General features: G+C 39.8%; 2 protein-coding genes across 2 annotated transcripts in view; both read right to left on the reverse strand.

The window, feature by feature from the left end:
- LOC123520819 (oligoribonuclease, mitochondrial-like) overlaps positions 1-22914 on the reverse strand; it is a 42974-nt gene extending 20060 nt beyond the window's left edge. Inside the window, exons 1-2 of the mRNA XM_045283440.1 lie at positions 22733-22914; positions 9779-9940 (exon numbers count right to left, since the gene is read on the reverse strand). Of these exons, the coding sequence (XP_045139375.1) occupies positions 9779-9940; positions 22733-22870 (300 nt within the window). The 5' untranslated portion in view covers positions 22871-22914. The remainder of the gene's footprint in view (positions 1-9778; positions 9941-22732) is intronic.
- Positions 22915-26619: 3705 nt separating this feature from the next.
- Positions 26620-57386, reverse strand: LOC123520497 (protein SMG8-like). The gene is given in 19 exon segments (XM_045282799.1): positions 26620-27777; positions 28215-28395; positions 28751-28906; positions 38265-38408; positions 38637-38822; positions 43381-43583; positions 43996-44204; positions 44509-44649; positions 45055-45147; positions 45846-45946; positions 48959-49144; positions 49530-49699; positions 49938-50057; positions 50389-50565; positions 51115-51266; positions 51717-51839; positions 53885-54044; positions 57017-57084; positions 57305-57386. Coding segments are annotated over 19 exon segments (2946 nt in total). The 5' UTR covers positions 57365-57386; the 3' UTR covers positions 26620-27461.
- Between the last annotated feature and the right edge of the window lie 14703 nt (positions 57387-72089).

Here is a 72089-nt window from a genome sequence, read left to right on the forward strand (position 1 = left end):
GAGGACCTATACAGAAGAATAACATTAAGATAGCTAAGTAAAACAGTATTCTTGTTGTTCAATTTGTTTTTAGTTTTTTTTTTTCGGTAATACATGTCTTGTCCAATTTGTTTACTTTTTTCGATTGACTTCCGTACTGAGCTGGAACGTATTCCTATCAAATACATGTAAAAACGGGTTCAGTTTATGCTAATTTCGCTTTACTATAAGGTTTTAAGGAATATATTTCTATCATAAATTGGGGACTTACTGTATGTATATATATATATATATATATATATATATATATATATATATATATATATATATATATATATATATATATATATATATATATATATATATATATATATATATATATATATATATATATATATATATATATATATATATATATATATATATATATATATATATATATATATATATATATATATATATATATATATATATATATATATATATATATATATATATATATATATATATATATATATATATATATATATAACTCGAACTCGACGCGATAGATGCGTTCCAAGAGGCATCGCATATATAAAAATTTGAGTAAAACAAACATGTAATTCTCATAAAAAAATAATAGATAATAGGGGGGATGTGGGATATGGTCCAAAAAAATCTGTACAAAATATTCTATTTATTGGGCTAAATTAACATGTTTTTATTATTTACCATTCTAAATACTAGAAGTGTATTTAAAGTAAAGGGAAAAGCAAGAAATAATAAGAGAAAGCAAAATATAACAAGAGAAAACAACAAAACAAAGAATATGTAAACACAACACTCACTGCGTCACTGCCTTCACCACTCACACCACAGTCAGTCACCATCTTCCTCTGAGCTTTACCACTTTATCAAAAATCCAATAATCAAAAATAACCCCACATGCAGAAGAAGATCAAGGACGTTTTGGGGCCAGATTGAAGAGATTCCGTCTGTACTCAGCGCTGGCAGACTGCAAATGAGGCTCAAGAAAAGCGGAGCTCTCACCTATCGGCAAGCTGCAGATCTCTCTGACGCGCAGTTTGAAATTTCATCTGGCGCTCAGTTTGAAAATGCAGTTGGGCCAAAATTGCATATAAGCAAACCAATCACGCAAATTAAATTAATTATATTTTTTCGGTCGCATTATAACAAAAACACGTAAAACAAACACACGTAAATCGAGTTATCTGTATATATATATATATATATATATATATATATATATATATATATATATATATATATATATATATATATATATATATATATATATATATATATATATATATATATATATATATATATATACACACAGGCAACCCCTGCTTAACGAGGATTCACACAACGAAATTTCGCTACAACGAAGGTTTAATTTTACTACCATCTGCTTGTTTAACGAACACCAAACTCCCTTTAATGAAATTTTATCCAGGTAATCTTTTCCAAGTTTGAAAGCACCACCATATCACGCAAGCCGACAGGCTTTTGAATACACTAGCGCCTCTCGTGGACAACACACGCACCACTCATTCCCCTGTTCAAAACAATACCAGCGTCAGCCCCAGCTCGTCTTCCCTCACTCAACTTACCACCAAAACGCCCTGCAATGTCGCCTAGCATTGCTAAGACCAGGAAGTCTCTTACTCTCGAAGTGAAGCTGGATATTATTCACAGACACGAGAGGCGAAAAAACTAATAGGATTGCTCGCCACCATCTTGACTCCATCTACTGTCTACTATTTTCAAGTCAGCAGACTCTATTAACAAGGCTGGTGAGACTGTATCTTCCTTGCAAGCTAAAAGAACCACCTGAACTCGTGACTCTACAAGGGATAAAATAGAAAGCCTTGTGGAAATGTGGTACATAAGTTTTGTATGTGATACAATGATGCGCCCTTTGTTTACATTCCACAGGTTGCCGGTTAGTGTCTTTCCCATTTCACTCTCCCTCCCTTCATAAATTTAAGATCATCAACATTATAAAGTTACATATATACTTGTTATACATTAGAAGTTTAAACAAAGTTTCGCTAACTAAGGTTTTACTGGGGTGTGTGTGTGTGTGTGTGTGTGTGTGTGTGTGTGTGTGTGTGTGTATTTACCTAATTGTATTTACCTAATTGTAACATACGGAAAAGAGCTATGCTCGTGTTGTCCCGTCTCCATATCTATTAATGTCCAGCTTTTTCTTAAAATCATGAATATTCCTTGCGTTGACCACTTCCACGTCTAAACTATTCCATGCTTCCACCCTTCTATGAGGGAAGCTATATTTTTCACATCTCTCCTATAAGTGGCCATTTTAGTTTTTCCCATGCCCTCTCGACATTCTTCCATTCCACATACACAGATCTTCCCTATCCATTTTTTCCATGCCAATCATCACTCTGTATATTGCTATCAGGTCTCCCCTTTCTCTTCTGTTTTCCAGGGTTGGAAGTTGCATTCTTTTCAGTCTGTCTTCATAAGTCAAATCTCTTAAGTCAGGCACCATTTTGTTGCAGCCCTCTGTACTTTCTCTAGTTTCCTTATGTGTTTCTTTAAGTTCGAGCCCACTGTATTGTTGCATATTCAAGCCTCGGTCTTATCATTGCAGTAATTATTTTCTTCATCATTTCTTCATCTAGATATACGAACGCCACTCTTATGTTCCTCAATAAGTTCAATACTTCTCCAATTATTTTGTTTATATGTCTCTCTGGCGATAGGTCATTGGTAATTGTCACCCCAAGGTCTTTTTCTTCATGACTGGTTTTATGTCTTCATTTCCTATCTTGTACATACTCCTGATTCTTCTTTCACTCTTGCCAAACTCTATTTTCTTGCATTTTGTCGTGTTGAACTCCATTTGCCATGTACAGCTCCATTTCCATATTCTGTCCAAGTCTTCCTGGAGTAGTTCGCAATCTTTGTCACATCTCACTTTTCGTAACAATTTTGCATCGTCTGCAAATAGGCTCACATAACTGGACACCCCATCCACCATGTCATTTATGTAGACTGCGAACATTACTGGTGCCAACACTGATCCCTGTGGAACTCCACTCTCCACCAATCCCCATTCTGATGGTCTGTCCTTAATTATTGTTCTCATTTCTCTTCCTACCAAAAGTCTTCCATCCATTTTAGTAAACTGCCATGCACTCCTCCTACCATTTCAAGTTTCCAGATCAGTCTCTGGTGTGGTACCTTATCAAAGGCCTTTTTTAAATCCAGATATATTCCATCAGCCCAACCATCTCTTTCCTGTATTACATCTATCACCCTCGAATAGTAACATATCAGGTTTGTCGTGCATGAACGCCCTTTCCTAAAACCAAATTGACACTCACAAAGTATGTCATTTTTCTCCAAGAAGTCTGTCCATCTAGTCTTCACCACCCTCTCACACATCTTAGCTACCACACTTGTAAGTGACACTGGTCTATAGTTCAATGGGTCTCTCTTGTTACCTGATTTATAGATTGGGACAATGTTAGCTCTTTTCCAGTCTTGGGGCACTACACCTTCCCTTAATGAGGCATCAATTACTTCACAAACTTTTTCTGCCAATTGCTCCTGCATTCTCTTAAAATCCATCCTGATACCCCATCAGGTCCCACAGCTTTTCTCACTTCTAAACTCCCCATCATGTTCTTGATCTCCTCCACAGTTACTTGAAACTCCTTCATAATCCCTTTCTGTTCCATTACCAGTGGTTTGTCAAAAGCAGTCTCCTTTGTGAATACCTTCCGAAAGCATCCATTCATAGCCTCTGCCATTTCCTGGGATCTTCACTGTATACTCCATTTACTTCTAAACTTTCAATACTTTCTCTATTTTTGATGTTGTTGTTCACATGTCTGTAAAAAGCCTTGGTTGGTCTTTACATTTATCAATTATATCCTTTTCTTGTTTCTTTCTTTCTTCTCTTCTAATCAACACATATTCATTTCTTGCTCTTTTGTAACTTTCCCACTGCTTAATCCGTCTTTTCCTTCTCCACCTCTTCCATGCATCCTCTTTTCTTGTTCTAGCCTTTTCACATCTATCGTTAAACCAGTCCTGCTTTCCAACTTCTCTATGTTGTCTTATTGGTACAAATTTTTCTCACCTTCTTTGTATATTTTTATAAATTCCTTCCACTTTTCATTTGCTCCTTAGCACTCTTGAATTTCATCCAATTTGTCTCTTGAAAGAATTTCTTTAGGTTTCCAAAATCTGTCTTGGCATAATTCCATCTTCCCACTTTATATTCTTCATTTCTTCTAGATTTCTCTTCGTCTATCACCTTGAACTCCAAAACTGCATGATCACTCTTTGCTAAAGGGCACTCCACCCTCATCTCCTCAATGACCATTGGCTCTGTACTAAAGACCAAGTCCAGTCTTGACGATGCTCCTCTCCTCCAAACCTAGTATCTTCTTTGACCCACTGAGTTAACACATTTTCCATTGCCAGTGTCAATAGTGTATTTCCCCATGTTGTCTCTGATCCTTCCATTGACCAGTCCTCCCAACACACCTCTTTACAATTAAAATCTCCCATCATTATAGTTCGTTCACAGCCACCCAACATTTCTTCCAGACATGTTCCTGTATCACTTATCATTTCTTCATATTCCTGTACTGACCATGCATTTGTCTTAGGTGGTACGTACACCACTATGTAGTGCCTCTTTTTCCTTCATTAGTTTCTGCTCTGATCTTTAGCACTTCTGCCTTTCCCATACCTTTTTTCACTTGATCCACCTTTATATCTTTTTTAACCAGCAACATCACTCCTCCTCCCATCTTACCTACTCTATTTCTTTTCCAAACGTTATATTTCCTTCTCCAACCTTCATCAGGTCTTCTCCTCTCTCAGTTTTGTTTCAGTAAGACCCACAATATCTGGGTTCTTGTCCCTCAAGTAATCGTTGAGTTCTAAAATCCCCGATATCACTCCATTTATGTTGGAATACATTACATTTCGCTCATATGTAAGTTTCTTTAGTCCTTTCTTGCTGTACTTTTCTGGGTTATGAACCACTTCCTCAGTCTCATATCCAAGATTCTCCAGAAAACTCTTTCTTCTCTCTTCTGTCCTCTCTTCATTTTTTTCAAAGCCTCCTTTCTCAACTCATTTAACATTTCTCTTTCCTTTTCACCGAGATCTCTTCTCAACCAAATCTTCCTTGTTGTTTCCTGCTGGGCTAGCCTCCATGACTTCTCCACCAATTCATCTACATCCTTTTGTGACTTAAGTTTGATTCTTATTGGCCTCATACCTTCTCTTGTGAACTTTCCAATTCTATGGAAGTCCTCTATTTCTTGTACTAGGTCTTTTCCTCCTCCTGCACCACATTAATGATATTATTTATCACCTTTTTATGTTTTTTCTCTCTCCATTTTACTCGGTGTCTTATCCTCCTCCACACCAAATATCACCACACATCTCTTTTTGTCTACAGTTTCCTCACCAATGTCTCATTTGACTTAATAACCTTCACCACTTTCTCAGCTATCTTCTCTTCTATGATCTGTTGATCTATAATTTCAGCAAGGCCCAAAGTTTTCTCCCTGACTCTTTGATTTCCTTTTCCAGACTTGCAACTTTGTAATTTACCTCCTTTCTTTCCACTTCCTGACTTTTTTTCCATTCAGCCTGCTTCTCCATCACTTTTCCTAGAGATTCTCCACATTTTTCGCAATTCACTTTAATTAGCTTAACTTCCTCTTTCAGTGCTGCATTTTCCTTCTTCATATCGGCACAGTCTCTCTTTACATTGTCATAACTCGTTTCCAGGCCCTCATACTTTTCAAACAGTTTTTCAATTTTACCTTCTAACTCCAGAATTTTCTTCACATAAGCGCTCTTCTCCATTATTCCTTGAAACCCTGTGAAGTCTGATTCTCTTCGAGTTCACGGCCGCCATGTTGCGCAGACGTAAACAAACCAGCTGATGGCTCAAACGCAGGCTACAGTTTATATTTACCTTCACTGGACATTATTTTGCTAATCAACAGTTAACATGACTATATGGAGACGGGACAAACATTACCAGCTCCTTTCCCACCTTGGTTACTCTTAGGTAACTGTAGAATTATAGATGATTGCTCTGGATATCAGCGACCACCTCCGCCATCGACGATGTCCCGTGTGTGTGTGTGTGTGTGTACTGTTATGATGTCATACGAGTCATTGGAAGTTACAGGAGCTACGTACAAATTCTCTCACATTCTCGCATTTATGTTCACAAAATAACATTTCTATTAGCTTTTTACAAACCTTGTCCTCAACAAAGAATTGTTTTGAAATGCATAAAATGAAATCTTACATGGAATACCAATTAATAAAGCAGAGATGAGATGAGCCCCAGACAAAGCGAGAGACTCGCGGCCACTCGGCCGCTTCTTCTTCTTGTGACCATTTTAGCTTGCATGTTGTTTTCCCCATGATATTTGTTTCCACTTCTCTATTGCCTGCTATAATGGATATCATATCTTAGTATTCATATATGCTCATGCCACGAGGATAACCTTGACTCCGTGGCACTGAATGATAGTGAATTACTAATGAAATTCATTAGTAACTCATTATCACTCAGTGCCACGGAGTCAAGGTTATCCTCGTGGCATGAGAGTATATGAATACTAAGATATGATATCCATTATAGCAGGCAATAGAAGAGTGGAAACAAATATCATGGGGAAAAACAACACGCAGGCTAAAATGATCACAAGAAGAAGAAGAAGTGGCCAAGTGGCCGCGAATCTCCTGCTTCGTCTGTGGCTCATCTCATCTCTGCTTTATTTTTTGGTATTCCATGTAAGACTTCACTTGATACATTACAAAACAATCCTTTCTTAGGGGCAAGGTTTGTAAAAAGCTAATAGAAATGTTGTTTTGTGAACATAAATGTACATATAAAACAGTAACCTCAGAGCAACCTGACAGCAACCTTGTCACTGTCCCTCCAAGCGTTCATGGATGCCATTTCGCTGCAAGAGATTGCTCTGACGTTGTTAAAGAATCTTGGATCCAGCTCCAGGAGCGCTAGAGACAGAGGCGGGGAGCCAGCCAATCACAGCGAAGCTGCCATGTTCGGTCCCTCACCCGGCAAATTCAAACCCAGAAAATTCACTAAAACGGATGTGGTTGTACGTTATGCGGACTTTTGGTCTAACTTTATATAGTACGTTAAACCGGAAATTCGTTAAACGAATGTTCCTTAAGCAGAGTATTACTGTATAATTTGAAAACCCGTGTGCGACTGAGAGAGAGAGCTGCGTCTGCAGCCAATCAGCAAGAAGGTGAAATGAAAGCTCATAACTGACATTGTTATTTCTAAATTATTTACCAGTTACACTGTATCAACTCTCTTTTCTATTTTTTTATTTTATATTAACTGACATTGTTACTTTAAAAAGTTATTTACCAGTTATACTGTATCATCTCTCTTTTCTAATTTTCTATTTTATATTAATTGACATTGTTATTCTAATATTATTTACCAGTTAGGGTGAAAGAACTACCGTATAACGAGGACTTACTGTACAAAAATTATTTCTATTTAACTTAATGTTATTGCTTAATTCTTGTATTTCCATTCAACTCTTGATTAACTTGAGTTTGAATAACATGATTTCAATTCAACGAGACTTGACATTTTAAGGCAATACGATTAAATAACGCAATTTATTCAATTTAACAAGATTAATTCAACTCAATGATGTCACACGCACCCACGCGAATTGTTAGAGAGGGAAACGATGGAAACAGCAGAGTTAGAGGCACCAAAAGCATGATCTGCATCAGAAACCTCAGAACCAGAGAGATATTTATAAACAAAAGAGCTACAGAAAGCACTCGCTTCTATAAGGAAAAGACTGGACTTACTGGAGGCCAAGGATCCTACTGTAAACAAAAGTACAATAGCACAAAAAGTAATGGCAGAACTAAACTGTTATAAATCATGTTAGATCAGAAGAAAAGATGATCAAACAAACCACACTAGGTCAGTTCTTTAAAAAGATCATAAAAGAAGAGCCAGAGGAAGATGGAGACATGAGGGAGGTAGAAGACATGAGCAAGAGTGAGCAGGGTGAAGATCCAGTAGATGACAACTAGTGATGCATCAACAAAGTGATGGCGAGTGTAAGGATGTGTTTTTGTTGTGTTACTTAGTGACTTAAAAATGTAATGTACTTAAAAATAAAATAAGAACGTGTTTTTTTATTGTTTCTGTGACCTAGTTATGTATCAATAGTTTTTTTAAGGTTTAAGTAACAAAATCCCCAAAATAGGCAGACTTTCCCAGTGGCCAGGAACATAATCCCCCCTATAGCAATTGTTTTCTATGGAAAAATTATGTTTGAATAACGCAACGTTTCCAGGAACGTAACGCTCCCATTAATCAAGAATTGACTGCATTTTACCTATGTAGCCCGTGTTTTATTCATTCATAAGATAAACTGTATATACATATGATATTTCATAATTTTTTATGAATTTCAGGGGGTACATATAAAGATCTTGGAATGCATTACTATTTTTTTTTTATTCATTCTTACGTCTGCTATAAAATTGTTTGCTTTAAGATTGGATTTTCAGCAATTACAATCATGTATGGAGTAATACAGGCAACCCCCACTTAACGAAGGAGTTACGTTCCTTAAAAACACTTCGTTAAGCGAAACTTCGTTAAGCGAACCGATTATAACAAGCTTAACCCTTGATTTGAACTTCCATTGAGAGTCAGCAAAGCGAGAGTGCATCATAGTACAGTAAAAGGTTTAGTGAAAGTAAAAATTATGAAGTTAAACATTTAGGTAGTGTAATTTAAGTCATTATAACGTACACTAATGTATGTATGTACGTAACTTTATAATGTTGATGATCTTAAGTTTATGAAGGGAGGGAGAGTGAAACGGGAAAGACACTAACTGGCAACCTGTGGAATGTAAACAAAGGGTGCATCATTGTATCACATACAAAACTCATGTACCACATTTCCACAAGGCTTTCCATTTTATCCATTGTAGAGTCACGAGTTCAGGTGGTTCTTTTAGCTTGCAAGGAAGATACGGTCTCACCAGCCTTCTTAATAGAGTCTGCTGACTTGAAAATAGTAGACAGTAGATGGAGTCAAGATGGTGGCGAGCTATGTTATTAGTTTTCTGGCCTCTCTCGTGTCTGTGAATAATATCCAGCTTCACTTCGAGAGTAAGAGACTTCCTGGTCTTCTTAGGAACGCTAGGCGACATTGCAGGGCGTTTTGGTGATAAGTTGAGCTAGGGAAGACGAACTGCTGCTGACGCTGTTATGTTTTGACTGGGGAGTGAGTGGTGTGCGTGTTGTCCACGAGAGGTTTGATCTTGATCTTGATTTTTATTCTACCGGTGTCTCAGGATTTCTCCTGAGGCAGGCCTTACTACCAGCTGCTCCTGGTGTATTCAAAAGCCTGTCAGCTTGCGTGATACGGTGGGGCTTTCAAATTTGGAAAAAATTACCTGGATAAAACTTCGTTAAAGCGAGTTTGGTGTTCGTTAAACGAGCAGATGGTAGTAAAATGAGACCTTCGTTGTAGCGAAATTTTGTTGTGTGAACCTTCGTTAAATGAAGGTTGCCTGTACCTTTTTCAGGATTTTATTTTTATTTACTTTTACCTATTTTTTTTTTTTTATTTCATGCTTATATTCTCTTTACAAACACTAAAACCATAAGTACACTTAGCATGCATAATAGTATTATAACTAGGTTATAACAGAGAAATAGTAAAAGCAACAAAATAGAAGTCCAACAGACTTACCTTTCCATGATGTTCCTTGCACCAGTCATTCATGTTATCAAGGATTTTATCTTCCACCTTCAAGACCAGGTTGGGACCCTCAGCCACAATATTCAGGTCACTGTCTGTCACGATTACTGCTGCCTCCATGATCTCTTCCTTCGACACATCCAAACCGGTCATCTGCACGCATTACATGAAAATTACATACCGAAATGTCAATTACCACCAAGATGCAGCATTTTTAAACCATGTACATGTGTAAGTTACATGTTAACAAAGCCACTTTCTTTACCACCACCTGCATAACACACACACACACACATACACACACACACACCGCATAGTATACTGGTTAGCACGCTCGACTCACAATCGAGAGGGCCGGGTTCGAGTCCCAGTAAGCGGCGAGGCAAATGGGCAAGCCTCTTAATGTGTGGCCCCTGTTCACTTAGCAGTAAATAGGTACGGGATGTAACTCTAGGGGTTGTGGCCTCGCTTTCCCAGTGTGTGAAGTGTGTTGATGTGGTCTCAGTCCTACCCGAAGATCGGTCTATAAGCTCTGAGCTCGCTCCGTAATGGGGAAGACTGGCTGGGTGACCAGAAGGCTACCGAGGTGAATTACACACACACACACACACACACACACACACACACACACACACACACACACACACACACACACACACACACACAGCCCGGTAGCTCAGTGGTTAGAGCGCTGGCTTCACAAGCCAGAGGACCGGGTTCGATTCCCCGGCCGAGTGGAGATATTTGGGTGTGTCTCCTTTCCCGTGTAGCCCTTGTTCACCTAGCAGTGAGTAGGTACGGGATGTAAATCGAGAAGTTGTGACCTTGTTGTCCCGGTGTGTGGTGTGTGCCTGGTCTCAGGCCTATCCGAAGATCGGAAATAATGAGCTCTGAGCTCGTTCCGTAGGGTAACGTCTGGCTGTCTCGTCAGAGACTGCAGCAGATCAAACAGTGAATTACACACACACACATACACACACACTAGACTAGAGTACATACGAAGACTGCACGGAACCTTACTCGAATGGACAAGAAATTATTTGAAGGATAGGGAAATGACAACTGTGATTAGAGATACATACTCATCTTGGGGTAAAGTAACTAGCGGAGTGCCACAAGGGTCAGTGTTAGCACCCATTATGTTTCAAGTTTACGTAAACGATATTCACATTAGGATAAACAGTTATATAAATTTATTTGCTGATGATGCAAAGTTGGTAAGAGATCAAAACCAGAGAGGACTGTTTGCTGTTGCAGGAAGATTTAAACAAGATCTATGAATGGAGCAAGAAGTGGAAATTGGAGTTTAATGCCAAGAAATCCCACATAATGGAACTAGGAAAGAGTAAGAGAAGACCAGCATGGAACTATTTGATGGGGGAGGAGCAAATAATGAATATTAAAGAGGAAAAAGATCTTGGAGTGATCATACAAGAAAATCTGACCCCTGATAAACACATAGGCAAGATATGCAAGATATTTGGACTATCATATTAGATGTTGACTAATATAAGAGTGGCATTTCATTACATGGATAAAGATATGATGAAAAAAATCATCACAAGCATGATACGCCCAAGGCTGGAATATGCAGCAGTGGTATGGTCTCCGAGCTTTTTTTTTTTTTTTTTTTTTTTCCGGTAAGGCCTATAGCGCCTGTAGGCACACTTGAAGAGTGCATGGGAAGCGCTGTTCAGCTTCTGCCCATTAGTGGCGCAGGCAATTTTATTTATAGTGGTACCCATATTAGGGCCCATATCACCGCCCAAGCTCATCTTGAGTGTAACCACCTAGAACCTGGGTATCATGGTGATATGTAGGTAACTTTAAACCACTCGACAAATGGCAAAGTGTTTTAAGGCTGTACATGGTGGGATTCTATCCTACACGTGGATGTCTGCCCAATCCCACGCTCACCACCTTATCCACTATGCCACCGCCTCCCTAAAAAGGATATAAGAAAATTGGAAAGGATACAGAAGATTGTTATTAAGATGGTGCCGGAATTAAAGGACCTCATATATGAAGAACGACTGAAGGATATGGGACTGCCAACCTTACAAGATAGAAGAGAACAGGGGGACCTAATAACAATGTATAAGATAGTAAATGATATTGAAAATAATAGACAAAGAAGACCTGTTGCTGTTGACGGAAGAAGATGGAAGGACAAGAGAACATGAAAAGAAGATCAGGATAAGACAGTGTGTGAAGGATATTGAAAACTACAGTTTTCCACACAGAACGGTGGAAAAATGGAATGCATTGGATAATGGAATTGTTACAGCACATAGTGTGCATAACTTTAAAGAAAAATTAGATAAATGGAGATATGGAGACAGGACACTATGAGCCCCGCTCGAACCCTGTACAATACAACTAGGTAAATACACACGTATGAAGACCCAGAAGATATGGCGGAAGTGATGAACAACTGCTTCCAGTCAGTCTTCACTAGAGAAATCAATCAATCATGGGGGGCATACACCAGGGGGTACGTTGCCTCACCTACCCTGTGGCACCACTCCAGGCAGTCACGCCTCACGAGTCTCCATGCAGGCTCCCTTCCCATGCCAAGTAACTCCCAGCAAGAGGCATCAACTTGTGGCAGCCATGAGTTCTGTGGACGTCCCCATGGCCTCCTCCATGCTGGGTTATCCCTTTCGGAGACAACCCAATATGCAGGATCAGCTTCAGGTAGCGTGCCACATGCTCATATAGTTGCAGTTGACGTTGACGGACTATGCTGGTAAATGGCCTTGAATCAGTCTCACAAGGCAATCGTTGATTTGACACAAAGTCATACCAGCGGTACCCCATGATCATACGAAGGTATCTAGTACCAAAGGCATTAATTCATCTCTTCAGATCGGTATTCATTGTCCATGTCTCACATCCGTAGAGTAAGACAGGGATCACCAGCAACTTGAAGATCCGAATCTTTGTCCGTCTGCACAGGCACTGACAACACCAAATAGTACTTGTGTTTAGCGAGTCTATGACGCTGTGGGCCAGGCCAATCCGCCATACAACTTCCTGGCTCAATATGCACTACACTACCAAGGTATGTGAAACTTTCCGAGATCTCAATGTCCTCGCCACCTGCATGGACAGACTGTACTGTTTCATCCAGTAAGCCTCCAAACACATGAACCTTGGTCTTGGGCCAGGAAACCTATAGTCCCAGGGGCTTTCCACACAAAAGGTTACTGTAGAAACTTGAACAAAATGGAGGACTCACAGGAGGACATCTGAAATTGATGGCTGACTTTCTAAAAGACAGAGAAATGAGAACAATTTAATGTTTGCGGTATATGTGAACAATATACCAGAAAATATAGACAGTTACATCAGTCTGTTTGTAGATGATGCTAAATTAATGAGGAGAGTGAATATAAAAAGAAGACTGTGAGGCACTACAACTCACGAGAAATGGAATTTAATACAAAAAAAGTGCAGAGTATTAGAATTTGGAATGACCAAAAAAAGGCTGAAAGGAGTTTACTCAATGGGGAATGAAGAAATTAAGAAGCCTGAAGAAAACGACCTAGGAGTAACCACTGTGGATAACTTGTCACCAGAGAAGCACACAACTACAGTATGGTCACTGAACAAAAAGAAACACATAAGAAAACTAGAGGTAATACAATACATACGGCAGCAACAAAGCTTCCCCCAAGTTTGAGTGAATGGTCATATGAAGAAAGGCTACGAATACAAGGTCTTACAACTTTAAAACAGAGAAAGGAAAGAGGAAATCTAATAGCAGTGTACAGAGCAATGAATGGACTGGAAAAATTAGATACAGAAGACTTAGTATAGTAATCTGGGACAACAATGACACAAGAGGACATGGAAAGAAATTAAGAAAGGACAACTGCAGGAGAGATATCAAGAAGTTCAGCTTTCCACAAAGATGTGTAGAGGTGTGGAACGGTCTAGATAAGAGATTCGTTGAAGCAAGGATAATCAATAAGTTCAAAGAAATGTTGGATTTGCATAGATATGGAGACAGGACAACTTGAGTACAGCTCTTTTCCTGTATGTTACAACTAGGCAAATACAAGTAAGGAAATACACACACACACACACACACACACACACACACACACACACACACACACACACACACACACACACACACACACAGAATAGATGGACAGACTTCTTGGAGAAAAATGACATACTTTGTGAGTGTCAATTTGGTTTTAGAAAAGGGCGTTCATGCACGACAAACCTGATATGTTACTATTCGAGGGTGATAGATGTAATACAGGAAAGAGATGGTTGGGCTGATGGAATATATCTGGATTTAAAAAAGGCCTTTGATAAGGTACCACACCGGAGACTGATCTGGAAACTTGAAATGGTAGGAGGAGTGCATGGCAGTTTACTAAAATGGATGGAAGACTTTTGGTAGGAAGAGAAATGAGAACAATAATTAAGGACAGACCATCAGAATGGGGCTTGGTGGAGAGTGGAGTTCCACAGGGATCAGTGTTGGCACCAGTAATGTTCGCGGTCTACATAAATGACATGGTGGATGGGGTGTCCAGTTATGTGAGCCTATTTGCAGACGATGCAAAATTGTTAAGAAAAGTGAGATGTGACAAAGATTGCGAACTACTCCAGGAAGACTTGGACAGAATATGGAAATGGAGCTGTACATGGCAAATGGAGTTCAACACGACAAAATGCAAGAAATTAGAGTTTGGCAAGAGTGAAAGAAGAATCAGGAGTATGTACAAGATAGGAAATGAAGACATAAAACCAGTCATGAAGAAAAGACCTTGGGGTGACAATTACCAATGACCTATCGCCAGAGAGACATATAAACAAAATAATTGGAGAAGTATTGAACTTATTGAGGAACATAAGAGTGGCGTCAGATATTTAGATGAAGAAATGATGAAGAAAATAATTACTGCAATGATAAGACCGAGGCTTGAATATGCAACAATACAGTGGGCTCGAACTTAAAGAAACACATAAGGAAACTAGAGAAAGTACAGAGGGCTGCAACAAAAATGGTGCCTGACTTAAGAGATTTGACTTATGAAGACAGACTGAACAGAATGCAACTTCCGACCCTGGAAAACAGAAGAGAAAGGGGAGACCTGATAGCAATATACAGAGTGATGATTGGCATGGAAAAATGGATAGGAAAGATCTGTGTATGTGGAATGAAAGAATGTCGAGAGGGCATGGGAAAAACTAAAATGGCCACTTATAGGAGAGATGTGAAAAATATAGCTTCCTCATAGAAGGGTGGAAGCATGGAATAGTTTAGACGTGGAAGTGGTCAACGCAAGGAATATTCATGATTTTAAGAAAAAGCTGGACATTAGTAGATATGGAGATGGGACAGTACGAGCATAGCTCTTTTCCCGTATGTTACAATTAGGTAAATACAATTAGGTAAATACACACACACACACACACACACACACACACACACACACACACACACACACACACACACACACACACACACACACACACGGTAGCTCAGTGGTTAGAGCGCTGACTTCACAAGCCAGAGGACCAGGGTTCGATTCCCCAGCTGGGTGGAGATATTTGGGTGTGTCTCCTTTCACGTGTAGCCCCTGTTCACCTAGCAGTGAGTAGGTACGGGACGTAAATCGAGGAGTTGTGACCTTGTTGTCCCGGTGTGTGGTGTGTGCCTGGTCTCAAGCCTATCCGAAGATCGGAAATAATGAGCTCTGAGCTCGTTCAGTAGGGTAACGTCTGGCTGTCTCGTCAGAGACTGCAGCAGATCAAACAGTGAAACACACAAAGAGAGAGAGAGAGAGAGAGAGAGAGAGAGAGAGAGAGAGAGAGAGAGAGAGAGAGAGAGAGAGAGAGAGAGAGAGTTTACCTGTAAATTTGCTGCGGGAGATGAGCTAAACTCGTGGTGTCCCACTCACTTTCATCCACTCATCATACTTTTCCTTGAAACTATGAATATTACTTGCTCTCACTATCTCTCTAGGTAGTTCATTCCAAGCGCGAATAGCGCTCGGTGGGAAGCTATGCTTCCCGATATCAGTCATGTATCCCGGCAATCTCAGCTTGAACTCATGACCTCCTCTCGTTCTCCTCTCAGTGTCTAGCTTGAGGAAGTCCTCTCAGTCAATCTTGTCCATCCCCTTCATTCATTTGAACATCTGAATCATATCTCCTCGTTTCCTTCTTTCTTCCAAAGTTGGCAGCTGCAGGGCATGCAATCTCTCTTGGTAATCCATATCTTGTAGGGTCGGTACTAACTTGGATGCAGCTCTTTGCACCCTTTCTAGCTTCCTTGTATGCTTCTTTAGGTGTGGTGCCCACACTACCTGGGCATACTCTAGTTTTGGCCACAGAATTGCTTCTATGATTTTTTTTTTGCCAGAGACTCACTAAGGTGAACAATTGTTCTTATATTAGCTACTATTGCTAACCCTTCTCCCACAATTTTGTTTATATGTCCCTTTGGTGACAGGTTGTCCTGTATTACAACCCTTAGATCTTTTTCTCTCTCTATACATTTAATATCAGTCCCACCCAAATTGTATCTTGTGTGTGGTCTGTGGATACTTCTTCCCATCTCCAGAACATGACACTTGTCAGCATTAAACTCCATCCTCCACTTTACGCTCCATTCATGCAGGAGATCCAAGTCCCGTTGCAGCCTAAGACAGTCATCCGGAGTTTTCACTTGTCACATCATCTTAGCATCATCTGCTAACAGGTTAATATAACTTCCCACTCCATCTGGTAGGTCATTTACATATATTAGGAACATTAGGGGTGCCAACACTGACCCTTGTGGAATTCCACACCCCTTACCATTGTTTTCATTTTCCTCCCTGTCAAATAACTTTTCATCCCTTCCAATAGCTTCCCTCCTATACCGCCATAACTTTCCAACTTCCAGATCAGTCTGCTGTGAGATACTTTATCAAATGCCTTTCTTAGATCGAGATAAATACAATCGGCCCATCCTCCTTTCTGATCCACAATATCAATTACTCTAGAGTAAAAACTTAACAGGTTGTGATACACGACCTTCCCCTTCTGAAGCCGAACTGGTTATTTGACAAACTTTCCTTTCCTTTCAGAAACTCCATCCATCTATCCCGTACCATTCCCTCCAGCACCTTCACCAATATGCACAATAGTGAGACAGGTCTATAATTTAATGGTGCCTCCTTACTTCCTCCCTTATGAATAGCCATTATTTGTGCCTCCTTCCATGTTTTGGGTACATATCCTTCTTCCAGTGATTTTACATATAGTTGATAAATTGGCCAGCTCAATTCTTCAGCACAACTTTTTAACACCCAACCCAACATCTGGTCCGGTCCTACTGCCTTGTTAACATCCAACGACTGGAGTCTCTTCACTATTTCTTCTCTATCAAAATCAATTGATTCTAACTTGTGTGCCCAGTATTTACCTTGCCTTTCTTGTTCCTCCAGTTGGTCCATGTCCTCCACAAATACTTCTTTAAACTTGTTGTTCAGAACCTGTGCTATCTCCCTTTCCTTTTCTATGATCTCTCCATCCACATTCAATCTTTGGATAGCACTTTTAATCTTAGTTTTACCACTAATATACTTATAGAAAAGCTTGGGGGTCACTCATATTTATTCACTATGTTCTCATATTTAGCCTCTTCCTCTCTTCTGACCTTGGTGTATATATTTCTTGCTCTGTGGTAATTTTCCGCTGTTCTTTCATTCTTTCTCCGTCTCATACATCTCCACCTTCTGTCTCTCTCTTCTTTTGCCTTCCTGCATCTTTCACTGAACCATATCTTCCTGTCCCTCCTTCTTGGCTTGATTACTGGTACCGTTTTTTAACTACCTCTTCATATATCCTCAGGATCTCTTCCAACATTTCTCAGAATTTGCCCTTGAAACGTTCTCGAACCATTTCCATTCGCCAAACAATTTTCTCATATTCTCTACATCCGCCCTTTTAAAGTTGTATCTTATTATTGTCGCTGATTGGGAACCACTCTCTCTCCTGTACTTAAGCCACACATCACAAGCTATCACAACATGGTCGCCCTTACCCAGTGGGCTCTCCATTGTGATGTTGTCTATTTCCTCTTCTTTCCGGGTGAAAACCAGGTCCAGTCTTGATGGATTATCTTCACCTCTCACCCTCATTGGCTCCCTAATATGTTGGTACAATGCATTTTCAGTCATCTGATTAAATACTTTAGCTTCCCAACTACCTTCCTCACATACAGATTCCATTCCTTCCCAATCCACTTCCTTACAGTTAGTCACCACAAAGCAGGATGCGATTTGAGCATCTGGTTAGCTTCTCCAGGGTTTGCAGTGTCTCATTTTGCATATCTTCATGACTTGCTCTGGTCCACGCACCAGTAAATGGTGGTACGTAAGAGAGAGAGAGAGAGAGAGAGAGAGAGAGAGAGAGAGAGAGAGAGAGAGAGAGAGAGAGAGAGAGAGAGAGAGAGAGAGAGAGAGAGAGAGAGAGAGAGAGAGAGAGAGAGAGAGAGAGAGAGAGAGAGAGAGAGAGAGAGGCCTGCTGGTGTGAATTGCTAGTTATGCATTTCTTTGAATGTTTTTTCTTATGCATGAGGGAAACTAGCCAACGACTATATAAAAAAAAAAGGCCCAATTAAAATGCAAGTTTCTTAAAAAAGATTGGCTAGAATTAACCAAAAGACAGAGGAAAATGTCTTGAAACCTCCCATTCTAAAAGAAGTCAAGTCATAAGATGGATATATAGAAGCAGGCAGGGAGTTCCAGAGTTTACCAGAGAAAGGTATGAATGATGAGAATACTACTTGACTCTTGTATTAGAGAGTTAGACAGAACAGGGATAAGAGGAAGAATAAAGCCTTGTGCAGCGAGGCTGCAGGAGGAGTTAGCAAGATCAACATAGCAGTTATCATGAAAATAGCAATAAAAGATAGAAAGAGATGCAACATTTCGGCAGTGAGAAAGAGGCTGAAGACAGTCAGTCAGAGGAGGGGAGTTGATGCGACGAAAAGCTTTTGATTCCCTCCTATCTAATAAACTGTGAGTGGAACCCCCCAAAACATGCGAAGAATACTTCTTTTACAGTTAGCAGTTGGAGGGGCGAGAAAAACTGGCAGAGACGCCTCAGAATACCTAACTTCATAAAAGCTGTTTTAGCAAGAGATAAGATATGAAGTTTCCAGTTTAAGATTGTGAGTAAAGGACAGACCAAGGATATTCAGTGTAGAAGAGGGAGATAGTTGAGTGTCATTGAAGAGGGGATAGTTGTCTGGGAGGTTTTGTTGAGTTGATGTAAGGAGGAATTGAGTTCTTGAGACATTGAACACAACTAAGTGTTCTCTGCCCCAAACAGAAATCTTAGAAAGATCAGAAGTAAGGCATTTTGCGGCTTCCCTGCGTGATCTGTTGACTCTCTGAAGGGTTGGTCATCTCTGAAAGGATTTGGAAGGATGTAGGGTGGTATCATCAGTGTAGGAGTGAATAGCACAGGAAGTTTGGTTAAAAAGATCATTAATGAGTAACAGAAAGAGAGTGGGTGACAGTACAGAACCTTGAGGAGCACCACTGTTAGGAGAAGAACAATAGCCATCTACCACAGTAGCAATAGAATGGTTGGAAAGGAAACTTTGGATAAAACTGTAAAGAGAAGGATAGAAACCGTAGGAGGACAGTTTGGAAATCAAAGCTTCGTGTGCCAGATTCAATCAAAAACTTTTGATATGTCTAATGCAACAGCAAAAGTTTCACTGATACCTCTAAAAGAGGATGACCAAGACTCAGTAAGGAAAGCCAGATCACTAGTAGAGCAACCTTAACAGAAGCCATACTGGCAATCAGATAGCAGATTGCAAAGTGACAGTTGTTTAAGAATCTTTCTATTGAGGATAAATTAAAAAAAAATTTAAACAAGCAAGAGATTAATGCTAGAGGATGGTAGATTGAGGAATTTGAATGGTCGCCCTTTTTAATAACAGGATGAATATAGGCAAACTTCCGGCAAGAAGAAAAGGTAGAAGTCAATAGACATAGTTGAAAGAGTTTGACCAGGCAAAGTGCAAATACAGAAGCACAGTTTTTGAGAATGATAGGAGGTACCCCATCAGGTATCTAAGCCTTCTGAGGGTTTAGGCCAGCGAGGGCATGGAAAACATCATTACAAAAAACTTTAATTGAAGGCATTAAATAATCAGAGGGAGAAACAAGCTATTATTACATTTTTAAAATAACAACAACATGGCTTTTGTTATCCCTCTCATCTTATAGAGCTTTTTATTTTCAATAATTTAAACCCATACATACCCATCCCAAATTGTTTATAATGTTGACAAAAATTTTCTTTAATATACCACTTTTAGGGGGTGAATGAACAATATCCACACAAGTGATGGACTGATGGGCACTGGGGAAGTCCATTATTAGGTGTGTTCATTTGTGTGAGCATATTGTTACATTATTTGCGAAGACGTGAAATGAATGATGGCGATTGGTTCTTTTGTTTGAGCAAGCAGCCAATGACCAATAAAAAATAATACAAGATAAATCTAGTCAATCAGCGCAGTTTGTAGAGAGAAGAAACTCTATGGAACATGAGTGAATAGGCAGGATGTTACCTCAATTACATCCATTGTATTTCCAGATTTTTACGAAAAGAAATAAGGAAATGACTTCATATTAACTTCTTAGCATTGCTAGTTGGGTTAGGTTAGTTTGCTTAGGTTAAATCAGTTAAGTTATATAAAATAAATTTGTACTGAGGAAAACGTATCAGCAGTGCATCTTACCTAAATTGGGCTAGGATACCTAGGTTTGGTTACGTTGGCTAGGTCAAGTTACAGCTAGGGTTACGTTAGTTTTGATTAAATGTTAAGCTAAAATAGGGTGGGATGAAATGTTACCAGAAAAGGATATTTCTCAAGATTTAGGTATTTTTGTGGATACATCACTTAAGTTCCACAAACATATCTCTACTATCACATGTAAAGCCTCAGCTGTGGCAAATAATTCGTTGAAATTCACTGTTAACCGTGATCACACATTCATGATTCCTTGTATATCTCTGAGATACGCCCTATGTTAGAGTACAGCTCAGCAGTGTGGAATCTTGGTTATATCAAAGATGTCAAGGCGACTGAGACAGTTCAGAGTCGGTGGACTAAATGTGTTGATGGCCTCAAAAATTTACCCTATTATGATCACCTTAAAGCTTTGAATTTATTTTCTGTTAAAGGGAGACTATTACATCAAGACATTATCAAGATGTGGCAAATTGTAAATGGAAAAATCCTCCTTATATGATTTCTTCTTCCACCCAACTTCTAACATCACCACAAGCCATCAACACAAGTTGGCCCACGTACACACCAACCTATGATATTAGGAAACGTTCATTCACAATACGAAATATGGCCTCTGGAATTCCCTTCCTGAGTCTGTTGTTACATGTTCCAGTCTTGAGTCATTCATGTCCACCTTATCGTCCCATCTTGAAAATTACTTTTTTTTAATATTATGATTAACGAGGTTAATTTAGTTTATTACTTATTGTTGCTTATGATGCACTCTCCAGCTAGGGTTGCCACCTGTCCATTAAAATACGGAACCGTTCCGTATTGAAGCGTGAAATGCTGCGTTCCGTATTGAACCAATACGGAACGCCATTTGTTCCATGTTTGCCTGCATGAATAGTCAAGCAAATGAAATAAATTAATAAGTCATCGTGACCAGATATTGAAACAAATACATAACCAGTTCACAAAAATATATGAGTTTGTTAGGGGTTTGTCGTGCCGCCCGTGCATTACGTGAACAGTACATGTAATATCTCGCTCCGCCTCCACAGTCCATCACCAACAGCTGTCAGTCTAGAAATGAGAGGGGCGGAGAACACTGCTTCTGTGCTGTGCCATATGCCTATGTCTCATCCCTGTTAGGCAGGGCCGTTTCTAGCTTTGTGGGGGCTCTAGGCAAGATGATGTTTTGGGGGCCTAGATTTCAATTTTTCGTCAGAGCCCCTGGGTGACTTAGGAAATTTTAATTTTCCAAGCTACCCAGGGGGCCCCCTTGTGGCTTGGGGGCCCTAGGCAATCGCCTTGTCCGCCTATAGCTAGAAACGGCCCTGCTGTTAGGTACCTGGAACTGAACATGGCTACGTCTGCAGGATCTGTACACTTGGAAAATGTACACGTAATGGCTATATTTATGATCCATTCATATTCCAGGTAGCTACTGTTTTCTCCAAATGAGTTTTCTATTTTTTTTTTTTCTTTAATTAAGGAAAATATATATTTTCAGTGTCTCATTCTTTAGAATTTATAGACACATGTAGTTTCAAAAATATATTACTGATAACTTGACTGATGAACGTGTTTTGCAATATATCCTCACATTTAGTCAAGATATCCTTGAATTCCTCCTAATACTTATGGAAGAGCTTATCTTCAAGCCTTGTCAATATGATTGACTTTCTACCCGCCATCACTGTTCCAACCTCAGCTAATGCGTTCCGTATTTTTAGGAGGTGGAGGTGGCAACTCTATCTCCAGCCCGTTTGTATTGTTATTAAAAATGTGGAGTACTTGTTTTGTAAGGGCTGGCACATCAGCAGAGTGCGGCTTCTTGTCCCATACCCGAGTCAGGGGCACAGGAAGCCCACCAGGTAAGAGCCAGAGGTGACCTGCGGTGGCGGATATTCTTAAGGGACAGGGGCGGGGGCGGGAAAAAAAAAAAAAAAAAAAAAAAGAGGCGGGGCGAAAAAAAAAAAAAAAGTATTGATTTGCGACGGAAGCGAAGTGTAGATTCATTCAAAACATGTCAAAATCTATCAGGAACAAAACAGCTTCATCCGGAAGTGAGCTGTTGGTGTAAGTCTATAAATTTACTAATTGTTTACTAATGCTACAGCCACTCAACAAATTTTACCACATAGTACAGTACACTCGCTACGTACCTCCAGGTCCACCCATACCAGCCTCTCAGTCAGTTTGGGCACCTTGGCGGGAGTGGGGGAGTTCGAAGTCATGGTGAAGGAACGTAAACCAACACTCTGCAAACACACACGTTGCAATGCCCGCGCCACCCAAAACATGAACTCCCGCCGGTGCCGATACTCTCCTCTAGTATGCCGTCTTTACTTCGGAACTGTTCGGATTATTACCACTATGATAAGAAGTTTACTACATAACACCACAATTATTTTTTTATATGAATTTTCTTATGCTATATATGCGGTGATTTTCCTAAGAAAGATTAGTGTAGGTTATTGTCACCTCACGATTTTTTTTTTTTTATGTAGGTAGATAGGTAAAAATACTACCTACCTAGTTTTATTTTCTTATATAGTAAATCGTGAAGATAATGCGTATATATCTAGATATCAGAGAGAGAGAGAGAGAGAGAGAGAGAGAGAGATCAGCTATGCACTTGACATATCCGGTACAAAACATGACAACTGTTACATTAGTAGTAGGTAGTAAAGTAGTACACAGTAGTAGTAGCAGCAGCAGCAGTAGTAGTAGTAGTAGTAGTAGTAGTAGTAGTAGTGATAGTAGTAGTAGTAGTAGTAGTAGTAGTAGTAGTAGTAGTAGTAGTAGTATAGTAGTAGGAGTAGTAGGGATAATAGTAGTAGTAGTAGTAGTAGTAGTAGTAGTAGTAGTAGTAGTAGTAGTAGTAGTTGTAGTAAAAATAATGGAAACAGTAGTAATAACGTAATTGCAGTAGTAGTAGTAGTAGTAGTAGTAGTAGTACACTAAGTAGTAGATTTATTAATAGTTACATTTGAGAAGATATAAAGAAAAATATGGAGGCTGATTTTAGAATATTTCCCCTCCTTATGCTGGTCACGAGAAAGTCTACGGTGAGAGAATATCACATTTAACTAACTCTGCGGCAAGAATTTCCTGTTTTCAACTGTTCTCTTGATTGCAATGGTTATAATAAAGCTGTTTTGGATTTACAAGACTATAAAAAATGTTTTCAACGCCATTTAAAGGGTTTACAAGGCTTTAAAAAATTAGCGTTGGTATTTTAAGGCTTTTCAAAGCTATATTTTTAAGTTTTTCAAGAGTAGGTACCTATTTTTCATGATTCCAAAGGTGCATTATGATATTTACTTATAAGGATGTTTGGTATTCACAAGGATATATCAAGAGGGTTTGCAGGAATTTTATGGGTTTATATCTGTGTTTAAGGATTTCCAAGGATATTTTCAATATTTTAGTGGTAGATTATGAAATTTTCATTACTTATAAAGATGTTCGGGGATTTAAAAAGGTATATCAAGGGTTTACAAAAGTACTTTAAAGATTTATAAGGTCTTCTTTTACGGGATATACTTTGTTTTAAGAGGGTTTTTTTAAGGAAGAATAAATGATTTAATAAGAACAAAACAAAACAAAAATTCCAGGAAAAAACACTATTATTATTATTATTATTATTATTATTATTATTATTATTATTATTATTATTATTACAGTATTATTATTATCATAATTATCATTACCATATAGATGTTATTATTACTACTACTTATTTCCACTACTACTACTACTACTACTACTACTAATAATAATAATAATAATAATAATAATAATAATAATATTAATATTAATAATAACAATAATAATTATACCGATAACAATAATAGTAATAATAATAATAATAATAATAATAATAATAATAATAATAATAATAATAATAATAATAATAATAATAATAATAATAATAATAATAATAATAATAATAATAATAATAATAATAATAATAATAATAATAATAATAATAATAATAACAATAACTAATAATATTTTTACTTCTGATACTACTGTTATACTTCTACTGCTACTACTCTCTCTATTATGTACTTCTACTGTTACTTTATTAGAGAGAGAGAGAGAGAGAGAGAGAGAGAGAGAGAGAGAGAGAGAGAGAGAGAGAGAGAGAGAGAGTGTATTTACATAGTTGTATTTGCAGGAATGGAGCTATGCTTGTAGAGTCCTATATCTCTGATCTCATATTGTCCAGTTTTCTCTTAAAGACATGAATCACCTGTGTATTTATGTGAATGCATGTAAGCATAGCATTTGTTTTTATATTTTTCCTTTCTCTTCCTCCTCATTCCTTCTCTACCTTTACCTCTGCACTATAAAAATATATATGTGACTTTGCCCAATAACTCTACACTACCACTCAATGATAATTACCCGAATATTGTTTCATGTTTGATTGTAAAGGAAAAGAAACTCAGATGAAGGACAAAGTGTATCTTCAGCTATCATACTCTTGAAGTCCCTGGGTGTCCACCTCAGTTTCAAAACATATCCCCAAACTGTCATTTAAGTGAGAGATATGCGTATATCATAGCTTGTATCCCTCAGGGTCTTAGTTAACAGAGGTCTGGAGGGCTGCTCTCCCATTGCTTAAGATTCCTTGTCTCAGTGATTTGGTCTCTTATAGACCATATTAGTTCAATAAAGTTCTTCTTTACTCCTTCCACTTGAGGCTGCAGAGTGAGGCCATTCAAATTATTCCATGATGCATGAGGACAGCCCAGGTAAAGGAATTCAGAGCAGGGTTACACCTACCCACTATTGTCACATTAGGGAAATTACATGTCATACTGTGGGCTGCATGCTCTGTACTGGTTCTCCATTTCTTAAGAAGTCACTGGTTTTACTGTTTCATAATTTCAGGTGCACTGGAAATCTATACCTGGAAAAAAAAAAAATGGCTGGTTTGATCAGTGGAGGTGTTGTAGATGTTGTATTAGGTTTAATTCGGATATCACTATGGCCCACCTGGAGAAATGAAAGTGACAGTACGGAGATTGACAAGCTGTCCCTGCCAAAACATTCCTATCTCCCCCTCATGCATTAAAATATTTACTTATGTCAAAATTGTCCGAGTATATTCAAGCACTTTCTGTCCCTGTCTTCTATGATGGATTTGTTGATAGCAGCAACTCATGTTGAGGGTTGTTCATTTATGATTAAGAAAAAGTGAAAGAGATAAAGAGATCAGTGAAACATGTGAGACTAACTAAATGGAAGTGGTATATAGAGAAAGCCTAATGTATGAAAAGTGGTATGATGGAGGCCCTGGGCCCTGAGAAGTAATCTCTTTTGAATGTGAATGCAAGAAGTTACAGATGGTCTGAGTCCCACGGCAAAGTGTCCACTATGTGGGACATGGGAAATGAAATGGTGACGCTGGAGCGTGTGAAGTATGCTAGTGAGAGGAATGAGATGATGCAATGATGTTAAGGGATTTGGAGAATGAAAAGACAGGAATGGAATAGATAATATTGCTGCTGGGACTATATGGAGAGATGAAAGAAAGGATGATTGAGGCTGTAAAAGATTTCCTAGGGAAAATATGGCATGTTAGATGTAAGAATTACTAGTGTGAAATATGATTGCCTTCCGTTTGCCAGTTTCTTTCTTCTTTCCCTCCAAGAGTTGCCCATACAAAGGACTGACTAGGGAGGAATTTCTGAGTTGCCTTAAGACTCTCCCCAGCTATTTTCTCCTCTCATTCTCACCCAAACACTGTTACACCCTCTCAAACACTGATACACTCTCTCCAAAATTATATTCCTGCCTTCTACATGCTCCCAAATCTTCCTCAACCTGCCACACGGCCACACATACCCTCAACAAACCTGAAGAATCAAGCAGTCATAATCAAAATAACATTTTTGGTGTACATGTGAAAAGAAAACATTTTGTATCTGATTACACATCTTTATTGATGGTTTATTTGTTATCACCATTATTATTGTTGTTGTTATTGTGTAATGAGAGAGAGAGAGAGAGAGAGAGAGAGAGAGAGAGAGAGAGAGAGAGAGAGAGAGAGAGAGAGAGAGAGAGAGAGAGAGAGAGAGAGAGAGAGAGAGAGATTATATTTAATTTAATTTCTTTTCTTGCCTTCTTTCTTCTTTTCTTTTATCAATTCCTTATACACCTAACCCTCTATTATTGTGCAAAACTGGTGCCTAAAAACCGCGCGATAGGGGAAAACATGATAGCGGGTGAACAATAAATAGGAAATAAATAAATTGGTGCCTCAAGCCAAAAATTTTCCTAAAAAACCAGCTCTGAACAACAGAATACCACGGTGGTGGTGGTGAGCAGTGACCAGAACCAATTAGCTCCCTTATTCAAATCATGTGACATGAATACACAGCGATGATTGGCTGCTGGCTCCTCTTCCTCCTCATGATCATCATCTTTCTCCCCCTCCACCTCTTCCTCCTCCTCCTCCCCCATCTAAACATTTGTTGGTGTGTGGTTAGGATATGGGTAATACTACTACTTCTACTACTACTACAGGTGCGCGATAACAACTTTCCAGATGCGCTAAAACTGAATTTTGCAGATTTTATAAGTGCACGATAACGCCTAAACGCGATAACAGGAGGCGTGATAACGGAGAGTTAGGTGTATTTACAACTCTGTCATCCCCTCCAACTCCAACTCCTCCTACATAAGCAAGAGGAAACATACCTCCTCCTCTCCTCTTCCACAAAGAAAATCCACACCTCTCCCTCTACTCCAGAAACAGAAGACATTATTTCCTCCTCCTCCTCCTTCCCCACTTCTTCCTCCCAAAAAATAACAACCACACCTCCTCTTCCTCCTATCGTCCACACCCATACCCACCCACCCACCCACACACACCCCTCACCTATCTAACATGACCTGTGAGATACCATAACATCCTTTTAAGAGCCGAGCAAACGAGGGTGGGGTGGGCTGGCGGGGATCAGGTGGGTAATGGGGTCCCTGGTCACCAACATAGGCATATGGTAAGCGAAGGACCCAATATGCTGAAGCAGAAAGCTTGACGGGGGGAGTGGAGGGGGGCTGAGGGATGTATCGGGGACAGGGATCAGGGCCGGGCTGGACTTGCGGGGAAAGGGTCACATTTACTGGTGCCTTTGGAGTCACAACATGGAGTCGCATCAGCTGGCCATTCATGATTCCACCACCACTGCGACTGTATGGAAGATTAGATTTGGTTAGATTAGGTTAAGTTTGGCTATATTTACTGTGTTCTGAAATGTTTTTGTTGCATTTTTTTGTTTTGCTCTGTTTTTCTTTCTTTTTTTTTTTTTTTAGCTTATTGTGCCTTTTCAATATTTGGCAAGGTGTACTAGTGTTTAAGAGGCCCCACAAATGATTAGTTGGATTCTCCTACAAGTAAACCAGAAATGTTAACCTGTCACAAGAATTACGGCAACACCTTTGAAAATCTGTATTACTTAAATAAGAGCCTCTGATATGTAGAAATTTTATTAATCTGTCACAAGAACCTTAAAAACAACCTTGAAGAGCACAATAACTTAAATTTTTTCCCTTTTCACTGTTCTTACATGCACATACATATACAAACACTAATCTCTCTCTCTCTCTCTCTCTCTCTCTCTCTCTCACCTGCAGGGACATGGAAAATAGAGAGGCATATCAGCATTAGCAATCTTGACAGCATTATCTTTGACAAGTCCTGATGGTGAGGCCTTTAGGTGTCTGTCAGGGGAAGCAAGCATAAAACGGTGTCCTCCTCGGCACTCATACTCGACACCAAGGAAAATCTTCACTGAAAACTCATGCAGGTCTGTGTGGGAAAAGTTGGTGGGATTAGATGTGGTTAGATGAGGTTTGCAGAGGTGGAGAAGGTTGGAGGTAATTTTTGTGATCTCTAGTCTTTCTTCTTCTCCTCCTACATGCACTCAATCTTTTTATTGTTAATTTAGAGCAAAAACAATTGATTTTTTTTCTCTTCTTCTGCTTCCTCCTCCTTCCATCCCCCTTCCTCTTCCTCCTACTCCTCTTATTCTATCTCCTTTTCTTCCTTCCATAAGCACAGACACTTATTCCTATTAATCTAAAGCAAAAACAACACAATTTTTCTACCTTTTTCCTCCTCCTATCCTTACATCAACTCTTCTTCTTCCTCCTCTTCCACATACCTCCACACTTATTCTTCTTATTTTTGAGGAGCAGTGCCTTCTTGCCAAGAGTGTCGGCTATGGCCGGCCATTTTTCTCGATCTTCAATCTTGACTGTCACATCCCAAGGGAGAAGAAAATTTGTGCCTGGCAAGAACCCAGGCTGGTCACAGATACCTGGAGAAAAAGAAAAGGAGTGTGAGGGATATGATTAGTATCAACATGGATGACTAGCATTTGGACTCTTGGCTGAAGATGCTGAAATTATGAGAAAGATAACAAATAAAGAATACTGTGAAGCTCTGACTCAAGACTTAATTCAGTTTAATACTAAGAAATGAACTGTGAAGGAGTTTGAAAGAGTGCAAGAACAAAAAGGAAACTACCATCTGGGAAATGAAGAAACTATCAAAAAAACACAAGAAAAGGATCTAGAAGTAACCATTTTTAATAAACTGTTAATTGAGAAGCATATAAACAAGATCACTGGAGAAACATACAATATGCTAAGGAACATCAAGATGGCATTCACCTATATATATATATATATATATATATATATGATAAAGAAAAAAATAATAAAAAAAAAAAACGATAACAACAATAATATCCCAAGATTGGAATACATAGCATTAGTGTGGTCACCAAGTTTAAAAGGATATCAAAAAGCTAGAAAAAATCCAGAGTGGCAACTAAAATCCCTTCAAGTATAAGAACAATGGTTGAAGAGATTGGGCCTAACTACACTGAAAATACTGAAAAAAAAAAAAAAAGAGGTGATTTTATCAGAGAGCTGGGTGTTTCGGTACAAAGTTGCAACTTTGCCATACCATGAATTTCAAAGTCACAAAATTAAAAGTTCCAAACATTTTGAAAAAGGAAGACTGAGCAAAGCTGCAATATCAATTTTCAACAACTTTAAACAGAAGCAAAAATGAATTTTTTCAAAGAAACTGCCACAGATGAAGGAGAAGATGGGTCAAGAGGATATGGAGGAGGAGGAGGAGGAGGAGGAGGAGGAGGAGGAGGAGGAGGAGGAGGAGGAGGAGGAGGAGGAGGAGGAGGAGGAGGAGGAGGAGGAGGAGGAGGAGGAGGAGGAGGAGGAGGAGGAGGAGGAGGAGGAGGAGGAGGAGGAGGAGGAGGAGGAGGAGGAGGAGGAGGAGGAGGAGGAGGAGGAGGAGGAGGAGGAGGAGGAGGAGGAGGAGGAGGAGGAGGAGGGTGATCTGTAAATATTAATTTAGGCTGTTTTAATGAAAAAATAAATAAATAATAATGATAAATAATAATAATAAATATTGTTTCTTTGCCTTATAAATGCAGATTTCTATTATCATGTTAGTTTGCTTTGTAATTTAGCAGAGTCACACTGAGAAAAAAGTTGCAGTCACAAAGGCACAAGTTTCAGTAGGGGAGAGAGAGGGGATGCCCAAAAATAGTCACAAATTTGCAGTCATGTAAGATCCAGCAGGAAAGTCACAAAGTCAAAGTCAAACCCAAAAAAATTAAAGCTGCACCCTGCTCTGGATTTAATAGCATTATATAAGATATTGGAAAGAATAGAAAAGTTGGACAGGGATGATCTTGTGTTACTAGAGAGTAAAAGTATCAGAGGACATGAAAGAAAATTGGAAAGAGTGTTTGCAGAAGACATGTCAAGAAATACATCTTTCCTCACTAAAGTATAGCAGTGTGAAATGGTCCTACTGATGAAACTGAGTGTGCCAATATGATCCATACAGTTAAGGAAAATTTGTAGTCGATATGAAGACAAGACAGGAAAAGTATCTCACAACTAAGTAAATACACACACACACACACACACACACACACACACACACACACACACACACACACACACACACACACACACACACACACACACACACACACCACACAAGTACTAAAATAAGATCTAGACTGGAATATGCAGGAGTTGTGTGGACCCTCGATAAAAAGAAACACATAAGGAAATTGGAGAGACTACAAAAAATGGCTACAAGAATGGTTCCAGAATTTAAAGGGATGACATATGAGGAGAGACTAAAAGCTATTAATCTACCAACCCTGGAACAGAGAAGAGAGAGAGGGGATCTGATACAAGTTTATAAATTGATTAACGGAATGGATCAAGTGGATAATGAGAAACTAATCCTGAGAGAAGAATATGACATTAGAAGCATAAGATCGCATAGTAAGAAACTAAGGAAGGGACGATGTCTGAGAGATGTTAAAAAATTTTGTTTCCCACAAAGATGTGTTGAGACTTGGAACAGTTTGAGTGAGGAAGTGGTGTCAGTAAAGAGTGTACATAGTTTTAAAGAAAAATTGGATAAGTGTAGCTATGGAGACAGTGCCGCACGAGCATAAAGCCCAGGCCCTGTAAAACTACAACTAGGTAAATACACACACACACACACACACACACACACACACACACACACACACACACACACACACACACACACACACACAACGCGCTCCGTGGAGAGCGGACGTGCCTCCTGCGCATGAACGGCATCTAAATAACACTCCACACGCTAAGCAATGTGCTTGAGTGAGAATAGTTATTGCTATTGAGGGGCGACCAGAGCGAGTGAACGAGTGTACAGAGTGAACGTAGCCTGGTGGCGTGTACATGGGAGTGATCGGAGGTGGGAGAACCTCCACACTCCAAACGACAGAGCGGGAACCCACAAAGGCCAGTCATAGCAGCCGCCAACGCATCCAACCACACACGAACTACCAGGCCTGGCCCCAGTGACCACACACCCACATGTTCCCAGGAAAAGTAAGGAAAATGGATAGACCGGTAAGGAATAAATTACCAAATTCAAAATATGTTGATGAGGCCCAGGAGCAAAGCCGAAAGTGGCCAGTCAAAGCATGAGTCCAGCTTCAACAGGGCAACATTGCAAGGTAGATTGGTGATGTTGGAGAAGAGATTTGAGGAGTTAGTGAAGGAATTAAAAGTTCAGAGGAGTGAGGAGGAGCAGGATAGAGAATTCCGCAAGGCTTTGAAGGAAAGAGTTAAGAGACTGGAGGAAAATGAAAACGATTGGTGGATGAGAATGCGCATTTGAAGGTGGAGGTTGAAAAATACAAGAGACGGTTGGAGGAGAAAATGGAGAGAGTAGTAAAGGAGAAAGATGACTTTAAGGAAATGATTAGTGAGCAGAATGAAAGGCTTGAAAGGAATGGGAACTGAAGAAAACACAATGGACTGAGTCGAGGAAGCAGAGATGGTTGGATTACAAGAAATAATTAAAGATCAGTTGAAGGAAGACAAAAAAGAAAGGTCCAAGGAACTGGTTAATGTAATGAAGAATAAGGAAACATTGATAAGGAAATAGCAGAAAAGAAGAAGAGTGTGTTAATATTTGGGATGAAAGAACAAAATATAACATATAAGCCTAAGAGAATTAAGGAAGAATTAAAACGGTAAGAGATCTGTTCAAAAATCTAAATGATGATGAAAAAAGACCTACAAGAAGAAGTGGAAGAGATCCATAGACTGGGTCCGTATAAGGAGGGAGTGAGCAGACCGATTAAAGTAGTACTGAAGTCACAACAATCTGGAGGATGTCCTATATAGAACATCAAAGTTAAGAGAGATAGAAGGTTGTAAAGAGGTGTTTGTGAGAAAGAATAGAAATGAGGAAGAGAGGAGAAGATATAAGGAATTGGTGGAAGAGGCGAGAAGGAAAAATGATGAGCGGTCTGAGGAGGAAAGAGAAAAGTTTTTGGAGAGTTATAGGAGAGAGAGTCAGAAAGTGGTATGTGGAAAGAAGGAATACGGAGGAACCCCTAGAGGAGCAGTGGGTGGACCGTAATGTATACTAATATAGATGGGATACTGTCAAGTAGATTGGAATTGCAAGACTATATGATAGTGGAGAAGCCTGATATAGTGTGTTTGACTGAGACAAAATTGCATGAAAAACAAAGATAAATTTGGATAATAAATATAATATATGGAGAAAGGATAGGAGAGTAAAGGTGGAGGAGGAGTTATGATTATGACGAAGAAAGAAATAAATGTGGATAAGGTTTGGTATGGGAAGAACAACGCAGAAGTGATAAGCATAAGGATAAAAAGTGATGGAAAAGAATTAATAATCATGGTGACCTATGTACCTCCTAAAACAAATTCTTGGACATTAAGGGAATACGACAATATGATCAAGGATACTTTACAGAGTTTGGAAAGTGTATTATCTGGAAAAAGAAAGGTGATACTAGTAGGAGATTTTAATTGTAAGGAGGTGGATTGGGAAAATCTAGTAAGTGGTGTTGGAGAAGAAGCATGGGAGAGAGATTTCTTAATCTAATGATGGAAAATATGATGGAACAGAGGGTGAAGGAAAATACTAGATATAGAGGAGATGATGAACCGGCTAGACTGGATTTGGTGTTAACAAGAGAAGTGTACCTATGTGGAGATATACAATACAAGTGTCCTTTGGGAAAGAGTGATCATGTGGTTATGGAAATGCAGATAGCAACAACACAGCGAAGGAAGGACGAGACATACAGGAGTGGTAGATTGAATTATAGAAAGATGGACACAGAAAGTTTGAAAAATTATTTCAGAAAATTAGATTGGGAGGAGATGTTACAAATCAGAGAAGTGCAAAAGAAATATGAGATTTTTATGAAATATTATAAAGAAGGAGTTATGAAATTTGTACCAAAGTATAAACCAAGAGAGGAAGGAAGAAAGGATTGGTTTAATGCAACTTGTGTTAAGGCTAAGGAAAAGAGAGATGTGGCTTGGAAAAGATGGAAAAGAGCAGGAATATACTAAATAAGGAGAATTATAGAGTGGCGAGAAATGAGTATGTGAGGGTAAGGAGGAGGAAGAAAGAAAATTTGAAAAGATATTGTAGACAAGAGTAAGGAACATCCAAAATTGTTTTACAGGTTCATAAATGGTAAACTTAAAAGAGAGAGTCCATTGAAAGATTAAAAGGAGAGCAAGGGATAGTAGATGACCCTAAGAATATAGCGGAATTGCTAAATAATAGGTTTCAGCAAGTATTTACTAAAGAAACAATGTTTGTAAAGCCACAGAATGTACAAGGAAATGTGCACATGGATGACATTAAGATACCTAAAAGGAGTTATATAAAATGTTGGAGGAACTTAAAGATGATAAAGCGATGGGACCAGATGAAGTTTCAGGAAAATTATTGAAGGAGTGTAGAGAAGAATTGATTGATCCATTATATGATATTATAAGGTGCTCATTAGAAACAGGGGAAGTACCAGTAGAGTGGAAGAGAGCTGAAGTGGTGCCCATTTATAAGGGAGGCAGTAAGGAAGAGCCTCTTAACTATAGACCTGTGTCTCTAACAAGTGTGGTCGGTAAGATTTGTGAGAGGGTGATAAAGAAATATTGGATACGGTTCCTGGAGGATCATAAGTTATTATCAATTTGGCTTCAGGAAAGGGAGTCATGTGTAACAAATCTACTGAGCTTTTATTCAAGAGTGGTTGACAAAATACAGGAGAGAGAGGGATGGATGGACTGTGTATATTTGGATTTAAAGAAAGCTTTTGACAAGGTACCTCACATGAGACTGTTATGGAAAGTAGAGATTTATGGAGGACTGAAAGGAAAAGTGTTAAAGTGGATGGAAAACTACTTGAGATGGAGGGAGATGAGAACGGTAATAAGGGATGCAAAGTCGGACTGGTTGGTGGTGGAGAGTGGAGTCCCACAAGGCTCAGTGCTGGCACCAATACTTTTCCTTGTATATATTAATGACATGCCAGAGGGAGTAAACAGTTATATTAATTTGTTTGCAGATGATGCAAAGTTGTGTAGGTGTGTGAAGAGTGAAGAAGATTGTGAAATTTTACAGGCAGACCTGGATAAGATTTGGGAGTGGAGCAAGAGGTGGCAAATGGAATTTAATCTGAGCAAAAGTCATGTGATGGAGATGGGAAAGAGTGGAAGACAGCCAAGAGGGTCATATAAGATGGGTGAAGAAGTAGTGTTGAAAAAGGTGGAAAAGGAAAAGGATTTGGGAGTGATAATACAAGACCATGGGCAGTTTGAGGCTCATATTGATAAGATGTTTGGAGAAACGTATAATTTGATAAAAATATTGGATTAGCCTTCCATTATATGGATAAAGATATGATGAAGAAATTAATTAGTATGGTAATTAGACCAAGATTGGAATATGCTGGAGTGGTTTGGTCCCCTTATAAAAAGAAGCATATAAGGAAGTTGGAGAGATTGCAGAGAATGGCAACAAAAATGGTTCCGGAATTGGCAGAAATGACCTATGAGGAGAGATTAAAAGAAATGAATTTGCCTACCTTGGAACAAAGAAGAGAAAGAGGAGATTTAATACAGGTTTATAAACTGTTGAATGGACTGGATGAAGTGGATAATGAGCAAATGATGTTGAGAGAGGAAAACTTAAATAGAACTACAAGATCGCATAGTAAAAAGATAGCCAAGGAATATGCTTGAAGGATGTGAAAAATATAGTTTCCCACAAAGATGTGTGGAGGTGTGGAATGGTTTGAGTGAGGAGGTGGTGTCAGCAAGGAGTGTGCATAATTTTAAAGGAAAGTTGGATGTGTGTAGATATGGAGACGGGGCCACACGAGTATGATACCCAGGCCCTGTAAAATTACAACTAGGTGAATACAACTAGGTGAATACACACACACACACACACACACACACACACACACACACACACACACACACACACACATAAGTATAGATATGGAGACGGGGCCACACAAGCATAAAGCCATAAAGCCCAGGCCCTGTAAAACTACAACTAGGTAAATACAACTAGGTAAATACACACACACACACGCCAGCATTATAGGAGTAGAGAGAGAGGAGGGAGGTGGGCCTCCTAAGAGAGCAAGTGTGAAAGAGATACACACATAGATGGATTTCTGTCTAAGAGGCAGAAGAATTGTTAAAAATAGCAACAAATAACTTGATGACACAGTGGGTGAGATCACCAACAAGGTGCAGGGGACAAGATGTTGCAGCAAGGTTGGATTTGGTATTTACCAGGGGAATTTCTCTAAAAGAGGAAATTGAACATGAAAGTCCCTTGGGGAAAAGCGATCATGATGTCCTAGGCTTTGAGCTGGATACAGAATTAAGCACGAATAAGATTGTGGAACACAAGGAGGAAAAATTAAATCATACTAGGGCAAATTATAACCATATAAGGGAGTTCTTTAATTAAATTGACTGGTCTGTGGTATACCAGGAGAGAGATATGCAATTGAAGTACGATAAATTTATGGATTTGTATAACTCTGCTGTGAAAAAGTTTGTGCCATATTACAGAAAGAGGGCTTTGAATAACAAACAGTGGTTTAATAGAAATTGTGAAGAAGCAAAAAAGAACAAAGAAAAGGCATTGAAGAAACTTAAGAAAAACAGTGATGTATTATCAAGGAAAGGCTACAAAACAGCAAGGAATAGATATGTTGAAGTATGGAGAACAGCACAGAAGGAATATGAACAGAGGGTGGTGGAAAACTGTGATAGTGACCCAAAAATGTTTTACAAATTCATAAATGGAAAACTAAATAAAAGGAAGGCAATAGAAAAGGTAAAAAACAGGGAAGAAGTATATGAAGATGCTGGAGAGATAGCTGAAATTTTGAACGACAACTTTTGCAAAGTGTTTACAAAGGAGGAGCATTTTATGGGAGGAAGGCCTACGGAAATAAAGCAAATGCAGGACGTCATGGTTACTAAGGAAGATGTAAGGAAAATTATAAGCAACCTGGATATTAATAAATCAATGGGGCCTGATGGCATATCTGGGAGGTTGCTAAAGAATGTAAGGATCAATTGTTGAACCCCATATTTGATATTGTGGAAACCTCCATACGAACAGGATTAGTCCGGAAAGAGTGGAAAAAAGCTGACATTGTGCCTATATATAAGAATGGTAGTAGAATGGAACCGCTAAATTATAGACCAGTATCGTTGACTAGTATATTGTGCAAGGTATGTGAAGAAGTAATTAAAGCTAAGTGGAGTGAGTATCTAGAAAGTGAAAACATTCTGAGTGAAAGGCAGTTTGGTTTCAGAAAAGGAAGATCGTGTGTATCCAAGTTATTATGTTTTTATTCAAGAGTGACTGACATACTACAACATAGAGAGGGATGGGTGGATGCTATCTACCTGGACTTGAGAAAGGCCTTTGATAAAGTACCACACAATAGACTGATGTGGAAACTAAAGATGACTGGAGGAGTAAATGATAAACTAGCAAAATGGATGGAAAATTACTTAATGGGAAGAGAAATGAGAACAGTGGTGAGAGGAAGGAAGTCCGAGTGGAAGAAGGTAACCAGTGGAGTTCCACAAGGGTCAGTGCTTGTTCCCATCATGTTTTTTATTTATGTTAATGATATGCCAGTAAGAATTGACAGTTATATGAACATGTTTGCGGACAATACTAAAATTATGAGGAGAGTAAAGAATGTGGAAGATTGTAACAAGTTACAGGAAGACCTTGATAAAATATATGAGTGGAGTAAAGAATGGCAGATGGAATTTAATATAGACAAGACCCATGTTATGAAAATGGGAAGAAGTAGATACAGACCAAACTGGGATTACAGACTGGGTGATGAGAAAATTAAAGAGACCAATGAGGAGAAAGACTTAGGAGTAACCGTGCAAAACACTTTGTCACCGGAGAAACACATTAACAAGATTTTTTGGAAAACATACAACATGGTTCAAAATATTGGCCTTGCATTCCACTACCTAGATGAAGGAATGATAAAGATATTATGTACCTTAATAAGACCCCAGCTAGAATATGCAGCATGTGTCTGGTCACCGCATATGAAAAAAAGGGGAAGAAGGTAGAAAGGGTACAAAGGCTGGCAACAAGGATGGTACCAGGACTCAGGGAGTTAGACTATGAGGAAAGACTGAGGAAGCTGGGGCTGACCACATTAAAAGAGAGAAGAACAAGAGGAGACATGATAACTATGTATAAATTGGTGAACAAGATTGACATACTGGATAGAGAGTTGATAAAGGTGACCACAAGTAATCATCTCCGAGGACATGGATAAAAGCTAATAAAGGACATCTGTCTAAATGACGTGAGAAAATACAGTTTCCCGCATCGTAGCATTGATAAGTGGAATAAACTGAGCAGTCATGTCGTTGATGGTGTGTGTCAATCAGATGAAAGAGAGATATGACAGGAATGGACAAGGAGACAAGACACAGAGAGCTTAGCTCGGGCCCTGTAATACACAAATAAGTAAATACAAATAGGTAAATACACACACACACAACACACACACACACACACACACACACACACACACACACACACACACACACACACACACACACACACACACACACACACACACACACAGACACACACACACACACACACACACTTACATTAAGAAATAAAACAGCAATAAAAAAAATTTAAATATTAACTAATATTCAATTTCTCTCTCTCTCTCTCTCTCTCTCTCTCTCTCTCACACACACACACACCGGCATTGTGGGAGTAGAGAGAGGAGGGGCCCAGGCAGGTGAGAGCCCAAGATGAGGTCTGGGGGAGCAGGCCGGAGGGGGAAGCAGTTGTCAACATCCCTGGTAGATACTCTGTGGTAGATGGCTGCCGGATGATGCCACGATCTGATGAATGAATGATGATAATAATAATAATAATAATAAAAACTTTAAATAAACAATAATGGTATGAGAAATGAATTGACAGATAAAATGCATACATAAAATATGAACTGACATAACATAATTTACCCTTAATGACCCCATCAAAAAAAAAAAAAAAAAAAAAAAAAAAAAAAAACTGCACACCCAAATGAACTCAACTGTGAGTTATATACACACATAATGTGAAACCTATGATAATCATTTGAGTCGTAACATCCTCCTTTGTAAGTGTGATCACCATTTGGGATGCTCCACCACATACACTGATAACTAACAAAGACTGAGGCCTGTGATGCTAGGATCCACAGAGGCAGCTAGTATCTGCATGTCCTGGTGTGGTCAGGTCCTCTTCATCTGAGCTGGAGACTTTGGCAGCTGAGAGAGAGAGAGAGAGAGAGAGAGAGAGAGAGAGAGAGAGAGAGAGAGAGAGAGAGAGAGAGAGAGAGAGAGAGAGAGAGAGAGAGAGAGAGAGAGAGAGAGAGAGAGAGAGAGAGAGAGAGAGAGAGAGAGAGAGAATTTACTACTATTACTACGACTATTCCCATCTCACTTAACCTAATAAAACAACAAACATCCCCCTCAAAACATAGCTTAAAAACTCAAAACACACTAAACACTTAATATACACTGAAAACTCACAAACTTACCCCAAAACAACAAAACATCCTAAAAACACTCAAAACATCCCAAAACACTCAAAACACATCCCAGAACACTCAAAACACACCTCAAACCATACACCAAAACAATCAAAACACAACCAAACACTCATCAAAACACACACACACACACACACAAATACAGTTTTCTACATAGATCAGTGGAAAAGTACAATGCATTGAGTGATGAAGTTACAACACATACTGTGCATAACTTTAAAAAAAATATTGGATAAATGGAGACATGGAGACAGGACACTATGAGCCTCACTCAAACTTTGCACAATACAACTAGGTAAATAAATAGGTAACACACACACACACACACACACACACACACTAGGGAGGCGGTGGCATAGTGGATAAGGTGGTGAGCGTGGGATCGGGCAGAGAGAGAGGTTGAATAAGAAGCCTTAAAACACTTTGCCATTTGTCGAGTGGTTTAAAGTTACCTATATGTCACCATGATAAGGTTCTAGGTGGTTAAAAGATGAGTTTCGGGGTGATATGGGATAATATGGGTACCACTATAAATATAATTGCCTGGCCACTAATGGGCGGAAGCTGAACAGCTATACACTCTTCAAGTGTGCCTACAGGCTATAGGCTAAAAAAAAAAAAAAAACACACACACACACACACACACACACACACACACACACACACACACACACACACACACACACACGCACGCACGCACAAGTTAAGAGAGATAGAAGGTTGTAAAGAGGTGTTTGTGAGAAAGAATAGAAATGAGGAAGAGAGGAGAAGATATAAGGAATTGTTGGAAGAGGCGAGAAGGAAAAATGATGAGTGGTCTGAGGAGGAAAGAGAAAAGTTTTTTTGGAGAGTTATAGGAGAGAGAGTCAGAAAGTGGTATGTGGAAAGAAGGAATGCGGAGAAAACCCTAGAGGGAGCAGTGGGTGGACCGTAATGTATACTAATATAGATGGGATACTGTCAAGTAGATTGGAATTGCAAGACTATATGATGGTGGAGAAGCCTGATATAGTGTGTTTGACTGAGACAAAATTGCATGAGAAAACAAAGGTAAATTTGGATAATAAATATAATATATGGAGAAAGGATAGAGAGAGTAAAGGTGGAGGAAGAGTTATGATTATGACGAAGAAAGAAAGAAATGTGGATGAGGTTTGGTATGGGAAGAACAACGCAGAAGTGATACGCATAAGGATAAAAAGTGATGGAAAAGAATTAATAATCATGGTGACCTATGTACCTCCTAAAACAAATTCTTGGACATTAAGGGAATACGACAATATGATCAAGGATACTTTACAGAGTTTGGAAAGTGTATTATCTGGAAAAAGAAAGGTGATACTAGTAGGAGATTTTAATTGTAAGGAGGTGGATTGGGAAAATATAGTGAGTGGTGTTGGAGAGGAAGCATGGGGAAAGAGATTTCTTAATCTAATGATGGAAAATATGATGAAACAGAGGGTGAAAGAAAATACTAGATATAGAGGAGATGATGAACCGGCTAGACTGGATTTGGTGTTAACAAGAGAAGTGTACTATGTGGAGATATACAATACAAATGTCCTTTGGGAAAGAGTGATCATGTGGTTATGGAAATGCAGATAGCAACAACACAGCGAAAGAGAGACGAGACATACAGGAGTGGTAGACTGAATTATAGAAAGATGGACACAGAAAGTTTGAAAAATTATTTCAGAAAATTAGATTGGGAGGAGATGTTACAAATCAGAGAAGTGCAAAAAAAAAAATGAGATTTTTATGAAATATTATAAAGAAGGAGTTATGAAATTTGTACCAAAGTATAAACCGAGAGAGGAAGGAAGAAAGGATTGGTTTAATGCAACTTGCGTTAAGGCTAAGGAAAAGAGAGATGTGGCTTGGAAAAGATGGAAAAGAGCAGGAATATACTAAATAAGGAGAATTATAGAGTGGCGAGAAATGAGTATGTGAGGGTAAGGAGGAGGAAGAAAGAAAATTTGAAAAGATATTGTAGACAAGAGTAAGGAACATCCAAAATTGTTTTACAGGTTCATAAATGGTAAACTTAAAAGAGAGAGTCCATTGAAAGATTAAAAGGAGAGCAAGGGATAGTAGATGACCCTAAGAATATAGCGGAATTGCTAAATAATAGGTTTCAGCAAGTATTTACTAAAGAAACAATGTTTGTAAAGCCTCAGAATGTACAAGGAAATGTGCACATGGATGACATTAAGATACCTAAAAGGAGTTATATAAAATGTTGGAGGAACTTAAAGATGATAAAGCGATGGGACCAGATGAAGTTTCAGGAAAATTATTGAAGGAGTGTAGAGAAGAATTGATTGATCCATTATATGATATTATAAGGTGCTCATTAGAAACAGGGAAGTACCAGTAGAGTGGAAAAGAGCTGAAGTGGTGCCCATTTATAAGGGAGGCAGTAAGGAAGAGCCTCTTAACTATAGACCTGTGTCTCTAACAAGTGTGGTCGGTAAGATTTGTGAGAGGGTGATAAAGAAATATTGGATACGGTTCCTGGAGGATCATAAGTTATTATCAATTTGGCTTTAGGAAAGGGAGGTCATGTGTAACAAATCTACTGACCTTTTATTCAAGAGTGGTTGACAAAATACAAGAGAGAGAGAGATGGATGGACTGTGTATATTTGGATTTAAAAAAAGCTTTTGACAAGGTACCTCACATGAGACTGTTATGGAAATTAGAGATTTATGGAGGACTGAAAGGAAAAGTGTTAAAGTGGATGGAAAACTACTTGAGATGGAGGGAGATGAGAACGGTAATAAGGGATGCAAAGTCGGACTGGTTGGTGGTGGAGAGTGGAGTCCCACAAGGTTCAGTGCTGGCACCAATACTTTTCCTTGTATATATTAATGACATGCCAGAGGGAGTAAACAGTTATATTAATTTGTTTGCGGATGATGCGAAGTTGTGTAGGTGTGTGAAGAGTGAAGAAGATTGTGAAATTTTACAGGCAGACCTGGATAAGATTTGGGAGTGGAGCAAGAGGTGGCAAATGGAATTTAATCTGAGCAAAAGTCATGTGATGGAGATGGGAAGAGTGGAAGACGGCCAAGAGGGTCATATAAGATGGGTGAAGAAGTAGTGTTGAAAAAGGTGGAAAAGGAAAAGGATTTGGGAGTGATAATACAAGACCATGGGCAGTTTGAGGCTCATATTGATAAGATGTTTGGAGAAACGTATAATTTGATAAAAATATTGGATTAGCCTTCCATTATATGGATAAAGATATGATGAAGAAATTAATTAGTACGGTAATTAGACCAAGATTGGAATATGCTGGAGTGGTTTGGTCCCCTTATAAAAAGAAGCATATAAGGAAGTTGGAGAGATTGCAGAGAATGGCAACAAAAATGGTTCCGGAATTGGCAGAAATGACCTATGAGGAGAGATTAAAAGAAATGAATTTGCTTACCTTGGAACAAAGAAGAGAAAGAGGAGATTTAATACAGGTTTATAAACTGTTGAACGGACTGGATGAAGTGGATAATGAGCAAATGATGTTGAGAGAGGAAAACTTAAATAGAACTACAAGATCGCATAGTAAAAAGATAGCCAAGGAATATGCTTGAAGGATGTGAAGAAATATAGTTTCCCACAAAGATGTGTGGAGGTGTGGAATGGTTTGAGTGAGGAGGTGGTGTCAGCGAGGAGTGTGCATAGTTTTAAAGGAAAGTTGGATGTGTGTAGATATGGAGATGGGGCCATACGAGTATGATACCCAGGCCCTGTAAAATTACAACTAGGTGAATACACACACACACACACACACACACACACACACACACACACACACACACACACATCGCATAGTAAAAAGCTGAGAAAGGGAAGATGTCTGAGAGATATTAAAAAATATAGTTTCCCGCAGAGATGTATTGAGACGTGGAACAGTTTAGATGAAGAAGTAGTGTCTGCAACGAGTGTGCACACTTTTAAAGTAAGATTGGATAAGTGTAGATATGGAGACGGGGCCACACGAGCATAAAGCCCAGGCCCTGTAAAACTACAACTAGGTAAATACACACACACACACACACACACACACACACACACACACACACACACACACACACACACACACACACACCAAAACACTACAAATACATCCAAAATACTCAAAACACACCAAAACATCCTATACACATATCAAAACACTTAAAACACACCTAAAAACACTCAAAAATACACCCGAAACACATCCAAATATACTCAAAATACACTCAAATACACTCGAAACACATCCAAACACTCACCCCTTGCATTAGACACGCTTGGCTTAAAGGTAGGGAAGGAAATTGAATCCAAACGGGAACAGCAAGTATCTGCAAGATGGCTGTAGAAAACGTGATTAGCCTCGTGCGTGGAAAATGGGTCATCTCGTTGACCTTGCCGACGTCCACAGTTGCAGAAGCTGATGTAGGTGACCCCTGAGTTGTGTGGTAAGGTTGGCATTCCCCTGAGAGAGAGAGAGAGAGAGAGAGAGAGAGAGAGAGAGAGAGAGAGAGAGAGAGAGAGAGAGAGAGAGAGAGAGAGAGAGAGAGAGAGAGAGAGAGAGAGAGAGAAAAGAGAGAGAGAGAGAGAGAGAGAGAGAGAGAGAGAGAGAGAGAGAGAGAGAGAGAGAGAGAGAGAGAGAGAGAGAGAGAGAGAGAGAGAGAGAGAGAGAGAGAGAGAGAGAGAATAACATGATTAAAAAATTAGGTGATAAAAAAAAAAAAGGAAAAAGAGCATGCATACATACACACACCCCAAAAAAAAAAAAAATAATAACTTCACTTCTCAAAACACCAAAAAAAAAAAAACTATCTTACTTCTCTAAAAAAAAAAGCAGAAAATACATGACACACCCAAACATACTCCAAAACACTCACCTCTCTCCCCCCCCACCACCACCAGCAGGCTCTTCCCCCTCCACAGAGTGCCTCGGGTGATGGCAGGTGTTGCCAGTGAGGGACAACACTTCACACCCCATACGACCATCAAGCCACACCCGCTGACACGCCTCCTCCAGCTGGGCCACGTAATTGTCATACATTGGCCCGCGTGCTTGGCCACTTAAGATTGTCAGTGCTAGATCAAGCTGTAGGAGTTAGACAAGATTAGGTTATAATGAAAATAGTTGCTGTCTTTCTTTTATGGATTTCACCCCAAAATCACCAAGTTGGTAATCTTATCAGAACCATTCTTAGTACCATTAGCACACTTTTTATATGAAGCGCTACACAGAGAAAGTGAGTTACGCACCACAAAAAGAGAATCATGATTTTTCACTTAAATTTAGATAAATTTTGATTAATTGACTTAAATGATTTGACTCAAACCAAACAAAAACACATCCAAACACACTGTAATACCAGCAATACACCATAACACCTCCAACACACCTTCTCCTGGTGGTGCATCTGTGTGTAGTGTGGGGGCAGACCATCCTTGTATGCAGAGAGAGCGATAGGGAGAATCTTGGCACACCGACTGGCGGAGAATCGAACCTCTGTCTCGACGAGGTTCTGTAGACTCGTTAGAACCTGTTTGATGTAAGAAAGAGAGAGAGAGAGAGTGAGAGAGATGGGTTGTAATGAAATGAAGGAGATGGAAGAAGAGGAGGAGAAAAATGAAAAAGAGGTTTGAGAAAGAGAGGAGGACAAATAGAAAAAAGGAAAAGCAGAAATTTGAGATTTGAGAAAGGAGGAGGAAACAATTTGAGAGAGAGAGAGAGAGAGAGAGAGAGAGAGAGAGAGAGAGAGAGAGAGAGAGAGAGAGAGAGAGAGAGAGAGAGAGAGAGAGAGAGAGAGAGAGAGAGAGAGAGAGAGAGAGAGAGAGAGAGAGAGAGAGAGAGAGAGAGAGAGAGAGAGAGAGAGAGAGAGAGAGAGAGAGAGAGAGAGAGAGAGAGAGATACACAACCAACCACTACGACCACCACTACCACTGACCTGCTTTGCTTTGTTGTCTTTCTCTTGTGGATCACAAACGTAGAAATTGTAAATTCGATTAACCGCTTCAAACCAAACACTTGCTCTCGGAACCTGGAATATATTAGATTAGATAAGGTTATGCTACATCCAAACAAGAGAGAGAGAGAGAGAGAGAGAGAGAGAGAGAGAGAGAGAGAGAGAGAGAGAGAGAGAGAGAGAGAGAGAGAGAGAGAGAGAGAGAGAGAGAGAGAGAGAGAGAGAGAGAGAGAGAGAGAGAGAGAGAATTTGTTACAAGAGAAATATGGAATAAATGACATGACTGAAATGTTTCTATATTACCTACTGTATTTTGCTTCACACACCAGTTACACCATTTTTGTTGGTACTGCTACACTCAGTAGTGGTGTCGGAACATGGACATACTCATTAAACTTTCATGGAAGTGGTAATAAATGTTGAATTCAAAACACCATTGCAAAATAATTATGACACATTTAACTCAATGTCACTATATGGCACTGGAGAAGTGTGAATGCTGAACTAATCTATGACACTTTGTGCATAAAATTCTGTCAAATGCAATGGTGTAAGCAGATCCTACAAAACCTCAAAATAAATCAATCACACAGCTTTCCTGATAACATCTTTCATCTCAATTTTCTACTTCCATAGCAAAACAGCCTGGATAAACAAAACTAAAGATGATACAACTGGAACACATACACCAACTTATGAAACAAATGCAGGCACATATGCACACACCCTTCCCGTACACACATACCGGAGCACACGCACACACATGAACTTACCATGAAGAAACTGGGCCCTGAATGTCTGCCTACGTTGTCATCAAAACCCTTGCCGAGAGCTTGGTCAATGTGTTGCTGAAGAAATATCGTGAATCTGTGTTCTGGGGATGGAGAGAGAGAGAGAGAGAGAGAGAGAGAGAGAGAGAGAGAGAGAGAGAGAGAGAGAGAGAGAGAGAGAGAGAGAGAATGGTGTTAGATTTGATGGGATGTGGTACTACTGGTAAAGTGAAGCTCTCTCTCTCTCTCTCTCTCTCTCTCTCTCAAAAATATACATACAATGGAAACTCAATACTCGAACTTTAATTAGTTCCAAATGGCTGTCGAAGTATTAAAAGTTCAACTATTGATGCCTATCAATCAGGTAATTGGTTCTAATCTTAGTAAAACTTTAAATTTATAAAAATTTCAATGTACAGGCAAGCCCCGTTTAACGAAGGTTCACACAACGAAATTTCGCTACAACAAAGGTTTCGTTTTACTACCATCTGCTCGTTTAACAAACACCAAACTCGCTTTAACCAAGTTTTATCTAGGTAATTTTTTCCAAATTTGAAAGCCCCACCGTATCATGCAAGCTGACAGACTTTTGAATACATCAGGAGCTACTGGTACTAAAGTCTGCCTCAGGAGAAATCCTGAGACACCTGTAAAATAAAGATTAAGATCAAGCCTCTCGTGGACAACACAGGCGCTGCCGATACAAAGGCCTGACTCAAAAGAAATTCTGCGTCACCTGTACCATCAAGATCAAGATCACGCGCACCACTCACTCCCCAGTCAAAACATAACAGCGTCACCAGCAGCTCATTTTCCCTAGTTCAACTTACCACCAAAACGCCCTGCAATATGGCCTAACATTCCTAAGAAGACCAGGAAGTGTCTTACTCTCGAAGTGAAGTTGGGTATTATTCAGACAAGAGAGAGGCCAGAAAACTAATAACATTGCTTGCCACCATCTTGACTCCATCTATTGTCTACTATTTTCAAGTCAGCAGACTCTATTAAGAAGGCTGGTGAGACCGCATCTTCCTTGAAAGCTAAAAGAACCACCTGAACTCATGACTCTACAATGGATAAAATGGAAAGCCTTGTGGAAATGTGGCACATAAGTTTTGTATGCGGTACCATGATGCACACTTTGTTTACATTCCACAGGTTGCCGGTTAGTGTATTTCCCGTTTCACTCTCCCTCCCTCCATAAAGTTAAGTTCATCAACATTATAAAGTTACGTACATACATACATTAGTGTACATTATAATGACTTAAATTACACTACCTAAATGTTTAACTTCATGATTTTTACTTTCATTAAACCTTTTACTGTACTATGATGCACTCTCACTTTGCTGACTCTCAACGGAAATTCAAATCAGGGCTTAAACTTGTTATAATCTGTTCGCTTAACGAAGTTTCGCTTAATGAAGTGTTTTTTAGGAACGTAACCCCTTCGTTAAGCGGGGGTTGCCTGTATTTTTTTTTTTACATTTTTACTTTACACTTGTACATACCGTAAGTGAAGGCTGGTGATGAATAACTTAGAAGAGGAGGGGAGAAGGGAGGTTGCCGGAGAATGAGTCACCTTCCATGAATAGGTCTTTGCAACTTTTCTCCTGGTGTGATTCCTGTTAATCCACTAATGGAATGATGTGGCTCACTAACACTTTCACCACATTACAGGCAACCCCCGCTTAACGAACGTTCACACGATGAAATTTTACTACAACAAACGTTTCCTTTTACTACCATCTGCTCGTATAATGAACACCAAACTGGCTTTAACGAAATTTTATCCAAGTAATTTTTTTCCAAGTTTGAAAGCCCGCCGTATCACACAAGCTGACAGACTTTTGAAATACACCAGCGTCTCTTGTGGACAAAATGCGCACCACTCACTCCCCTAGTTCAAAACAATAACAGCATCAGCAGCAGTTCGTCTTCCCTCGCCCAACATGCCACCAAAATGCCCTGCAATGTTACCTAGTGTTGCTAAGAAGACCAGGAAGTCTCTTACTCTCGAAGTGAGTAAGAGACATGAGAGGCGAGAAAACTAATAGCATTGCTCGCCACCATGGCTTGACTCCATCTACTGTCTCTACTATTTTCAAGTCAGCAGACTATTAAAAAGGCTGGTGAGACCGTATCTTCCTTGCAAGCTAAAAGAACCACCTGAACTCGTGACTCTGCAATGGATAAAATGGAAAGCCATGTGGAAATGTGGTACATAAGTTTTGTATGCGGTACAATGATGCGCCTTTAGTTTACATTCCACAGGTTGCCAGCTAGCGTCTTTCCCGCTCCACTCTCCCTCCCTTCATAAATTTAAGAACATCAACATTATAAAGTTAAATTAAACTACTTAAATGTTTAACTTCATAATTTTTACATTCATCAAACCTTTTACTGTACGTAATATGATGCACTCTCACTTTGTTTACTCTCAATGGAAATTCAAGTCAGGGGTCAAACCCTGTTATAATTGGTTCGCTTAACGTAAATTCACGCAACGAACGTTTTTTTAGGAACGTAACCAGTTCGTTAAGCAGGGGTTGCCTTTACTTATTTTCATCACTAATAAGCCTCTTTGGTGCCATCATTAACTTTTTAGATGAAAAACTACCAACAATGCAGAAGAATGTTGCTTTTCTCAAGACTGCGGCAGGACTCAGAATGCACACCAGCACCCGATATACCGGTATTACCGGTTTTACCAGTAATACGGTATCACAATGGTACAGTGGCGGCTGCGTGAAGGCCGTTTGATTACCAGATATATTCACAACTAATAAGCCTTTGGTGTTAATGTAAGTGTATAAATGAAAAAACTATAGATAGAATGCAGGAGAATGTTATTCTGATGACCACGGCAGCACAAGTCACTAGTCACAACTGGCGGAGGGGGGAAGGGGGATGCCAGGGAGCCATTGTCTACAGCCATGTGTGTGGACGTTTGACTATCAGGTATTTTTTCAAGTATTAAATCAAACTTTTGCATTCAAGTATTGAAAAGTTTGAGTATTTAGACATTTGAGTATTGAGTCTCCACTGTATATGCATATATCAAATACTCTCTCTCTACTCTCTCTCTCTCTCTCTCTCTCTCTCTCTCTCTCACCCAAGTTCCTCTTCCTCTCAGTTGCCACAGCAGACAAAATAGAGGAGCTGAGGGTGGTAGCAGCGGCAGTGGTACTGGTGGTGGTGTCCGAGGGGGTGTGAGGACCTCCTTGCCTTCCCCCAACCCCTTTCTCATTCCTTCCAGCCCCTCCTACTGTGAGATGGGAGAGATCACCTGCTAATATGTCTGACAGAGAGAGAGAGAGAGAGAGAGAGAGAGAGAGAGAGAGAGAGAGAGAGAGAGAGAGAGAGAGAGAGAGAGAGAGAGAGAGAAATAATATCTTTCATTAACATCATAATTAAAATTATTTACTATTATTATGATCATTATTATTATTATTGATCATTATGAGTGAAAAAAATTATATATATATAGTTTTATAATATTTTGCCATTACCTATCTGCCCATCTGTCTGTCTGTCTATCTATCTATCCCCAATTATCATTATCATCATGAATGAAAGGAAAATTATATATATTAAGAGTTTTATAATACAGTATCTAGATCATTATCTATGTCTTTCTATCTATCTGTCTGTGTAACAAAACCTAACCTAACCTAATTTCTCACCAGTCACTGAGGTAGAAGAGGCAGAGGAGGAGGAGGGGGATGATGAGGATGCCCCGCACAGTTGGAGGAGGGTGGAAGAGATGAGAGGTGCAGCGGCCATGTTTTCCTGTCCTTCCTCCATAATATAAACATACGCTTGGTTGTTTGGGAGTGCAAAGAGAGAGTTGGCACTGTGGAATAGAGAGAGAGAGAGAGAGAGAGAGAGAGAGAGAGAGAGAGAGAGAGAGAGAGAGAGAGAGAGAGAGAGAGAGAGAGAGAGAGAGAGAGAGAGAGAGAGAGAGAGAGAGAGAGAGAGTCTAAAGTTATAACAAATAAACAAACAAACAAAGCACACACACACAAATGAATGTAAACAAACACACATAACCCTAACCTAACCTAACTTCATTTGAACTGACCTGATCTTACCTTATATTAGTGATGACCCGACTTTTCCTTAGCAATCTGTATATTTGGTCTTCCAACGCTAGTTCCAGGTTCCGAATGGGGCTGGAAGGATTTGACCCGCGTCCCCCTACCCCCCGGACCCTGTAAAGAGAGAGAGAGAGAGAGAGAGAGAGAGAGAGAGAGAGAGAGAGAGAGAGAGAGAGAGAGAGAGAGAGAGAGAGAGAGAGAGAGAGAGAGAGAGAGAGAGAGAGAGAGAGAGAGAGAGAGAGAGAGAGAGAGAGAGAGAGAGAGAGAGAGAGAGAGAGAGAGAGAGAGAGAGAGAGAGAGAGATTAACAGACGTATACACAATCTTTCAAAAACATAAAAAAAAAAAAAAAAATAAAAAATAAAAATAAAAATAAAAATAATAATAATAAATAAATAAAACCCTCCTACACCCCTCTAAATTCCACCTCATTAAGGCTCCAGTACCTGTGTGATGCCCCATCCTGGCCTCCCACCCCGCCTCCCTTGATCTGTGGGGGCAGAAGGCGAGAGGAGAAGAGAAAAAGTACTCTTGGTGCACATAAACGACCAAACGATATCCAGTCCTTGCTTATTCCAGGCACAGATCGTAGGATTTCTGAGATGTGGCTGTGTGCTTTGGACCTGTAGGAGGATGGGTGGATGGGTGAGTGACTGGGTGGGTTGATGATTGAGAAATACAAAAGGGGGGGGTGTTATATTTTGTAACTCATGGTATCTTCACTACTTTCCACAGGCTCTGTAAGTTGTGCAAGTTTTTAAGGGCATTTTCATGATTTTGTTGACAGATTAACAACGTTTCTACATTACTGAAAGGAGAAATATTCTTTTAAAAGGCTGTAGTTGAAATTATTGGAGATTTTGAAAGTGTTTCAAAGGTTACAGTGACAAATTACCAAGGTTTTTGCAATATTAACAAGAGAAACACTCTTTTAAAATGCTCTAGTTGAAGTAACTCAGATTTCCCCCTAAAGATGTTTCTATAGTTTTAGTGACAGATTAACAAGATTATCATATTATTAACAAGAGAAACCCTTTTTAAGAGGTTCTAGTTCTTAAAAGTGTTTCTAGGGTTCTAGTGGCAGATTAACAATAATCCCACATCATATTACACTTTAAATGGAACACATCCACAAACACACTCAAAACATCCCTTGATCTGCACCCACAAACCTGATAGCATCCAAGGTGCGGAAGAGGTGTATGTAGGTGATGTCAAACGTGTGGGAGGGGTGACACAGCAGCAGGAGATGTGACACGGAAAATAAGACCAGTAGACTCTTAGCAAATGACAGTTTCAGAGAGGACCATGCCATTAAAAAGCCCTGTAAGAGGATAAGACAGATGAGAGAGTGTCTTAGAGTGTATAAGAAGTGGTTTTTTAGTATTTTCTGTGTTCTAAAGGTTTAAAGGGGATACACACACATTGCAATTCCTGAAATGTACTTCAATATTTCAAAATATAAAATCACCTTAAAACATTTCCATATGCACCAAAAGTATCAAAATTTCAGAAAAACCAAGGGAAGAGATCTCAAATCACAGCTGAAAATTTGCAGTTACATAGAAAAAATATATAGGACACTTAAAAAGACATAAAACAATTTTCTCCTCCACTTACCCTAAAAAAAAGAAAATAATAAAGGAAACAAAACATCAAGAAAGAAAATAAAAGCAATAAAAAACCCTTAGACAACATAATTAGCTGCCCAAACACAACCATTAAGAGAAAAAAAGGCACCCCAATTACTGCTTACCTATCCTTTATGACTGACCTTCTCCTGTAGCAGTGTCTTCATCTTCTCCAACGAGCTGACCAACGTGGCGGTGTCATAGGCAGCCGTCAGATGGAGGTAAATTGTGCGACGTGACATGTCGTAATACCCGTCCACACCTGTCTGGGGTTAGCTTAGGTTATTTTAGGTTTTGGGTAGTCTGTGTGTGTGTTTTGAGTTGTTTTGCTGTGTTTAGGTTAGGTAGTTTTTTTTTTCTGTGCATTTTGTTGTTTTAGAATATTTTTGGTGCCCAGATGTTTTTTGGGTGTTTTTTTCTGTGCTTGGTTAGAATAGCTTAGTTTAGTTTTATTTAGCTTAGTTTAGTTTTATTTTATTAAGTTGAATTTGCTGTGTTTACTTTGGTTCTGTTTGTTTTCTCTTATTTAATCTAGTATGGTTTGATTTCTCTCTCAAATTAAGATTTGGAGGCTAGTGTACAAATTGAGACTACATGGGATAGGGGGTAGGTTAGTTGATTGGATTAGTGAATGGCTTTCTGATAGGAAACAGAGAGTAGTATTAAATGGGGCAATGTCTGAGTGGAAGGAAGTGATTAGTGGGGTACCCCAAGGATCAGTGCTAGGACCTCTTCTTTTCTTGGTGTACATTAACGATTTAGATATAGGAATTAATAGCAAAGTATCAAAGTTTGCAGATGATACTAAGATAGCATGTGCAGTACAGAGTGAAAAGGACAATTACAGAATACAACGAGACCTGGACAGGCTGATAGCATGGGCAGACAGGTGGCAGATGGAGTTTAATTCTAAAAAGTGTCAGGTTATGCATTTAGGTAAAGACAACACAAACTTTAACTATGAGATGGAGGGATGTTGGCTAGAGGCAGTAGAGGAAGGAAAGGATTTAGGAGTAGTGATAGACAGGACTATGAAATTTTCAAAGCAATGTTTAGAAGCAAGAAATAGGGCAAATAGGATCCTGGGTTTTATAAATAGAAATGTTAGTTATAAAAGTAAGGAAGTGGTGCGTAGCTTATATAATTCCTATGTTAGGCCCCATTTAGAGTATTGCATACAGGCCTGGTCACCCCACTATAGGCAGGATATCAACATGTTAGAAGCAGTTCAGAGAAGAGCAACTAGGATGATACCAGCATTAAAGCGCCTGGAGTATAGAGATAGATTAAAGGAATTAAACATGTTTTCATTTGAGAGGAGATGTATAAGAGGGATATGATAGAGTTATTTAAAATGTTCTCAGATACAAACTACATAGATGTGAGATCTTTCTTTACCTTAGAGGAGGGAAGTAGGACTAGAAATCATGGCAGGAAGATTAGAAAGCAAGGCTGCAGGTTAGATATAAGAAAATATTTCTTTAGTCATAGGGTGGTAGACTTCTGGAATGCATTGCCAGAGACGGTTGTAAATAGCACTAGTTTGACAATGTTTAAAAACAGATTAGATAAGCACTTAAATTTATTAGATTTATAATTATGTATAGCGCTGCATGATAGTTTTTATAAGAAATTTACTATAGTTAAACAAGACATGATCCCCATGTATGGGGATCACAGATTGTAGAGGAATTCGCTGCAGGACTTAGCCCTGTTAATGGGCCAAATATTTAGAATTAGTATATAATGTATTGTGTACTTGTAAGTGTATCTTTAAGTACTGATGACGAGGTCGCTGTGCGACTGATACAGGATAACCTAGATGGGCCCTGGTGGCCCTTTGTTATCCTATTATTTATGTTATGTTATGTTATGTTAAAATGGCTAAAATGCTTTCTTCTTATTCTCCCTAATTAACCTAGTTTGTTCCTCTTCATCTATCTAAGTTACTGCCCCTGCTTTCCTTTTCATTTATAGATCAACCAGCAATACACACCTCATAATTTGTCTTACAATAACAAACCCCCCAAAAAAAATAATAATAAAAACACTTAAAAATATAAAAGCATTAACTCAAAAAAATAAAGCACACCAAAACCCAAAAAATACACCACAATATACTTTATACAACAAAACACACCCAGAACACCAGATCATGTCTAAACACACCAAATATCCCAGAAAAAACATGACACACTCATCCCAAAATTACTCAAACATACCAACACACACCTAAAAACACTAGTTATGACAAATAAAAACACCCAAACATACCCAATATGCCTAAAATAAAACATATCCAATCACTTACCAACACACTCTGGTCAATATCAATGGGTGTAGTGAGGTCACGAGAGAAGATTTGCTGACCCACCATTGCCTCGACAGCTCCCGCTTTGCAGCCTCCAGCATCCAGCCCACTGCGGCCAAACACTGCCACCACCGCCACCCTCTGCCTTCCAGCCCCATCTCTAACACACACACACACAGAGAGAGAGAGAGAGAGAGAGAGAGAGAGAGAGAGAGAGAGAGAGAGAGAGAGAGAGAGAGAGAGAGAGAGAGAGAGAGAGAGAGAGTTAAGGTTCCATACATCAAGACAGTAGACATCTCAATTACATTTAAAAGGTCTGGTTCTGTGGTTCTCAATCTTTTTACTACCACACCTCTCTAGGAATATGTCTTTCCCTCCACACCCTGCTAGGATTTATGAATACAATGTCCTTCTAGATTTTAAAGAAAGGACAATACCTTTTGAATTTTTCATAAACTTGTTATTACTTAACCATGTTTTCATTAAGACAATGACAAATATAGAGAAATTCCTGCTTTTTCCCAAGGGCTGGCACTCCCTTGGAAATCAAGGATGGCGTGCCCTTCAGGTTAAGAACCATTTGCTCCAGTTGAAATTATTGGGGTTTTTAAGGGTTCTTACCTGGATCACCTCTTTCTATGAGCCATGCTTGGATAAACTGAAGTACTGGTTATAAAAACTAACAAGAGAAAGATCTCTGCCAAATTGTAAAGCCATGCATTTCTCTGAGTAAAGATTAAAATTTTTTCACATTCTCTTCCTGAGGAAGTTGTTTCAGCCCCTTTTTTGCCATCTTTTAAGTATAGGCTGAGTGAATTCTTGGATGATATTCTTTTTGAGTATTTCTAGCTGTTTGGATTGTGAAGTTACTTTGCATCCTAATTAGCCATGTGACTTTAATGTTTGTCAATTCTTTTACCTATATCTGGATGGGAGATGCAAATGATATTGATGAGAGACAAAATATTCATCATTGTTAAACCAGGTTTCACTTATGCCAATAACATCCAGACCTATTTCTGAAATATGGTCTTTAACAAAATTAGGTTTATGAAGATAATTTACATTAATTACCATTGCTTATACTCAAATTGCTAAAAGATGTAGAGGGTGTTTATATGATGCTGGTGACAGAGTAACAACATTTCTACATTCCACAACCTCTGGTTCAAGTGACATGGATTATTTAAAGTTTTTTTATTTCTTTTATTGATCTAGTGGCAGATCAACAACATTCTTACATTCCAAACGTTCCAGTTGATGTAATGTGGGTTTATAAGGGACCTTTAATGGTTCTAGTGATAGGCTAACAAGATTTACACATTCCAAAAACTCTAGTTGAAGTGAAGTGAGTTTTAGGAGTTTTACAGTTCTAATAATTTATTTATTTATTTATTTTTGTTTATTTATTTATTTATTCTTTTTTTTTTTTGTTATGACCTATAGCACCTGTAAGCATAGCTACATTTTTTTTTTATACCATGTGGGCTTTTCGCCGAAATTTATGGGCTAAAGGGGATACTTTTTGGGGTACCTCCTATCTCAAAGCCCATCCGCTTGGAAACCGTTGCCCCGAGTGAAGAAGCCTAAGCTACACTCAGACCGTGGACAGGATTCAAACCATATGCTTGGAGACCCCTCGGACCCCAAAGCAAGCATGGTTCCACTGTACCACGGCGGCCCTACTTATACTTGAAGAGTATATGTAGGAAGCGTTGTTAAGCTTACCCATTAGTAGCACAAGCAATTTTATTTATGGTAGTACCCATATTAGGACCCATATCACCACCCAAGAGCATCTTTGGTGTAACCACCTAGAATCTGGGTATTATGGTGACATGTAGGTAACTTTAAACCACTCGACAAATGACACAGCTTCAAAGCAGTATGTGGTTGGATTCGAACCTATGTGTGGACATCTGCCCGATCCCACACTCACTACCTAATCCACTACGCCACCGTCTCCCTATAGATTAACAAAGTTTCTACATTACTAATGAAAAAAACAAGTAAATATTTAGAAAAGCATCAGTTTGACATTAAATAGTAAGGAATGTACCAATTGTTTTGACGTCTAGAACATGAAATGTACTCCTAACTGTCAGAAAAATTCCCTAGATCTCAGACAAAAATCCTATGCATATATAACCATTGATGCATTCTAACTAAACCCAACCTTTAACTAAGTAAACCTAACCTAACAACGCGGGAATTTTCATGTTCTACGCAAAGCATTAGCACTAAAACTAAATGCGTAATTTACAAAGGAAATTGTATAGAAGAAACATGTCTAAAAAAGATATCTATTTTTCAATGGCATACTCTTTTTTTTGTTAATGAGACTGATGCGACTCATGTAATACTGAAAAAACTCTTAACCTCTTCAGTACTAGAACACATTTTTTACTTTGAGTTTTGGGTATGATTACAGGATTTTATTTAGATTAAGAAGAGTCTATAGATGTCAGAAGATTAATGGCCAGTGTTCACTATTATAATCCCGGCACTTCCGAAGAGAAAGGATCCCGCCACTAAGCCATCACCTGGCACAGTTTGTGGGATACCAGCGGCCCAGCAATCAGACCTTAGCCAGATATACAATGTTGTCAATGAAGCAAAAGATCTCTCTCAACCAAACTAACTTTAGCCTAATGTAACAAAACCTACCTAACTAATGTAACCTAATTGAGGCAACATGCACCACTGATACGTCTTCCTAAGAACCCTTCTGACCAATAGCGTGATAATGTTATGTTAGCTAGGTTAGTCTTAGGTTTGGTTAGGTTAATTAAGAGCAAGAGAAAAGGGTGGAGGGAGTTCTATCACTTGATTGGCAACAGTGTATATCTGGCTAGGTCTGGCGACTGCTGGCATTCTACTAACCACGTCAGCTGACGGTCCAGTGATGGGATCTCTTCTCTTCGATAGTGCCCTAATTCCCACGTTATTTTCTACAGATGTACAATATCACCAAATAGTAAGCAGAATAAATCTGAAAACACGTCCTGGTATTGAAGGAGTTAAGAACCATCATTGAGAGAGAGAGAGAGAGAGAGAGAGAGAGAGAGAGAGAGAGAGAGAGAGAGAGAGAGAGAGACCAAACTTATCCAACCTTCGTCAATAATTACTTACTGTGGCATCCATTTTGTAGGTAAGGTGAAGTGGCCCTGTTGAGACGATATTTTGTAGTTAAGCTCCATCTGAGAGAGAGAGAGAGAGAGAGAGAGAGAGAGAGAGAGAATCAGCTTCCGTTCCTTAAAGTTTTTCTTTACTTCTCAACAACTATAGCAGTCATATCCCACAGCATACATGAATATAGTACTAAATCTCCATGCTCATATCATACTCTGGTGACACACATATGACTAGTATATACTGAAATGTTGTAAAAAAAAAAAAAACGCGAAAATGTTCAATTACTTTCGTCAAGTGATCATTTCGTTGTTGTTGTGACGAGCCGCTGCCCGCCACCCAAAACATCAATTTATCGAGATTATCTATACTCCCTCAAAATACAATACTAACGTAAGTTTGGAATATTTTCAAACTTTAAAAACACACTGGTGCAAAATACAGTTTTTAATTATCAGAAGATGTCTACATTTTTCTATATAATGTTGCGAAGGTGTATTGCAGCAGCCTCCCAGATATGTACGTGTGCCTGTGTGAGTGTGGAGCAGCGTCATAAGAAAGTACATATGGGTAGTACATATGAGTACATATGTGCAGACTTTAGCTAGAGGGTGAACGAGGTGTTGGTTGCTCATGTTTATGAAACTGTCACACCTTAATGGAAGGGACGCTGAGCTAGGCCTCCATGACGGAGATGTGACCCCGGAGGTCACGGGGAGATAAGAGTGTGTATTCACCTAGTTGTAATTTTTTACAGGGCCTGGGTATCATACTCGTGTGGCCCCGTCTCCATATCTACACACATCCAACTTTCCTTTAAAACTATGCACACTCCACGCTGACACCACCTACTCACTCAAACCATACCACACCTCCACACATCTTTGTGGGAAACTATATTTCTTCACATCCTTCAAGCATATTCCTTTGGCTATCTTTTTACTATGCGATCTTGTAGTTCTATTTAAGTTTTCCTCTCTCAACATCATTTGCTCATTATCCACTTCATCTAAACTGCTCAACAGTTTATAAACCTGTATCAAATCTCCTCTTTCTCTTTTTTGTTCCAAGGTAAGCAAATTCATTTCTTTTAATCTCTCCTCATAGGTCATTTCTGCCAATTCCGGAACCATTTTTGTTGCCATTCTCTGCAATCTCTCCAACTTTCTTATATGCTTCTTTTTATAAGGGGACCAAACCACTCCAGCATATTCCAATCTTGGTCTAATTACCGTACTAATTAATTTCTTCATCATATCTTTATCCATATAATGGAAGGCTAATCCAATATTTTTATCAAATTATACGTTTCTCCAAACATCTTATCAATATGAGCCTCAAACTGCCCATGGTCTTGTATTATCACTCCCAAATCCTTTTCCTTTTCCACCTTTTTCAACACTACTTCTTCACCCATCTTATATGACCCTCTTGGGCGTCTTCCACTTTTCCCCATCTCCATCACATGACTTTTGCTCAGATTAAATTCCATTTGCCACCTCTTGCTCCACTCCCAAATCTTATCCAGATCTGCCTGTAAAATTTCACAATCTTCTTCACTCTTCACACACCTACACAACTTCGCATCATCCGCAAACAAATTAATATAACTGTTTACTCCCTCTGGCATTAATATATACAAGGAAAAGTATTGGTGCCAGCACTGAGCCTTGTGGGACTCCACTCTCCACCACCAACCAGTCCGACTTTGCATCCCTTATTACCGTTCTCATCTCCCTCCATCTCAAGTAGTTTTCCATCCACTTTAACACTTCCTTTCAGTCCTCCATAAATCTCTAATTTCCATAACAGTCTCATGTGAGGTACCGTGTCAAAAGCTTTCTTTAAATCCAAATATACACAGTCCATCCATCCCTGTCTCTCTTGTATTTTGTCAACCACTCTTGAATAAAAGCTCAGTAGATTTGTTACACATGACCTCCCTTTCCTGAAGCCAAATTGATGATCCGATAATAACTTATGATCCTCCAGGAACCGTATCCAATATTTCTTTATCACCCTCTCACAAATCTTACCGACCACACTTGTTAGAGACACAGGTCTATAGTTAAGAGGCTCTTCCTTACTGCCTCCCTTATAAATGGGCACCACTTCAGCTCTCTTCCACTCTACTGGTACTTCCCTGTTTCTAATGAACACCTTATAATATCATATAATGGATCAATCAATTCTTCTCTACACTCCTTCAATAATTTTCCTGAAACTTCATCTGGTCCCATCGCTTTATCATCTTTAAGTTCCTCCAACATTTTATATAACTCCTTTTAGGTATCTTAATGTCATCCATGTGCACATTTCCTTGTACATTCTGAGGCTTTACAAACATTGTTTCTTTAGTAAATACTTGCTGAAACCTATTATTTAGCAATTCCGCTATATTCTTAGGGTCATCTACTATCCCTTGCTCTCCTTTTAATCTTTCAATGGACTCTCTCTTTTAAGTTTACCATTTATGAACCTGTAAAACAATTTTGGATGTTCCTTACTCTTGTCTACAATATCTTTTCAAATTTTCTTTCTTCCTCCCTCCTTACCCTCACATACTCATTTCTCGCCACTCTATAATTCTCCTTATTTAGTATATTCCTGCTCTTTTCCATCTTTTCCAAGCCACATCTCTCTTTTCCTTAGCCTTAACACAAGTTGCATTAAACCAATCCTTTCTTCCTTCCTCTCTCGGTTTATACTTTGGTACAAATTTCATAACTCCTTCTTTATAATATTTCATAAAAATCTCATATTTCTTTTGCACTTCTCTGATTTGTAACATCTCCTCCCAATCTAATTTTCTGAAATAATTTTTCAAACTTTCTGTGTCCATCTTTCTATAATTCAATCTACCACTCCTGTATGTCTCGTCCTTCCTTCGCTGTGTTGTTGCTATCTGCATTTCCATAACCACATGATCACTCTTTCCCAAAGGACACTTGTATTGTATATCTCCACATAGGTACACTTCTCTTGTTAACACCAAATCCAGTCTAGCCGGTTCATCATCTCCTCTATATCTAGTATTTTCCTTCACCCTCTGTTCCATCATATTTTCCATCATTAGATTAAGAAATCTCTCTCCCATGCTTCCTCTCCAACACCACTTACTAGATTTTCCCAATCCACCTCCTTACAATTAAAATCTCCTACTAGTATCACCTTTCTTTTTCCAGATAATACACTTTCCAAACTCTGTAAAGTATCCTTGATCATATTGTCGTATTCCCTTAATGTCCAAGAATTTGTTTTAGGAGGTACATAGGTCACCATGATTATTAATTCTTTTCCATCACTTTTTATCCTTATGCTTATCACTTCTGCATTGTTCTTCCCATACCAAACCTTATCCACATTTATTTATTTCTTCGTCATAATCATAACTCCTCCTCCACCTTTACTCTCTCTATCCTTTCTCCATATATTATATTTATTATCCAAATTTATCTTTGTTTTTTCATGCAATTTTGTCTCAGTCAAACACACTATATCAGGCTTCTCCACTATCATACAGTCTTGTAATTCCAATCTACTTGACAGTATCCCATCTATATTAGTATACACACTGCTCCCTCTAGGGGTTCCTCCGTATTCCTTCTTTCCACATACCACTTTTTGACTCTCTCCTATAACTCTCCAAAAAAACTTTTCTCTTTCCTCCTCAGACCGCTCATCATTTTTCCTTCTCGCCTCTTCCACCAATTCCTTATATCTTCTCCTCTCTTCCTCATTTCTATTCTTTCTCACAAACACCTCTTTACAACCTTCTATCTCTCTTAACTTTGATGTTCTATATAGGATATCCTCCGCAGATTGTTGTGACTTCAGTACTACTTTAATCGGTCTGCTCACTCCCTCCTTATACGGACCCAGTCTATGGATCTCTTCCACTTCTTCTTGTAGGTCTTTTTTTTCATCATCATTTAGATTTTTGAACAGATCTCTTACCGTTTTTAATTCTTCTTTAATTCTCTTCGGCTTATATGTTATATTTTGTTCTTTCATCCCAAATATTAATACACTCTTCTTCTTTTCTGCTATTTCCCTTATCAATGTTTCCTTATTCTTCATTACATTAACCAGTTCCTTGGACCTTTCTTTTTTTTCAACCTCCACTCTCACGTGTGCATTCTCATCCACCAATCGTTTTTCATTTTCCTCCAGTCTCTTAACTCTTTCCTTCAAAGCCTTGCGGAATTCTCTATCCTGCTCCTCCTCACTCCTCTGAACTTTTAATTCCTTCACCAACTCCTCAAATCTCTTCTCCAACATTACCAATCTACCTTGCAATGTTGCCCCTGTTGAAGATGGACTCATGCTTTGACTGGCCACTTTCGGCTTTGCTCCCTGGGCCTCATTAACATATTTTGAATTTGGTAATTTATTTCTTACCGGTCTATCCATTTTTTTTTTTTTTTACTCTTCCTGGGAGCATGTGGGTGTGTGGTCACTGGGGGCCAGGCCTGGTAGTTACGTGTGTGTGGTGGGATGCGTTGGCGGCTGCTATGGCTGGCCTTTGTGTGGTTCTCGCTCTGTCGTTTGGAGTGTGGAGGTTCTCACACCTCCGATCACTCCCATGTACACGCCACCAGGCTACGTTCACTCTATACACTCGTTCACTCGCTCTGGTCGCCCCTCAATAGCAATAACTATTCTGTGTGTGTGTGTGTGTGTGTGTATGGGTGAGGGCACTGGCCAGCCCTGGGATAATTGTCATACGGTACCGTGTAAATAAGGCATGCATGTGTGAATTGCTTATATATTATCAGGGATATATTGATAATTAGCGGTTAAGGTAGATAGCGTTACCTAATAAGCTGAAATAGACTCGTAAGGACATTGCCTGGCAGGTGCGACGGCACAGGAGGCGTGGTCTGTGGGGCACTATGTGGCACCGACGAGGACAGAGGACAGGAGTGTAGCAAGAGACCTCGAAGGAACAAGTCGTACTCTGGGGAGCAGTCAGAGAGTGAACGAGAGACAGAGAGACAGTGAAGTGCCTGACGAACTAACAAAGTGTTACCTGTACTTTGTTGCCGCCCCTGCCCTGTCCTGTGTGCTGCCACCTGTTCCCGGTGACTCGTGTATAGTTGCTGTAATATAGAGAAATAAGGAAGAAGTGTTTCCTTCTCCCCACTCTGTGTGACTGAGCTGAGTGAGAGTGGGTGCTATAGAAGCAGACAGCCAGGCCTGAGAGAGCGATCTGCCCGCCGCTCCACCCCAGCCGAGCCGCGCCACCCAGGTAAAGCCCTTCTCTCCGACACACACGCCCCGAATCCCGAGAAGATTGTGAGGCGTTCCCTCCCTGAAGAAGCTGAAGGAGGGTCGCAGCAATAATATAAAACTGTGTATAATTATTATGTTTTCGGTCTTTGTAACAAGTCAAGCACACGCGAACTCCAGCGCGGGGAGAAAAATGGGAAGGCCACAGGGCCGGATGAAATACCGTATGAGATGTACAAGAACGGAGGGGAAATTGTAATTAATAATGCAAATTCAAATTCAAATGGTTTATTGACAGAAAAACATCAGAGGGAACAGTCAGCATGCTGAGATGCCCACCCATCTGACCTTGAAAGGCCTTACACAATCATTTAACATAGAAAAATATAGTGGTGTGCGTGCGTGAGATGCGAATACATGATTCGAATGTACGAACCGGCGAACGACTTCCGTGTGTAAGTGTGTGTGTGTGTGTGAGACGGTTCGAACTGGCGAACTGTTTCGGAACAGAAGTGATGCATTCCAGCTCCACCTGGAACTTGGACTGGCTGTACTACCCACTTCACCTCTCACCAAGTCGCAACCTGCACTCCACCTCGCATCCTGTGCTAGTGACAGTGTTGTGAAAGTGTGCCTGTGACTACCCTGCTTGGCATTGTACTGAGACAACCAGTGTTGTGACATAATGAAATAGTGGTGAATGTCACGTGCCTTTGTTTTTATTTTTCCCTGTGCCTGCCTGGTGTAATCGCTACTGGCTCGCCCCGCCTCAACACACGTACGAATCCCTCTTGGTTTTCGCTGTAGCCACCCCAACAGCTGTGAGGTTGGGGGTGTGCAAAGCAAGTGGTGTCAAGAGTGGGATAGGCACGTCTCACTAGTGACTCCATGTCCTGTGCCAACTCTGGCAGGGTTTCATCCTTACCCTATATTCTGCTCTTCAGACGAGCACGATAGACCTCTGCTTGGTACTGTTGGCCAAACTTGCGTTCCAGCCCCTCCACCACACACGGATAAGAGACCTGCTGTTTTGCAGAGGTGACCCAGAACTTCCACCACTGGCCCCCGCAAGCAGGACACAAGCTGCAGGCAACGTTCACCTTCATCCCATTCCATAGCATCAGCCAGCATCTGAAACTGGGCCTGGTAAGACTCCCAGGCCACACTGCCGTCAAACTCCGTCGGCTTCCTTCTCCCGGAACAATGGCTAGACAGTGCAAGAGAAGGATGAGGGGAGGAGGGAGAAGTAAAGATGGTATGGGGTCCTGGGGTTGTACTACTGCACCACCCATCAACGAGTGGGGCACAGCGTATTGGCCCTTCATCCATTGGTGCTTTGCCTCACAGCCTGTCGCAAGGAAACAGTTTCTTCTCTCATGGCCTGACCTGCTTCTTCCAATGCAGCCACTTCCTTATGATCCTTCCCATTTCTTCCAATGCTGCCACTTCTTCCTTCACTTCCTGTGCTCCTGAGCGGACGTCACGCATCTCCTGGAGTAACTTGGCCTTGATACTGCTACATAACTCCTCTGCAACCTGCCGTGCTTCGTCCCTTACAAATTCCAGGCCTTCCCGCACTGTCTCACGAAACTCGCGTGCCTGAGCATCCATTTTCTGTTCCTGAGCCTGAGCCTGGACGTTTATTTTCATCACTAGAAACTGTAGTAGCTCAGCCACGTTAGGCTCTTCACTTCCTAAGGCACTAACAACATTGTTGCCTTCCTGGTTGTCTGCCATCTGTACTGGCGACCCAGCTCAGCAACAACACATAATCTTATCCTGCAACCAGAGAGGAATACTATCAGTTTTCCTCAAAGATGCACAATATTGTACTGCACCATACTCATATAGGGCGCTGCATGCAGCTTTTTACTATAACTGTTAACTTAAACAGAGCTACGGGTATTCTGGCAGGTGTTCACTAAGGATATTATTGCATCATCACCTCTCCTAGCCATCCTAATGACAGCAACAACGACCAACTCTTTAACCCTATAATGAATACTTGAAAGATACAGTTCCATTCTTATAATGTCAAATCTAGTAGTCCTTGCACATCCTAATATAGTTCTCATTGCCTTATTCTGTACCACTTCCAAAGCTTGTAGGCTTTTCTATGGAAGAGATACGGCAACCCCCGCTTAACGAAGGTTCACACAACGAAATTTCGCTACAACGGAGGTTTCATTTTACTACCATCTGCTCGTTTAACGAACACCAAACTTGCTTTAATGAAGTTTTATCCAGGAATTTTTTCCAAGTTTGAAATCCCCGCTGTATCATGCAATCCGACAGGCTTTTGAAATACACAAGCACCTCTCATGGACAACACGCGCACCACTCACTCCCCTTGTTCAAAACAATAACAGCGTCAGCAGCAGCTCGTCTTCCCTCGCTCAACTTACCACCAAAACGCCCTGCAATGTCGCCTAGCGTTGCTAAGCTAGGCGTTGCTAAGAAGTCCAGGAATTCTCTTACTCTCGAAGTGAAGCTGGATATTATTCACAGACACGAGAGAAGCGAGAAAACTAATAGCATTGCTTGCCACTATCTTGACTCCATCTACTGTCTCTATTATTTTCAAGTCAGCAGACTCTATTAAGAAGGCTGGTGAGACCATATCTTCCTTGCAAGCTAAAAGAACCACCTGAACTCATGGCTCTACAATGGATAAAATGGAAAGCCTTGTGGAAATGTGGTACATAAGTTTTGTATGTGATACAAATATGCGCCTTTTGTTTACATTCCACAGGTTTCTGGTTAGTGTCTTTTCCGTTTTACTCTCCCTCCCTTCATAAATTTAAGATCATCAACATTATAAAGTTATGTACATACATACATTAGTGTACATTATAATGATTTAAATTAAACTGCCTAAATGTTTAACTCCATAATTTTTACATTCATTAAGCCTTTCACTGTACTATGATGCACTCTCGGTTTTTTTACTCTCAATGGAAGTTCAAGTCAGGGGTTAAACTTGTTATAATCGGTTCGCTTAACGAAATTTTGCTTAAAGAAGGTTTTTTTCTTAAGGAACGTAACCTCTCTGTTAAGCGGGGGTTGCCTGTACAAGGACAGGAGCAGCATAATCGATAACTGACCTAACTGTACTAATGTACAGTACGTGTTCTGTAATACTGGTATACCTACCCCACATCCATTATTAGCTAATACTTTCAAAGGTTTCAACCTTGCCTTACAAATATTCTTGACATAGTTCACAGCACTTTGGGTTGAACTAAAGTTAACATGCATTCCTAGGTATTTATAGTTAGTTACTCTTTCAAGGCTTTGTCCATTAAGCATGAGAACTGTCAGTCACATCTCGTGACTGAAATTTAATCTTGCTTACATTCACCACTAATCCCATATATAAGCACAAGGATTCAAGGTCAGCAAGTGCCTGAGTCATAATCCTTTTATTAACACATTGTAATAGGATGTCATCTGCATAAATCAAGACTTCAGTGCCTTGTGGAAAAGTGTGTCTCCCTATCCGATCCATTAATATATTGAAAAGTGTTGACTTAAAACACCACCTTGTGGGATGCCTAACTAAAAACTTTTCTCTTCAGACTCAAAGTCCTGAAAAGAAACTTTTGCTCTGCATCCGAGCAAATAGTCCTCAATCCATTTGAGCAAGTGTGCTTTGATGCCTTTATTTACCAACTCTTCAAGAATAACATCTGGGTTTGCCTTGTCAAATGCACCCTTTAAATCCACAAAAACTCTGCAGTTAATGTTGGGGTTACCCAAGCACATTATAACAGTCAGTTGTACTTTTACCTTTGATAAAACCAAATAAATCATCAGACATAAGATCACTTAATTTATACAACAATCTGTTCAACACAATTCTTTCCTTCATTTTGCACATGCAAGAAGTTAGTGATATAGGCCTATAATCTTGATCTCCTTTGGGAATTGGATGGATAAGGCCAACCTTCCACTGTCTCATAAGACATGCTGAATAAATCCAATAAAGGACTGTTTTCCATGGCAACAAGGTGATTTAGTATATTATAGGTCAGCCCATCCTGTCCAGGAGCTGTTAATTTCCCCTTTTTTATAGCAAGTAGGACTTCATCTTTAGTTATTGGTACACATGCATCATCTAAAAGTTTAGTTTGTACATCAAACAAATGTCTTCTGCCGGATAGATAACTTCTCAGACAATCACCCTTTGGAATAGGAATGATAACAGCAGTTTTCCATGAGGGAGGCAGACATCCTGAGGCATAAGACATGTTAAAAAGATCTAATATAGGATTTTCTGGCAAAACTAGCAATGCATTAAGTATATCATATGTAAGGCCATCCTGACCAGGTGCTGTGGACTGGCCCTGCTTGACTGCACAAAGGAGTTCATCGTGAGTAATTGGTACACAAGTATCATCAAGTAAAGAAACATTGCACTGCAGGCTGGCCAGTCTGTGAGGTCTGTGGCGAGCAAGGGCATCTCTGTGGGAGGCAGGGAGCCCAGCCAATGCCGAGGCACTGGTCCAAGTATTCAGTAAGTCCTGTGCTGTACTGGCAGGGTCAGGGACAGTGGCAGCTTTCCTACCTTTACCCCAGATGCGGTTGACATGGGACCAGAGCGCAGAAAAGGAGAGATTTGGATACAAGCCCAGGTATTCTGAAATGGTTCTTTTTACACCAGGCAGGATGGACATGGAGGAGAAGGATGATTATGTGGGATTTGGGAGACATGAAAGAGGTAATGAAAATAGCAAACTGGGGATGTTGGAAAATGTTGTAAGTGACCTGTATAAGCGAATTTTGGTATTGGAGGAGAATGTGAAAGGGAGGGTGGAGGAAGAAATATGAAGAGTTGGAAGGAAAGAGGAGGAAGAATTGGAACAGTGGAGGAAGAAATATGAAGAGTTGGAAGGAAAGAGGAGGAAGAATTGGAACAGTGGAGTAAAAATATGACGCCTTGAGGTTAAGTGTACAGGAATGCAACACCGTAGTGAGAGAAAATGAAAAAAGTAGAACAACAAGGTGTCTGGAGTAAGAGAAAGGATGAGGAAGCAGCGAATCTAAGAGAAATAATGAATAGTCAGTTAAAGGAAAAAAAAGGAAGAGGTGATGAAAAGGACAGTGGTAAAAGTAATAAAGGAAAAAGAAGAATTGGTTAGAAACACTGTCGAGAAAAAGGGATGTGTTATGGTATTTGGGGTTAAAGAAGATAAGACACCAATGAGGCAGGAACAAGAAAAGAAGGAGAAAGATGTGGCAGGTAAACTGGTGGGAATTGTTACTAACGAGGCTGATGAGAACCAACATAACATATTACATAAATAATAGGATAACAAAGGGCCACCATGGCCATCAAGGTTATCCTGTATCAGTCGCACAGCGACCTCGTCATCAGTACCAAGGTGGTCTTAATCTTGATCTTGATACTACAGGCGACTCGGGATCATTCCTGAGCTGGGCCTTTGGATCGGCAGCTCCTGTAGACGACAAAAAAAAAAAAAAAGGCACACAGAAAAAAAAGGAAGAGAAAAAGAAGAAAAAGGAAACAAGGTCCTTTGCTCTAACCGTCTGTACATCTGGCACGCCACATTCTCTCCAGAAACTCCTTCACCGCCTCGATCATCCTTTCATTCGTTTCTCTACTCAGTCCCAGCAGCACCACCATCCACTCCCTCCCCATCTTTTCCACTCTTTCATTCCTATTATACCCTAACTCAATCAACACCACTTGCATCATCTCATACCTGTCTCTGGCATACTTCACACACTCCAGCATCACATGCTCCACCGTCTCGTCCTCTCCCGAGTCACACATCTGGCACACTTTGCTGCGGGACTCAGACCACCTGTAACTCCTTGCATTCACATCAATACACTGTGCCCTAGAGAAGATCACCACCCAGGCTTCCATCGTACCACCTCTCATACATCGGGGCCTCTTTCACCTTGTACCATTCCAGAGTAGTCTTTCATTCCATCCCATTCCTCCACTCATTCAGTCCCATACTCTTCACATCTCTGTCTATCTCACTCTTCCACTTCCTCGCATCCCATTCTGTTCCCACTCTGCCTCCTCTTGTCACGACCCATTCTAGCTCATTCTGATTCACCCCAGCTATTCTCACTGCCCACCCAACCTGTAGACCATTCCTCTCTGTCATTCTCATACACCTTTTCCTCCATTTGCTTCCACTTTCACTCCACAGATACACCTTCCATGCTATTCTTGCATCATCCATTCTCTCAAGCCTAATCTTGTACCTAAGTATTGCTTTTATAAGTCTTTCCCTAAAAGAGCTCCATCCCATATGCCCTCTTAAGGCTTTTTCTTCTTTTTCTCTTCCTTTTTTTTCTGTGTGCCTTTTTTTTTTTTTGTCGTCTACAGGAGCTGCCGATCCAAAGGCCCAGCTCAGGAATGATCCCGAGTCGCCTGTAGTATCAAGATCAAGATCAAGACCACCTTGGTACTGATGACGAGGTCGCTGTGCGACTGATACAGGATAACCTTGATGGCCATGGTGGCCCTTTGTTATCCTATTATTTATGTAATATGTTATGTTGGTTCTCATCAGCCTCATTAGTAACAATTCCCACCAGTTTACCTGCCACATCTTTCTCCTTCTTTTCTTGTTCCTGCCTCATTGGTGTCTTATCTTCTTTAACCCCAAATACCATAACACATCCCTTTTTCTCGACAGTGTTTCTAACCAATTCTTCTTTTTCCTTTATTACTTTTACCACTGTCCTTTTCATCACCTCTTCCTTTTTTTCCTTTAACTGACTATTCATTATTTCTCTTAGATTCGCTGCTTCCTCATCCTTTCTCTTACTCCAGACACCTTGTTGTTCTACTTTTTTTTCATTTTCTCTCACTACGGTGTTGCATTCCTGTACACTTAACCTCAAGGCGTCATATTTTTTACTCCACTGTTCCAATTCTTCCCTCCTCTTTCCTTCCAACTCTTCATATTTCTTCCTCCACTGTTCCAATTCTTCCCTCCTCTTTCCTTCCAACTCTTCATATTTCTTCCTCCACCCCTCCCTTTCACATTCTCCTCCAATACCAAAATTCGCTTATACAGGTCACTTACAACATTTTCCAACATCCCCAGTTTGCTATTTTCATTACCTCTTTCATGTCTCCCAAATCCCACATAATCATCCTTCTCCTCCATGTCCATCCTGCCTGGTGTGTAAAAGAACCATTTCAGAATACCTGGGCTTGTATCCAAATCTCTCCTTTTCTGCGCTCTGGTCCCATGTCAACCGCATCTGGGGTAAAGGTAGGAAAGCTGCCACTGTCCCTGACCCTGCCAGTACAGCACAGGACTTACTGAATACTTGGACCAGTGCCTCGGCATTGGCTGGGCTCCCTGCCTCCCACAGAGATGCCCTTGCTCGCCACAGACCTCACAGACTGGCCAGCCTGCAGTGCAATGTTTCTTTACTTGATGATACTTGTGTACCAATTACTCACGATGAACTCCTTTGTGCAGTCAAGCAGGGCCAGTCCACAGCACCTGGTCAGGATGGCCTTACATATGATATACTTAATGCATTGCTAGTTTTGCCAGAAAATCCTATATTAGATTCTTTTAACATGTCTTATGCCTCAGGATGTCTGCCTCCCTCATGGAAAACTGCTGTTATCATTCCTATTCCAAAGGGTGATGGTTCTTTCAGGCCTATTTCTTTAACTAGTTGTCTTTGTAAGATGATGGAGAGAGTCATATTAAGACGGTTACTTTATAAAGTGGGGGGATCTTCTGTCGCAAAACTTGCATGGTTTTATGAAGGGCCGCTCTACCAGTGACTGTTTTATTAAGTGCCTCAGTAATGCCAATGTTAACTGTCGTGCCTTTATTGATCTCAAGGGTGCCTTTGACAAGGCCAACAGGGATGTCATTCTTGAGGAACTCATGTTGAAGGGTGTTAAAGGAAAGTTATTGGGGTGGATTTGGGATTATTTGTGTGACAGGAAGGCAAAGGTGTGGCTCCAGGGGGCAGTCTCTGCTGAAGGAATTTTGACTTGGGTACACCGCAGGGGTGTACTCAGCCCCATGCTTTTCAATATACTTATGGATAAAATTGCCAGATATCCTTTTCCCCAGGGCACAGAGGTAATTGTCTATGCTGACGACATCTTGCTACAGTGTAATGCTCCTCGGACCCTTACCTCGGCCTTAAGCCATCTTGAGTCCCTGTGTACTGACATGGGCCTTGTCATCAATGAAACTAAAACTAAATTTCAAGCAACTCCCAGAGTTTGCAGACCACCAAGCATAAATTCCATAAAAATCAGTCGTGTGCAGTGCTATAAATACTTGGGAGCTCAACTCGGTTTTACTAAGGATTCTCACTGTATTACCTATGTTCGCAATCAATGTTTGTTACGGCTTGCTCCCCTACGAGTGCTAGCTCACAGGGGCTATGGTGTGGGTATCCCAGTGCTTAGGATGTTCTACATTTCTGTTATCAGGGCTTTAATAGACTATGCTGCTCCAGTCTTGTTTGGTATAGTCCAACACAGCTGAAACCCTTGAGTACATTCAGAATGAGAGCATGAGAGTAATCTTAGGCTGCCCCAAGACTGCAAAGCTTGAAGTTCTCCGAGCAGAATTGGACCTCCCCACCATTGTTTGTCGAATACAGGAAATCACCTGCCGTGCACTGTGTCGGATGGCATGTAATGGTGCCAGCCAACCCTTGCGTTCCCTTGCCCACCTTCATGCTAACCCCAGGGCCCCTGCTAACTCTTACTTGAGACAGCTTTTAACATCACTAACCAAATTTGATGTCCTTGACTCCTACCTCAATGTTGTTACCACCTCTGGTTCCCCTCTTGGAGACCTCACAAAGTCAGTGTAGATATAGAAAACTTGCTGCTCCTAAATATAACTGGTTCCCACATGAACTTAAAGATCTTTTTATGCATAAATTGTCTAACTACTCAAGGGTGCAGGCTGTACATGTTTACTGTGATGGTTCAGTGGATGGCAGCAAATCTGGATGTGGCCTGTTCATCCGCAACTACACCTCTCTCCTCTGAATACACTGACACTGAGGTGTCCAAGAGGCTTCCTGACAACCTGTCCTCTACAAGGGCAGAACTATATGCCATGCTAGAAGGTTTACAAATTGTCCTTCCTTTGGGGAAAGATGTTTACTTTTTTGTTGATAGTCAGGGTGCCTTATATTCATTGTTGTCTCCTTCCCCTGCTGATTGTGATCTCATCAACAAGTGTCTTGGTGTCATTGATCTCTTGGAGAGATAATCTCAGAGTATGTTTCACCTGGGTGCCTTCTCATGTTGGCATTTCCCATAATGAAAAAGCTGATGTTCTTGCCCGTCACTCCCTTACTGAGGACATTGCTGACTGTCCTGTTGAACACACTTATAATAACATCAAGGGTCAGCTTAAACGTCATGTTTGCAGCACCATTGCTCATAACCTTGACACTTGTTATAGGAAAGGCAGTCCCAGTTCAGTCCATTATGTACATGTCTCCCACACCAGCAGTGTCACCTATGGCAGGAAGAGTGCCGTCCATGACCTTGTTGCTATGCGTCTCAGGCTGGGTTACAGGTACTATTGGGAGGTCAGTGGGGCTGCTGCTGTGCCCTGTAAGCTGTGTCACAGTCCTGCAAGGCACACACTTGCCCACTATGTCATGAAGTGTCCTTGCTGGTGCATTTCCACCCACAAGGGAACTGGGACCTGCCACCAATGATAAGCTGGTTCTTCAACAATGACATCATCCCTGCCATCCTCAAGGATTTCCCACTTTTTGCTCCACCTTTGTAAATAATGTAAATATACTTAGTTATTTATTTTTGTACTGCAATACATTAATTTTC

The sequence above is a fragment of the Portunus trituberculatus genome, chromosome 47 (genome assembly GCF_017591435.1).
Source record: "Portunus trituberculatus isolate SZX2019 chromosome 47, ASM1759143v1, whole genome shotgun sequence".
NCBI lineage: Eukaryota > Metazoa > Arthropoda > Malacostraca > Decapoda > Portunidae > Portunus > Portunus trituberculatus.